Source organism: Triticum urartu, chromosome 1 (genome assembly GCF_003073215.2).
Source record: "Triticum urartu cultivar G1812 chromosome 1, Tu2.1, whole genome shotgun sequence".
In the NCBI taxonomy this organism is placed as follows: Eukaryota; Viridiplantae; Streptophyta; class Magnoliopsida; order Poales; family Poaceae; genus Triticum; species Triticum urartu.
The window spans coordinates 485848865-485920953 of NC_053022.1; the positions used below are offsets into that span (position 1 = coordinate 485848865).

A 72089-nucleotide genomic window follows, 5' to 3' on the forward strand; every position below is an offset into this window, starting at 1 on the left:
AGATTTATACTACATCTTCCATGTCCACAAAAATAAGAAAATGGGCTTTATTAGTCACAGCAAAATCTGGGCTTTATAAAAATACATTTTTCATATTTGTGCAATAAAAAGTCCTCAAGATATGCAGGTGTTTTTTTTTGCGGAAAGCTTTTGATAATTCATTTTCAATCATAGCAGTACAACAAATATCAAATAGAATAAAAATTTATGTCCATATCTGTAGACTACCTAGCAACGACAATAAGCACTGCAGCGGTTCGAAGGCGCGCTGCCGTCATCGCCCTCCCTCGCCAGAGCCAGGTAAAAGTTGTTGTAGTTGACAGTTGTAAAATCGTCGTGCTAAGGCCTCATAGAACCAGTGCACTAGAACAGCAACCACCACCGATAAAGAGAGTAGATCGGAAGTATCCCACCTCAAGACACACGAATATAGATGAACGAAGACCAGATCTGAGCAAATCCAGTAAAGATAACCATATCCCTGCGAGATCTAGCAGAGACATAACTCCACAAATCCTCTCACGATGTTGAACGAAGCACCAGGACAAGGGCTATGTGAGGAGAACTTTTTTTTCTATCTTCAGCCTTCAGGGAGCCGTTGCCGTCTTACGTTCTTGAGTAGGACACAAACCCTAACAAAACTCAATTTTTTTTTAAAAAATGGAGTCCTCTCGTTGGCAAGGGTCGAGATCCATCATGCCCCATGACCCTAAGGCCATAAGAGAGGAGGGCAAATCGGTGACACCGTCGATGGGAAGCAGAAACACTAGTGCCATGTTCCCTTGGGAGGAGAGGCGCGCGTTCTCTGTTACCACCCTAAGATATGCATGTGTTAAAAATGTGTAAACCCATTTTTTCTGAATTGTAAGTAATTAATATTTTTTATCATCAAAACTTTAATCCTCAAACAATGACCATATTGTTTACAATTCGAGGCAAAATAAAGTCAGGGGCATTAGAGTCCCAAGACTCGGATAAGCTAACTCTAATACAGTGTTTTGCTAGACTATCAGCAACAAGATTTGCTTCCCTACAACAATGAACATAATCAATGCTTGAAAACTCCAGCGCCAGGAGAGGAGCATCTTTAATGATCGGCGTGTCCAGACCCATATATCCCTTCGGATTCGAAATTGCATCCAAGACGTTCCTACTGTCTGACTTGATGACAACTTTAGTGTAGCTGATGTTAGCCGCTGGATTCGAAATGCATAACCAATGTTTCAGTATAAAATGACACGTCAACGTTGATTTTAACATGCCCTCCATTCGGTTTCTTCCACACATGCTCAGATTTTCGGATAAGCTGGTTCGGTGTACTGTGCAAAAAACACTCTGCATAATTATGTACATATATCTACTGTAATATCATTCATCATGATAAAAGGATACTTTCATGCGAAATTCGGAACTAATTCTAGTTAATAGCTGCATGTGTCAAAGTGCTAACAAACCAAATAATTCCATGCATGGCGGGGATTTGTAGCTTAACCACGGATGATATACCCCCAAAAAATCACGGATAGTATCAATTTAATAATACCATTGCAACTTTTTTATTTACTTCCGTGTTTTAATGATGCTACACATGGCATATTTTCTTTGTTTTTGATGAATCAAGAGCGAGAAGGTTAGCCCCGGCCGAACGGCGTTACCCATACATGTTGCCTATATAAGCAAAGCCTGCCGCGCTACCTCGCCGTGGTCGACGTGGTCGTGCTCAATGGCAATGGCAATGGCGCCTGTAGCACTTGCACTCTGCTTGTGTACCACCGTCCTCCTCTCCACTCCACCACCCGCCCAATCCTACACCGGCCACCCATCCTCCCCTCCCAGCCCGACCCCCGCAGCGGCAGAGCCCACGCCGTCCTCCGAGTACAAGACGTACATCATCCTGCTCAAGCCTCGAGCGGACGCCCATGTCATGGACGACGAAGCTCGCCAGGGCTGGTACCGGTCCTTCCTCCCCGATGACGTGACCGCCCACGGCGAGCCGCGGCTCGTCCACTCGTACAACACCATCTTCCACGGATTCGCCGCCTTGCTGACGGAGGAGGAGCTGGAGGCAGCGTCCAGGAAACCCGGCTTCGGGCGCTGGTTCCCGGACGAGATGATGTACCCCACGACGACCCGCACGCCGGAGTTCCTCGGCCTGAGCAAGGACGCCGGCTTGTGGCCGAAATCTAGCTACGGCAAAGGGATCATCATCGGGGTGATCGACTCCGGCATCGAGTCGAGCCATCCCTCGTTCGACGACGTCGGCATGTCGCCGCCGCCCGCCAGGTGGAAGGGCACGTGCAAAGGCATGGTCAGGCCCGTCCGGTGCAACAACAAGCTCATTGGCGTCAGGTCCTTCGTGGACTACAACCCTGCCGATGAGACCGGCCACGGCACGCACGTGGCGTCGATTGCGGCGGGCAACTTCGTCGCCAACGCCTCGTCGTCCCACGGCCAGGCTGCCGGGACGGCCGCCGGGATCGCCCCCGGCGCACACGTGGCCGTGTACAAGGCCTGCAGACCTAGTGGGTGCCTCCGTTCGAACGTAATTCGTGCCATTGACACGGCGGTGAGCGACGGGGTCGATGTGATCAACATCTCCCTCGGCCGTAAACCAGGACTACCGCTCCACAGAGACGTTGTGGCCATTGGCGCATTCCGCGCGGTGGCCAAGGGCGTAGTCTTGGTGACGTCTGCTGGCAACGACGGCCCCGACCCATCCACCGTCAAGAACGACGCGCCATGGGAGATCACGGTGGCCGCCGGTTCGGTGGACCGGAGGCTCGCCGCCGACCTTGTGCTGCAGCTGGGCGACGTGCTGGTGGAAGGAGAGGCGCTGGTGCAGGGCCCCAACTCGATCGCCTACCAACCCCTCCACTACCCCGGCGAGGGTAACCTGTGCAAGAAGGTGAGCGCTGACCGCACGAGGGGCCATATCGTGATCTGCGATGATGCCGGGGTTAACGTTGACGCCCAGGCCCGCATCATCAAAAATCTCTACGACAATGGCGCCGCTCACGTCCTGCTCATCGCTGAGGAGAAAGCCGGTTTCTCCTTGGGCTTCAGGGAGTACGGCTCCTCCGTGGTGCAGGAGCCCGCCGCTGTCGGCCGCAAGCTCAAGGACTACAGCCAGCACCTGGAGTCCGCGGCACAGGTGTTATTCAAGGGCACGCAGCTCGGGGTCGGCCCGTCGCCCACGGTCGCCTTCTTCTCCGGCCGAGGCCCGAGCCGCGGCAACCCACGCATCTTGAAGCCCGACATCCTGGCGCCTGGGCTCAACATCCTCGCCGCCGCCACGGCGAGCCCAGACCGGGGGCCTTTCAGATTCAAGTCCGGGACGTCGATGGCGGCGCCACACATCAGCGGCGTCGTCGCCCTTCTCAAGAGCGTGCACCCGGACTGGTCGCCGGCGGCCATCAGGTCAGCCATAATCACCACGGCCGATGACGTGGACAACGAGGGCAGCCGGATCATGAACGAGAAGCACGAGCCGGCGAGCGCCTTCGCTGTAGGCGCGGGTCACGTCAACGCCACGCGGGCGTCGACCCGGGGTTGGTCTATGACCTGGAGGTCAGAGACTACGCCGGGTACATTTGCCATCTTTTCGCCAAGCTCGACGACGATGACAAGGACTACGCCGTGCAAGACATCCTCCAGGACCTGAACTTGAATTGCAGGAACGTGCCCCGTTTGTCGGACGTCGACCTCAACTACCCGAGCATCGTGGTGCCGGCCAACACCACTGTGCGGCGGACGCTTATGAACGTGGGGCCGGCGGGGGAGTACACACCCAGGTTGCACACACGCAAGATCGTGGCCCATGACGTTGGCTTGGATTTCTCGCCCGAGTCACTGTCCTTCTCGCGGCCCGGGGAAAAGCTCACCTTCCAAGTAAGCCATCAGGGGCCGGAGCTTGCAGAAGGTTTCTTGATCTGGGAGTCGGATACGCACACGGTCCAAAGCCCACTCCTCGTCGTGCCTTCGTGAGCGGAAGTTAGACAGATCGAATATAAGAGATGTGCTACTCCACTGTACTACTACTACTACTACTACTACTACTACTACTACTACTACTACTACTACTATCACTACTACTTAGCTTTGCGTTGCTTACACGATCAGAATAAAAGAATCCATTAATTTTATTTAAGAGAAGGCATATTGGTGGCTGAAATTTTGAAAATTTAAACTTCTCAGTTTCATAAAGTTCTGAAAAATACACTTCTCGGTATGCAATGATGTAATGTATATGTGTGTAAAATTTGTGATAAAATACCTTCCAATTGCAAGCTGCACAAAAATATCAAAATTATGGACTTTGGGAGAATAAACATTTCAAGTGCTGCAAAGTCGTAATTTGTTTTTTCATGTCTAGCTCTCATTTTAATGTATGCACATTATATTTCTGGGCATATGTGTGCTTAAAAAAATGAAATGCAAAATTATGAATTTTTAAAAATTCAGCCTCTATTTAGCATTTCCGCTTGCATTGCCTATCTATGCAGCATGTCCGTACTGTCCTAATTAGGTGAGATTTCAGATGAGTCTAGGAGTATATGTTCGAACCATGCACGGTTTTTTTGCGATAAGAAATTTGTATTACTCAAGTAGTTATGTTACCATCTGCACGAGACAGCTGTTCTAATTCACGCAGTCCGGAGGGAGCCACACAACAGTTCGGCGCTCAATACGTCCAAACTTAGCCATGTAATCACTACAATTGTTCTGGATTTCAAAAAAAATAATTCTGGCTTCTGCTTATATGAGTATCTCTTTCAGCTTTGACATGTAAAATCTCACTGTTTAAGGAAGCTAAAGCTAATCATTTCCTTTCCTCGTTGCTTAACATTTTCACCAACTCAACACAGTCTGATTCAACAATCATCGGGCCGGGGTGCTGCTGCTACACCATTGTAGGGAAGATGCCATGCCTTTCATGCAGGTTGTTGCTTCTGCTTCAAGGGCCGATCGAGGAGTAAACGTGTATAAATCTTCCGGAGCTAAACAAGATTTCACCATCATGATTGTGAAGCAACATGCCAGCCCCAGCACTCCCAGAAGATGTATCAAAGGATCCGTCTATGTTTAGTTTTGCCCACCCTAGCTATGAGTAGAGCTACCCAGGGAAGATTTTCAACAGAGCAAGGCATAGGCCGATCTCGTCGCCTTGGCATAATAGGAAGATGCATTATAGTGCCTTTGCCTCTAACAATATCCATGTAGGATAGCTGCATAGGAACCTACTCCTTCCGTTCCTAAATATATGACTTTTGACAGTTCAATTTAAACTGTCAAAACGTCTTATATCAAGAAATGGATGGAGTACATGAGACTTTGACGGTTGATGGGATTTTATCATGGACCATCTCACAACAAATATGCCCCACCAGCATCTCAATATATACAACCATGAGCAACATGGCTCTTTCTCTTTCCGGAAGGCCATTTATAGCATGCAATAGCCATTCCACCCCGGTGTTCTGAATTTCAGGAATTTCTGCAATGGCCAGAACTCGGACATTGTGTTCCCTAAGATGATTGCCAGCGCAGGGAGTATTGTGTATCAGTTATGATTATCCTTAACTTCCCACTTGTCATTCAACTAACCCTTACCCATGGATGTGCAGTTTTCACTAATATCATCCTATACCACCTAACTTTCCGCTTGTCATTCGACTAACCTTTACCCATGGATGTGCAGTTTTCATCTTTAGCTTCCTTAATCAATGAGATTTTACATCTTAAAAAAGCTGAAAGAAATACTCATATAAGCAGAAGCAAGAACAATTGTAGTGATTACATGGCTAAGTTTAGACATATTGAGGGCCAAACAGTTGTTTGGCTCCACTCGGGACTGCGTGATTTAGAACAGTTTGAGTAATACAAATTCTTATCGCAAGAAAACCGTGCATGGTTCGAATATATACTGGAAATGGATTCACATTTCCTGATCTTTCCTTAAAAAAACATTTCCTGATCTTTGCAAACTCCTAGACCCATCAGAAATCTCACGTAGTTAAGGACAGTACGGACATGCTGCATAGATGGGCGATGTAAGCGAAAATGCTAAATGGAGGCCGAATTTTGGAAAAATTCATAATTCATGATTTTACATTTCATTTTTCTAAATACACATATGCCCAGAGATATAATGTACGTACGTAGAAGAAAAAATAAATCTATAACTTTTCAGCACTTGAACTGTTCATTCCCAAAGTCTACGATTTTGACATTTTTGTGCAGTTTGCAATTGGAAGGTATTTTATTACATAATTCTAGACACATATAGGAGTACATTACATCATTGTATACGTGCATATTTTTCAGAACCTTTTGAAACTGAGATGTATAAATTTTGAATTTTTCAAAATTTCAGCCACCAAAACACCTTCTCTAAAATAAGTAAATAACATATTCTTTTATTCCGATCGTGTAAGCAATGCAAAGCTAGTCTCTACTCCTAATGTCTCAGTTGGTAGGTCGCGTTTCGGGTTTTATTTTCGTCCCACCTCACCCGGTCTTTTTTGGTACTTCTTTGGTACTTCCTCCCACCTCCCTCTCAGCCGCGAAAAACCAAGGAAAACCCCGCGATCGAGTCCCGCACACGCCCAACCTCCCGTCTCACGCTAAGCCGCATAGAACCAAAAAAAAACCTCAAGCCGAGTCCCCCGCCCGCCCCCACGCACTCCAGGCCCTAACATCCCGTCGCACCAAGACAGACGAATCAAAAAAATCTACGAATAGTCCGCCGGTTATTTTTCGCTGGTTTTTATTTCGCTGGTTTTATTTCGTCTTCCTCCCACCTGTCTTTTCGCTTCACCACCCACATAAACCCATCGGATTAGTTACCATAAAAAAATCGCAATCAATCAAGTATTGATGATCAGATTAGTTACCATATAAAAAATAAATCGCAATCAATCAAGTATTGATGGGATATTTCCTTATATTGATGTGATTTTCCCTTTTTTATCATCAATCGTCTCTACTGCCTAAAAAATGCGTAGCTTTCCTTTTCGCTTCACCACCCACATAAACCCATTAGATTAGTTACCATATAAAAAATAAATCGCAATCAATTATTGATGATCGGATTAGTTACCGTATAAAAAATAAATCGCAATCAATCAAGTATTGATGGGATATTTTCTTATATTGATGTGATTTTCCCTTTCTTATCATCAATCATCTCTACTGACTAAAAAAATGTGTAGCTTTCCTTTTCGCTTCACCACCCACATAAACCCATCAGATTAGTTACCATATAAAAAATAAATCACAATCAATCAAGTATTGATGATCAGATTAATTACCATATAAAAAATAAATCGCAATCAATCAAGTATTGATGGGATATTTTCTTATATTGATGTGATTTTGCGTAGCTTTCCTTTTCCTGCCAACCGACCGCGTCCCGTCTCCCTACATCCGCCCTCGTTGCTCTGCCTCCCGCACGAAAAAAACTCTCTCGTTTGACCTCCCCAAACCCCGCATGATGGAAAAACCCAGCCGCCTGCTTCCCCTCCTCTCGACCGCTCCATACGTCCAGATCGCGACCCCATCCCCATCCTCCTCTCACGTCACGGCGGCCGATGGACTGCCGCCACCACCCTCCTACTCTCTCGCCGCCGCCGTCCTCCCGCTCGCTCGCCGCCGCCGTCGCCACCAATCCCGGCGAAGGCGCCATTGCTGCTATGTCGCCTCCTTTCCCCATCCAAGCCTGACCATGGCAACGGCGCCCTCTCATGTGTCCCGCGGTGAGGTTTGGGGAGGCGTGACCACAATCCAGTAGGGATCTCACCGCGGACCCGTCCGCTGGGATGGGTGTTGCCTCCGTTGCGAATGGGATCGAAGGGAGGGACTACTTCGTCGTCAAGGTCGGCGAGGCAGCGGCCGATTGGGAGCCCGGTTGTGAACATGGGAGTTCGTCCCCATGGAGGCGGCAGCCGTGGAGATTGGATGTGAAGCAACCCCACTTGCCGGTGGTGGAGGCTTGCCGTCCATGTGATCCTTTCTTCTCCCGGTATCCCCATTCCTTACCTCCCATTACAAAAGCGAGCATAAATGAGAGCAGGGGCTGATTTTCATCACTTCATTTCTCATATTTTTAGTTGCTTTTTTGAGATTATACAAGATGCTCCTGATCTGTTTTGTCAAATTACTTGGATCGTCTTATGGAATTGACAGCCATCGCATTTTTCACCTCATGTTATTTCTTAATCCTTGTCCCACTAGGCATCCACTACATGTTTGGTAATGACGTGATGTTGAGGCGGCTAGGAGAAGCTCAGCAGCCAGATCAAGGGCTATCGAGATGGATCTGGGAGCCAAGCAATAGTTCTTCTGTTAAATTTTGGTTATTATCTTTTCTATTGTTACGATTGTGGGATGGTTGATTTTGACTCGGTGTAACATTTGCATTTGTTTCCCCAGCTTGTTGGCGTAGATGCGTGGCACTGCGGCAACTAATCAAGAGCGAGGGCAGTGCACATCAGAGCTACGCTGAATGTAGCGAGCCAACCACGAATTGGGTATGTTCACACGAGGGATGGGAGAGGAGAGGAACATTAACATTTTTCATGATTTGGATGAAAATTTCAGTTCATAGTTTCTCCGTACGTGGCAATACAATAACGGTACTCATGGGCTTAGGATGAAAGTAGCGCCAGCAGAATCAGTAGGTTGGATGGGAAGGCGGTTGTTGCCCTTGTCCCTTGGTACTAGCCTACCGTGGTGGCCTCACTAACTTGCTCATTGCGAATACGAGTTCGTGGGGTCGCGAGTTGCTGCAGATTTGTTTTTATCACTTTTTACAATATTTATTGATGTATCCCTAACTCATCGAGTCATTTTTAGCTTTGATTTCCCATATACGCCAGCCTAAATATCCCATGGTCAGAATATTTGCATGGTTAGTGGACATTGTCCCTTTCTTTCTAATGTTTACTATTTTATATTGCCGATAGAAATAATTTTATCCGCTTGATTTAGGAAGTGCACGTAGGTAGGTCAACATATTTTGTAGCTCTTTCAGATGTAAAAGCATATGTTGCATAAGAAATTATTATCTTCCAAGCATACTCACATTTCACTAACAAATAGGGGGAGGTTCAGACTTCAGAGCAATGATAAAAAGGTTTATTCCTCACTCTTTTGTTGGAATTTTAGTTCCAAGTTAACATGATTTCTTATCCGCTTCATAAGTCATGCATCTGCTTAATTAGGTGATAAGTAGGGCTATTGTGGGGTTTGTTTAAACTCCAGCATAAGGAATTCTTATTTAAGAAAAAAGACTTTTGGCTTCTTTAATTACAAATTGATTGCAACATCGTGTTAGTATGTGATTTCTCACATCTGGTTGTAATATTTGTGAAGACGTGCATTGCACGTGCACTTGGAAGCGGGCCCGTGGCCCGCGCCGGACGACGCCGACGCTGACCCGGGCCACCTCCTCCACGTATTCTTGGAGCTGTGGCTGGCCGATTTACATGAAATTAATTCCCTCAGTTCTGGTGGCAAATATAATACACATAATCCATATTGTTATGCACTAGCGTGTGTGTGTAAAATAGATGGATTATGGTCCCGTACCTAATAAGATGGATATGTGTGTGTGTTAGAGAGAGGGAGAGGGGGAGAGAGAGTGAGGAAGAGGGAGGGAGTGTGTGTGTGTGAGGATTTGATGGTAAAAAAAGTCGCCAATGTCGTAATATTGAACTCTTTAAGTTAACGTGGCCCCGTTGCAACGCATGAGCGTTCTTCTAGTAATAGGAGTAGTACAGTGGAGTAGCACATCTCTTGTGTTCAGATATGTCTAACTTCCGCTCACGAACGCACGACGACGAGTGGGCTTTGGACCGTGTGCGTATTCGACTCCCAGATCAAGAATCCTTCTGCGACCTCGGACCCATGATGGCTTACTTGGAAGGTGAGCTTCTCCCCGGGCCGCGAGAAGGACAACGACTTGGGCGAGAAATCCACCCCCACGCCATGGGCCATGGACAACCTGCCCGTGTACTGCTCCGCCGGCCCCACATTCGTCAGCGTCCGCCGCACCTTCTTGTTCGCCGGCACCACGATGCTCGGGTAGTTGAGGTCGACATCCGACAGACGGGGCACGTTCCTGCAATTCAAGTTCAGGTCCTGGAGGATGTCTTGCACGGCGTAGTCGTCATCGTCGTCGTCGTCGAGCCTGGCCCTGGCAAAATGATGGCAAACGTACCCGGCGTAGTCTCTGACCTCCAAGTCATAGACTAGCCCCGGGTCGACGGCCCGCGTGGGGTTGACGTGCCCCGCGCCTACAGCAAATGCGCTCGCCGGCTCATGCTTCTCGTTCATGATCGGCTTGCCGTCGTTGTCCAACTCATCGGCCGTGGTCATTATGGCGGACCTGATGGCCATCGGCGACCAGTCCGGGTGCACGCCCTTGAGAAGGGCGACCACGCCGCTGATGTGCGGCACCGCCATCGACGTCCCGGACATGAATCTGAAAGGCCCCCGGTCTGGACTCTCTGTGGCAGCGGCGAGGATGTTGAGACCCGGCGCCAGGATGTCGGGCTTCACGATGCGCGGGTTGCCGCGGCTCGGGCCTCGGCTGGAGAAGTAGGCGACCGTGGGCGACTGGCGGATGCCGAGCTGCGTGCCCTTGAAGAACATCTGCGCCGCGGAATCCGGGTACTGGCTGTAGTCCTTGAGCTTGTGGCCGACGGCGGCGGGCTCCTGCACGACGGAGGAACCGTACTCCCTGAAGCCCAAGGTGAAACCGGCTTTCTCCTGACCGATCAGCACGACATGAGCCGCGCCATTGTTGTAGAGATTTTTGATGATGCGGGCCTGAACGTCAACCTTAACCCTGGCATCATCGCATATCACGATGTGGCCCCTCGTGCGCTCAACGCTCACCTTCCTGCACCCCTCGCCGGGGTAGTGGAGGGGTCGGTAAGCGGTCGAGTTGGGCGCCTGTACCAGTGCCTCTCCTTCGACCAGGTCGCCTGACTCCAGCAAAAGGCCGGCGGCGAGCTTCCGGTCCACCGACCCAGCGCCCACCGTGATCTCCCACGGCGTGTCGTTGTTGACAGTAGACGAGTCGGGGCCGTCGTTGCCAGCAGAAGTCACGAAGACGACGCCCTTGGCCACAGCGCGGAATGCGCCAATGGCCACAACATCCTTGTCGAGCGGTACTCCCGACTCACGGACGAGGGAGATGTTGATCACATCGACCCCGTCGCCCACCGCCGTGTCAATCGCGTGGACTACGTTCGAACGGAGGCACCCAGTGGGTCTGCAGGCCTTGTACATGGCCAAGTGTGCACCGGGAGCGATCCCGGCGGCCGTCCCGGCAGCCTGTCCGTGTGATGACGAGGCATTGGCGACGAAGTTGCCCGCCGCAATCGACGCCACGTGCGTGCCGTGGCCGGTCTCGTCGTCAGGGTTGAAGTCCACGAAGGACCTGACGCCGATGAGCTTGTTGTTGCACCGGACGGGCCTGACCATGCCCTTGCACGTGCCCTTCCACCTGGCGGGCGGCGGCGACATGCCGGCGTCGTCGAACGAGGGATGGCGCGACTCAATGCCGGAGTCGATCACCCCAATGATGATCCCTTTGCCGTAGCTAGATTTGGGCCACAAGCCGGCGTCCTTACTCAGGCCGAGGAACTCCGGCGTGCGGGTCGTCGTGGGGTACATCATCTCGTCCGGGAACCAGCGCCCGAAGCCGGGTTTCCTGGACGCGGCGTCCAGCTCCTCCTCCGTCAGCAAGGCGGCGAATCCATGGAAGATGGTCTTGTACGAGCTGACGAGCCGCGGCTCGCCGTGGGCGGTCACGTCGTCGGGGAGGAAGGACCGGTACCAGCCCTCTCGCGCTTCGTCGTCCATGACCTGGGCGTCCGCTCGAGGCTTGAGCAGGATGATGTACGTCTTGTACTTCGAGGACGACGTCGGCTCTGCCGCTGCGGGGCTCGGACCGGGAGCGGTGGATGGGTCGCCGGTGTACGAATGCGCGGGTGGTGGAGTGGAGAGGAGGACGGCGGTACACAAGCAGAGTGCAAGTGCTACGGGCGCCATTGCCATTGAAATTGAGCACCAGCTCGTCGACTACGCCGAGGATCGGAGCGAAGGTGGAGCCAAGAGGAGCGCGGCAGGCTGGCTTGTTTACGTAGATGTAGGATTATTGGGCTGGCTTATATAGGCAACATGTAGGGGTAATGTCGTCCGGCCGGCGGTAATAACCACGTCGCTCTTGATTCAAAAAACAAAGAAAATATGCCATATATAGCATCATTAAAACACGGAAGTAAATAAAAAAGTTGCAATGGTGTTATTGAATTGATACTATCCGTGATTTTTTGGGGGGTATATCATCCGTGGTTAAGCTACAAATCCCCGCCATGCAGCTATTAACTAGAAATTATTTCCGAATTTCACATGAAAAGTTTCATTTTATCATGACGAATGATATTACAGTAGATATATGTATGCCTTGTATATAATCATGTAGACTGTTTTTTATGCTGAAACATTGGTTATACACCGAACCAGCATATCCGAAAATCTGAGCATGTGTGAAAGAAATCAAATGCAGGATATGTTAAAATCAATATTGACGCGTCATTTTATGCTGAAACATTGGTTATGCATTTCGAATCCAGCGGCTAACATCATCTACACTAAAGTTGTCATCGAATCGGACAATAGGAGCACCTTGGGTGCAATTCCGAATCCGAAGGGATATTGGGTCGGGACAGCCGGTCATTACAAATGCTCCTCTCTTGGCGTTGGAGTTTTCAAGTGTTGATTATATTCATTGTTGTAGGGAAGCAAATCTTGTGATACAACCGGTTGTAAGTGTACCGATTACAATGACGACGCACAAGCTAATGGTCGGGATCAAGTTGTTGCTGCATCATTAGAAATTACAGTGGGCGATGTACATGTTTCAACCTGTCTACGGCAGAAATACGAAGACGTCGATGAGCTAGTCGCCGTTACGTCAGGCATGCAACATCGTGCAATGATCAGAACAAGTTGAGACAAACAACGATTGCATTGGTCAATCAGGAAAGTACACACGAGCAAACTAGAGGAGCAAGCCTGGAGCTGACCAGATGCATCATTGTCTTCATGCTAAAACAGACTAGTACTTGCACGTATAGTACAAAGGGAGTTTGTTTTTATCTTTTGGAGGAAAGAGACCAGCCAAGGATTGATAGATATGCATGCAGGTTACGTACGTTGGTCAGAGATAAAACAACAAATATATTTGTTGATTTCTTTGCACGATTCTCCAGAACAAGGGCTCGAATTATTTTCTTATTTCGTCCACGCAAGAAGAAGGGTGGTCTACCCTTTAACAAACCAATCATGAAGATACGTGACTGTTTAAACTTATGTGATATTGGATGGGGTCCACCAACAGAGGAGTTAGATGTCTACGCACAAGTTCAAAAGAGTCCAGGTCAATCTTTTGTAAGGATTATATTGCTAGAATATAAAGCATATAATCTTTTAGTATTATTTAAATATGGCGTCCGATCCAGGTTTCCTTTCTTTGTTTTCCGTGAGTTTTAGTCAGGGAGCTTGCTTTCCAAGTCAGGATAGATGTTCTGGCTGCTATATAAAGCCATAGTGTGTTGCTGTAAAAATCAAGTTATTTTTATATGAAATAGACACGATGTGTTTTTCAGGGTAGACACCCGTATCAAGTTTTGGAGGGATCTTTAAAAAACCTCTGTGTTGCGATTTCTTTTCGTGGAAATTGTTTTGAGCGTGAGTACCTTCGTTGAGATTGGTTTTCTCGTGCTGGGCCGCAAGGTTCAAACCCTCTACTTCGTGTACATCGCGTGCGCGGGCGAGAGGTTGCTACTACTAGTGGTGGAGTGTCGTGAAAGATCGGGCCGCAACAACATATCGAATCTCGCTATCGAGGTTCGGTTTATATCATCTTGTTGCTGATAGTCTAGCAAAACATTGTATTAGAGTTAGCTTATCTGAGTCTTGGGACTCTAATGCCCCTGACTTTATTTTGCCTCGAATTGTAAACGATATGGCTTGTTTGAGGAATAAAGTTTTGATGATAAAAAATAGTAATTACTTATACAATTCAGAAAAATTGGGTTTACACCTTTTTAACACATGCATATCTTAGGGTGGAAATAGAGAACACAGACCTCTCCTCCCAATGGAACATGGGCCTAGGCTTTCTGCCTCCCATCGATGGCATCGCTGATTTGCCCTTGTCTCTTATGGCCTTAGGGCCATGGAGGCGTGGTGGATCTCGACCCTTGTCGACGGGAGCACTCCATATTTAGATTATTATTTTTGGAATTCTGTTAGGGTTTGTGTATAACTCAAGAAGTCAAGACGGCAGCGGCTCCCTGAAGGCTGAATATGAAAAAAAAAAGTTCTCCTCACATAGCCCTTGTCTTGGTGCTTCGTTCAACGTCGTCAGAGGGTTTGTGGAGGTGTGTCTTCGCTAGATCTTGCAGGATTCGACCTATGATTATTTTTGCTGGATTTGCTCAGATCCCATCTTTGTTCGTCTATATTCGTGTGTCTTCAGGTGGGATACTTCCGATCTACTCCTCTTCATCGGTGATGGTTGTTGTTCTACTAGTGCACTGGTCTTACGAGACCTTAACACGACAACTTTTCAACTGTCAACTACAACAACTTTTACCTAGCTCTGGCGAGGAAGGGGCGATGATGGTAGCGCGCCTTTCGGACCGCTTCATTGGATATAGTCAGTCGTTGCTAGGTGGTTTACGGATATGGACATAAATTTTATTAGATTTGATATTTGTTGTACTGTTATGATTGAAAATGAATAGATCAAAAGCTTTTCGCAAAAAAAAAACCACCTGCATATCTAGAGGACAAATTTTTTTGTGCACAAATGTGTTCCTTAAATAGATAAGTTTGGACATTTTGCGACAAAATACCCAGGTATCTTGTGCAAACCTATCACGTAATAAAAGAACAGATAAACATATCTATCTATTATTTACTAAAAGTAAATGATGGGTTAACAACTAACAACTGACTGGTTAAACAGAAAAAGAAGGATCAGGCTCGAAATTTTCAGAAAAATAGAAATATCCAGCCTAATTTTTGTGTTCCCTAATAATCAACAAATTTCTGCTCTCAGATTTCCTTACCTCACTAATCCACAGGAGAAAATAAATCTATGTGTTTGGGCCTAATAAAGAAGACATAGGTTTGTTCCCCCAAAAAATCTATAGTTTCATTCCTAAATTGCTCACTCTATGTGTTTGGTTGGAAGCATGTTTTTGTATGGCTGCACGCCGCGGTCTGACGACTGGAATTTTATGCGGTTCATCTCCAACTTTAGAATCGATGGTTGATAAAATTTCCCTTATATGATGATCCTTGGTTTGTTTATATACAAGGTGACCCTTTGGTTTCTTGTTTCTTTTCACTTTCTTCATGTAGACTAGAGCTTCACATCTGAAACTTTAATTTTGGTTTTCATTTTTTAAGTTTGACCAATTATCTTCCTTAATTATGCATCTCTTGATCAATTTTAGGTTGGTGGAACTAAAAACAGAAATATGCATTTTCCGTTATACATTTAAATATAAAAATTTGTTAGTGATTTGCCATGAAAAATTCACTTTGATACCCATGGCAAGTTCACTTTAATGCCCACGGCAAATTCACTTTAATGCCCATGGCAAGTTTATTTTTTCTCGATGATGTCAAAAACTTGTTAGTGATTTGCCATGGCAAATTCACTAGATGTCCCACTGCAAATTCACTTTAATGCCCATGGCAAGTTTTTTGTTTTTTCAAGATGATGTCAAACTATTTTCAGTGATTTGCCATGGCAAATTCACTAGATGTCCCACGACAAATTCACTTTAATGCCCATGGCAAGTTTTTTGTTTTTTCAAGATGATGTCAAACTTTTTTTTCAATTTTTGCCATGGCAAATTAATTAGATGCCCCATGGCAAATTCACATTAATTCCCATGGCAAGTTTCTTCTTTCTCAATGATGTCAAAACATTGTTAGTGAATTTTCCGTGGCAAATTCACTAGATGTCCCACGGCAAATTCACTATGCCCATGGCAAGTTTTGTTTTTTCAAGATGATGTCAAAATTGCTGTATGCACCACGGCAATTTCATGTTATGGAACATGGCGATTTTTCTTGGGATAATGGCAAACTTTTTTCTTCTTATACCATGGCCAATTTTCACTTGATGGACCATGGTAAAAAAAAATTGGTTGTATTATGGGCTATGGCAAACTTTTTCTTTAATGGACCATGGCAATCTTCACCCAATTTTTCATAGACTACAAAATTGCCATGGCAATTACTACTCCTGTTTTGCCATGAGCTTATGACACTTTCTTTATATCTTCTTCTTACACCATGGTGAGCTTATTTCTTCGCAACAAGGCAAAAATACCTCTTTTCTCTGTGCGCCTGGCACTTTTTAGTTTTATGGATCAGACAAATGTAGTTCAGACAACATGGCATTTTTTCACTTTTTCTGAACCATATCAAATTTCATTTGTTTTTCATCCGTGGCAAAAAAATCCCACGACATATTTACCTTCATTTCCCGGCATGGCTAATCTTCCTGTATTGCAATGACATTTTTACTATAACATACACGACATTTTTATTTTTAAACGCTAATGGCAAATTTCTACTTTCTATTTTTTTCTGCCACGGCAAATTTACTTTTTCTAGACAATAGCAAATGTAGTTTTTTTTGCCATGGTAAAATATGAAAAAAATTATTTTTATAAAGCCCAGATTTTGTTGTGACTAATAAAGCCCAGTTTTTTTTATTTTTGTGGACAATGGCAAGTGTAGTATAAATCTGGGCTTTTCTTTTACTGGGCTTTATTTTTACAGGGAAAAGGCCTCTAGGGGCTGATGGGTAGAGCGTTTGGGCTATGGTGTTTCCCTACCGAACAACTTGTTCGGTGGGTTGATTGCTGGTACCGAACAACTTGTTCGGTGGGTTGATCGCTGGTACCACACGTGTGGGCGATGCTCTCCCCACCCGAATGTGTGGAGGATATCAAGGTCCAAATTTTAACCCAACCTTTCTTATCCTATTCATGACCACCGGTAAATATATCAACCCCAACTCCTAGATAAGTTTTTTCAAACTAAAAATTGGAATAGAAACCAACCAAACTAAATGTGGATGAAAACCTCATAAAAAATCTTGGAAATAATTTTTTAGGACAATTATTCAAATGTCTAGGCTCTAGGATAAGATAGTAGACACCCTTTTGTGTTGATGAATAATTCTCCGCTGATCTTACGAGCTATATGTAGTCGTGAACTATTGTACAGAGAAGGGTGGTATCGGAAGGAATCTCGTCGGCGATAAAGATGACATAGTGATTTTACCTAGGTTCAAGCCTCCGGATTGGTAACAGCCCCCGTCCCCAGCCGTAATCGAGAGCACTAGCGATATTCAGGGGAGAAATGCACGAGCAAGTTCACAGACAACAAGGTCGAGATCCATTCGTCACCCACTCCTCCACAACCGCCGCCACATTATCCTTCATCTCCATAATTACTCACCATTAGGCTAACCCTGGTGCACCAAGATTCCACCATAATTCACGAGATTGTAAGAATAGTTTTTAACTTCAGCTTAAAGACCATTGTACAATGTCTCTTATGTTCATGGCGATTGCGACACGTGAGTAGTGCCCTCGGGCTAAGGGCGGAGATAGTCTCGCAATCCACGTATGTGTTGGTGGGATCCAAGATGTGCATGGTTACTTCCCATATGAGCCTTTTCTTTCATTCTTCTCTAAATCCATTCTTCTCTAAGTCAATTTTGCCATGATGCGCCTTTCATTTTCTTCTTCTCTGAGTCGATTAGGTTCGCCACGTTGAATACGTGTTCCTCTCGACAAATGTGGGATAGCAAAACCTTGCTAGGTCGGTCGCTCAAGTAGGGGTCCCCTGGCCGACGCATATACGGAAAATACGGTAATACATGTCACCAGGATACAAACGTATGACTTTCTATCGACACTAGGCACCCTCATCATTTACCACCAAAAATTTCTAGGCCAGGAGAAAAAGGAGTTTGCTCACTGCTATTTTTTTTCTCGAATACGCACGAGTGTACATATCATTCATTAAAGAAGAAAGGGGAAAACACCCCAAGTCCACACATACAAGCCATATTTACATGCGGATTTTATCCGTCCTGCGTAGCCTAGAAAGTGAATTACTCCGTCATCGCCCACTCTATGATTTTTCGGTTGGGCAAGTATAAAAAGGAAAGAAAAAAAACACCAAGAGTTTTGACTTGCGGATCATCAGAATCTCTAGTTGAACATATTGGAAAATCAATTCACCAAACTGCGATTCTGTAGAAAACAAAATCGGAATGTTAAAGCAGGATTTTCATCCTAAAGCATGTACAGTCGACATGTACCATCTCTGCAGCTCGTCCTCAAGGCATTCTAACTGAAAAGGAAAAAAACTGGCATGCACACTCCAAGAACAGCCACAGTTCACAACATATTTAAACCACTCCAAAATACCAATTGAGGTACATGCCAATGCCCAGGGTGAAGCTTATCCCCAGACTCCAATCATCATTCCATAACAATGCCAGAGCACATTGGTTTAAGCTTACAAGCCCCGCCCATTCATTCAGTTCAAAGTAAGCATTCTCAAGTTAAAACAAGATTTCAAATTCCAGATCAGTCTAGGCATAATGATCCAGAATTCTACTAACTTCCAAAAGAAATTAATTCATTCGAAGTTAAGAGGGCACGTTGCGTCATGTTATCTTGACTTCTGTTACATGTCGAATTGACGAAGGGAACAACCATTGTACTGAATTCAACAGCGCACAAGTAAAGCCAAAATATGACAAACTTCTCGCCACAGTTTTTTGCCCAAACTGTGATTGAGGAAGTGCATCAGCAAATCCTAATATACCCAAACTTCTCAAGGAATTCCCCCCAAAATGAGATTTCAGTAAAGTACCACCATTAGTTTCCTAATCCTCCAAAATAACTCTGATCTGACAATTTGGAGTAACCTGCAAACCAAAATATAAACATGAGTCTCAGTCGAGTCTTTGTCATGATTCTGAAATTTTTTACATTCTAGAGACATCAAAATACTGGCATGGAGAGAACACCTGACATAAACAAAAGATTTTTGTTCCTTTAATTTCTTCTTGGGCTCAATATAAACACACGTAAACATAAACATGAGTCAGAAGTACACAACAGCACAAACAGATTCCAGTTAATACTGCTTTAGAGCAATTACAAAAAATGAGATGCTATCTGCAGACTGCAAGCTAGTTTGCCAGCTTTGTAGTTCTTAGGTTGTTTGTAGTTTATCTCTGCATCAAGACTTATTAACACAATTTTCACACTAGGTAGATCACCGACTGTTTCTCCTACAAAATCATCACCATCAATATAATAGCATCAACTTTGGATCCATTATTTCTAATGAATATTTCAGTTATTCAATCTAAAATACACGCATTCTACAATAGTTCTAACATGAATTCTGGTTTACATTGGATATGACCGATTTTTCGACGAAAATGGTATGCTCTACAACACATACCTGATAACCTATTTCAAATTAACATATATGCCAGTGAGAGGTCCGTTTTTTAGTTATGCAGAAACATCTAGCAACATAAAGAGAATTCATAGATTTATCATCATCAGCATGCAAATATGCAATCAAGTATATCTCAGATTTGATGAATACAAAGCGAAACATGTCAGAACTAAACACTTCAGGGCATTAACATTTTACAAAGAACAAAAGCATGATCCCTTGCAACTCGCAAGTATCGTTGGATTTCTGATAGGTGTGCACCTACACTTGTCCGAAATATTTAAGAACATCCGTCCTTTTCAAAGAGAATTGCATCAGCCCAAAAAATAAGCCCAACTTGACATACTTGGGGAACACTTCTGTTGAAGGACTACTAGATAGCATTGCAAATTTGGTCATAGGTCAATATACACTTATACAGTATGGTAATTTGGTAAGAAATAGCAAGCACCATGCTTCAGTTCAGTCATGATTTGTTGATAACATTTCAGGACATCGACTAGTGAAAGACATATTTATCATGGTGAAAAGGCAGCCATATTTTAGCCTTGTCCTAATTTTATGTCTGGGATAAGTCAGACCGGATAATGAAGTAGTTCAGACAAGGTAATACTACTCTGTGTAGCAGTCCAGCACTATAGACAGTACCGGCGATTATAAGAGTCAAGAAGAAGTAGAAGCCAAAACAGTCGCCGTGCTACCGGTTCATTGACTAGCTAGTCCCAACATATTCAAGCATCAAAATTTTGTTCATCTAAAAGTGCAGCATGATTGTAGGAAAGGAAGTGCCCTGTCCTGTAATTAGCCACAGTTTGTGCATACAATCCTGACAAGTTGGATCTAAGGATAACAATGGTGGAGTATAATTATTAAACATAGTGATTTCGAAACATTACCAAAACTTTGTTGCTTGTGCAAGTAACACATTTTATGGGCAGTGTAGGAGAAATGCAGAATCATGCGACAAGAAGGAACAAGATATGACAAGATATCAAACGAATCAAGAAGGGTACCCAAACAAGAAAGAGTTACTTAAGAGAGTGTACCGGAGATAGGTTAGCTGTCTACGCGAACCAGCATGTCTGCCAAAGTCTTCTTTTTGCAATCGGCCTTGTTGCTTGTTGAAATGGTTCCTTCAATTAATAGATACAAGAACTTAAATAAAAATGACACAGAGCAACAAGAGCAGTATATGTTTCATCGTTGCATCAGGACTTGAATTGGAACAACATTTAGTCATTCAACAGGACAATTGCATGTCTATATGCTGACATCAATTAGATCGGCAAAACCATTTTTTACATGATAGACAATCTCATGACCAATGCAATCAATAAAATACATCAGATTCTCTGGCGATGCCAAATTCCACCTCTGATATCCTAAAAAGGTTAAAAACACTGGTAACAATGGCCAATTTATAATTCAGAAAAGTATAAGTGTATGTGCAATTATTAAACCACAGTGTGTGAGATATCGTCAAATCCTTCAGAATCTTCAATACAAACGCAATTTGTGCAAATTAACAAACTAAATCCTGAGCAATCTAACAATTATAGGACAGTAAACTTTGGATTGGATGATTCGGTATCAAGTGTATGAAGCTTATATGTACCTGCAGAAGAGGGGATCTGGCTTGTGGCAAGCCATGTTGGGAGCGCGCACGGAACAAGAGAACTACCGCGGAGCAAATTTTCAAAGAAGATTTCTTGTGGAAGGGAACTCCTCCAGATCTCCTTTTTGTTAGCCAGGTCCATGGCAATGACAGTGCCACCATGCTGGAGGTACACAAGGTTGGCTTTGAATGGATCTATGGCAGCAATCTGAACATGGCAGCGGTCGCGCCGATCTGTAATTTGAGCTGAATGATCCAGCGCCCAGCTGTAGGTCTCGTCATCCAGCGAGAAGGAAAGGATCACGCTGGACCTGTCGTCTCTGTTGGACACTTGGACGTAGCGCAGCTTCCCGTCGCTGACCCCCATGTGCCGGTACCTGCTCAGCGTCGGAAGCAACGGGGAATCGGAAGCAGGCAGCACGCTGCAGCGCGGCAGCTCGGCGAAGCGGCGCTCCGGCCAGTCGCTGAAGGGGTCGACGGAGCAGGCGCCCCAGGCCACGTCCACCCACCACAGCCGGTCGCCGAACGCCAGCACCTCATGGTTGATCAGCATGCTCCGCGCAGTGTCCATCTCGGCCACCCCGACCAGCGGCCGCTCGTCCCACTCCCCTGTCTCGGACAGAAACCGGCGCACGACCCTGCGGCACTCCCCTCCCCCGCGACTGCTTTTGCTGAGCTGAGCGACGGCGTACCTATCAGGCGGGCCGTGGGAGCCTTGGGATTGTGTGAGCAGGCCGAAGGAGGTGCTCATCTTGGGGACATCCATGCCGGGGGCCGGGAGGCGGACCAGCTGGCCGCTGAGTGGGTTGCAGATGAAGAGCTTGGCGTCCGGTTCCACGCCGCCGCGGTCCGCGGCGAGTTCGTGTGGCCATATGGGGCGGGGGCGGGGGCGGGCGTCGACGAAGTCGAGGAGGAGGAGACCGTCGCGGCTGGCGCTGCGGACGATGCCCACGAGGGGACCCATGTCGCCGTGGGGGTCGACGAGGCGAGCGGGGACGGAGAGGCGGGAGACGCAGGGGGTGGTGTCGAGGTCGACGAGCGCGCGCGCGCCCCGCGACGGCGCCCCTGACGCGTCCAGCGCGGCCTGGCTGTTCACCATGGCCCAGGGAGGGCGCGGGGCCGCCGTGCAGAGGGCGCGGCGGAGGGGGGCCGCGCCGGTGATGGCGCCGGCGAGGCGTCGGAGCAGGAGGGGCATTTTGCTTCTGGAGGAGTCGGTGACGCTGTTTGTGCTTCTGCCCGTGAGCGAAGACGGTGGGGAAAGGAGGAAGGGGGTTTTGGTTGGTGCACATGGACTCGGTCCAGGCGGCTCTGACAGCTTTAGCCAAAAGGTCGAGTCCCATCCAGCCTTCTCCGGTTGAAGCACAGAAGACGACAGAGGGAAGATGTGTTTGAACTCCTGTTCCAGATTTTACTACTCCCTCTGTTCACTTTTACAAGAGCAACTTCAATGAGATGACCCATTTCGTCCGCCCGCGTCTTTTTGGGTTGGCGCGGACAAAAGTGACGCAACGCGCCGACCCAAACTCAAATCGTGTCCGCCCGGTGTCCGTGCCGACCCATTTCCGGCCCAAAATTACGCCTGAAATGCGTCGGCGCGGACGCGAAACGGACGCGCCGCGCGTCCCCACCTGGCGGCCACCCAACCGCCACCGGTCGTCTTATTTATGACGACCACCGATAGCAGGCCCACGCGTCAGCTAGTGCGCGCGTCCTTTTTTAACCACGCGTGTGGTGGGGTCGGCCTCATCCGCTTCTCCCGTCCACATCTGGCCCCTCACCACTTCCTTTGCTTCCTCGTCGGCGACCGCAAACCCTAGCGCGCGCCATGGGCCTCTTCGGCAAAAGCAATGGCAAGGGGAAGGGCACCCCCGGCGCCTCGTCATCCCGTGCTCCCCCTCCCCCTCCACCGCCGACGCATTTCCGCCCTGGACGCCGGCGCCTGCACATCCCGGTGCACCAAGCGCAGTGGCACTGGGAGTACAGGCAGCCCCTCCCCTACCCCGACCTGACGCTGCCGCACCATTGGCATTTGGATCCAAACCGGATCCCGGTGCCAGCGGTTCCGCGGACCCAGCGGGCGCACGACGACGAGGTGCGCCGGCGCCGCGCGCTGCTCACGCCGGAGCAGCGTCGGCTGCCCGAGTACGCCGCCGACTCTCCTAACTGGGAGGCTTGGTTCGCCCTCGAATACGAGGAGCAACGGCGCTCGGGTGTCCCGCCGTCGTTCCCACCGCCGCCCCGCAGGTAGAGCCCGAGGACATGGAGGCGAAGGCGGAGTACCAAGCCGCCCTCGAGGAGGCCCTGCAGCACGCGCTGGAGGCTAGCCGCATCGAGGAGGACGCGCACTGGGATGGGCTGGAGCAAGCCCTTGACCTGTCGGCGACGGGGAACTCCGTCCACACCCCGTTCTTCGTGCCGTCGCCGCCCGTATAGTCCAAGCCGGAGCCGGAGCCGTCGCGTAAGCGCTCCCCGCCTCCACCCACTTGGCCGGAGGAGGCCTACTTGTGGACGGGCCAGTACCGCGAGTGGGTGAGCGCGCCTCCCGTCCACTTCGCCGCGACGCTGGAGGAAGAGGCGACCCACCTCGAGCGATGGAAGGAGCACTGGCTCCGCCAGAAGCAGGCCGACGGCGAGGAGAAGATGCGCTACGAGGCCATGCTCCAACGCGACGCGGAGGCGCTCCGGCTCGACGAGGAGGAGGAGGAGCGCGCGCGGCTTGCCGCAATGCCGTCGCCACAACAGACGCCGGAGGAGGCTGCCCTGGCAGCGTACCAGGCGGCGTTCGGGTGGGCTGGCCCTGCTCCGGTCTTCATCGACCTCACCGACGATGGCGGCGTCGAGGGCAAGGCCGACGACGTCTAGGGCAGCGTGCGGGGCGGCAGCAGGCGGGCGCAGACTTTTTTTAATGTTTTATTTAATGCTTATTAGATCTAGGTGGACTTTGGCCGGCGTTTGACCGGCCACTTTTATGTTTAATTATGTTTATTTTGTGCAGCTTGTTTTTTTTCACGCCGGCACATTTGTGTCGGCCTCCCTATTGGGCGGTCAAGCCAATCCATTTTAAAATGCGGACGCCGACGTCTGCCTGGCCAACCCAAACGGACAAAAAGCGGACAAAGCGCGCGTCCGTTTGGGTCGCCCCGTTGGAGTTGCTCTAAGGTGTTGTAACATTTCAGACAGTGTATAAAATAGCTTAATTTTAGTTGTCTGAAACGACTTATAAAAATGAACGGAGGGTGTAGTAAAGTGTCCATATGATTTGAACTTCTGAAATAAATCAATAGATACTTAGGAACTTTAGAAACAACTTAATACTTCAAAAACAACTTTCAACTGCAAAAACGTCTTATATTTAGTTATGGAGGTTGTAGTTTATAACCACTTGGATTCTTAAGTTTCATCTTGATTTAGGTTGTACGACGTTGCAAGACTGTTAAAAGGCTTGGGCTCTTGTGATCAAAGCTGATGTTGTGGCTGCAATCCACGAACTGTTCTTGGACAATGGGCGAGGGTTTTGTCAGGCTTAATCAGGCACTAATCATGTTGATCTCGAAAAAGCCGAATGCATGCCTCATCGGAGATTTCCGTCCGATTAGGTTAGTGCATGATATCCACAAGATGTGCTCCAAACTTCTTGTTGTCAGGCTTACTGTGCGCATGGAAGAGCTAGTGCATATAATCCGGTCGGCTTTCATTAAGGGCGGGTATAACATATATCCATGAAAATTTTATGCTAGTTTGGCAGGTGGCACAAAAGTTACAGCATCACAAGGCCAAGGGTGTATTGCTGAAGCTGGATATCTCACGAGCGTTTGATTCGCTCTCTTGGTTCTTCTTGTTTGAAGTGATGCGTGCAAAAGGGTTCTCGGAGAGACGAAGATCTTCGATTGCCACCTTGCTCACAACGACGAGCATTGGGGTGCCTATGGTTTTGCAGGGAAAAAAGTTATGCACGCGCGCGGATTGCGTGAGGGAGTTCCATTGTCGCCGTTGTTATTCGTGATAGTGATGGACGTCCTCACTGCTTTGATCATTGGAGCACATGAGCTTGGGGTTATTAGTGCCCTGTCGAGTTGCTCCCCACTGCATCATGTATCCATCTATGCGAACAATGTGGACCTCTTCATCAGATTATCTGCTATGGATACATTGTTTGTCCAAGAATCCCTTAGAATTTTCGACACTGCCATGAGTCTTCAAGTCAATTTCGTGAAGTCGTCTACTATTACTATCTGTGAGGAGGTGGGGGTAAGGAGCTTGTGGTGTCGACCCTTCCATGGAGGATGGAAAGCTTCCCTGTGGCATGCTGGTACTTAGGCCTTCAATCATCAATCTGGCAACTAACTCACTCAAAGTAGCAGCCTATTGTGGATAGTGTTCTTAGCTTAATGCCAGGCTCGCAAAAATGCCTAATTACTTGAGTTGTCCGGTTGATCTTGGTTAACAATGTTATTATAGCTAGAACTAGCTAATCATCAGTGGTTGGTGGAAGACACCCCCAAATGGGCTTTCGGTCATGTTCATAAAGGTTGCATGGCCTTCTTCTGGGCAAGAACAAAGGACAACCATGTTGGGAAGTGTTTTGTGGCTTGGTAGCGGGTTTGCCAGCCAAAACGGCTAGGAGGGATCGGGTAATCGACCTCAAGGGCCATGGTCTTGCCTTGCTTCGTTGGGAATGGCTTAAGCGTACAACTGATTCCTGGCCTTGGCAAGACTTGTCTCCCTCCTCTGATCAACAGGTTCAGAGTGCTGTCAACAACCCTCGTACATTGACAAGGGGGCGTTAGGGACCGTATATTATTCTAGAGAGACAGATGGCTAAATGGTGCTAGTGGGTGTGGATATTGTGTCGATTGTTTTTTAAGAGGTGAGGACTTAGACAATCAATCGAAGATCGGTTAGGGACGATATGTTGAAACACCGTTGGGCCATTGATATTGTCAGAGTTCTCTCAACGGATGGCTTGGAGCAAGTGATTAGGCTTTGGGAAGTCATGCTTTCCATTCAGCTCATCCTAGATTGTCCAGATATTCTGCTTTGGAAGTGGCATGTGGGAGGATTCTATACCTTGGCTTCAACTTATCGATCACTCTTTAAAGGAGCCATGTGGGTCTTTGTGCAAACAAAATTTGGAAATGAATGGGCGTGTCTTGTGGTGTGTTGAACAAATGCATGAGCTCAAAATTGGAGGGCAGATGGCTCATGTGCCTCCTCTGATGAACCACATCTGTTGCGTTCTGTCGTAGGCCCATATGCCAGGCCTCTGTCTTCAGGCGCTCCACCTCATCATGAATTTGGGCTTGCAGCTCCACCATGCGAGTGTTCTCAGCGTTGATATCCTCCCGAGCCTTAGCCATTTGCTCATGAAGTTTACTTATCTCCACATTGCATTCCATGTGGTTTTTCGCAGTCACCGGTGTCTCCAGGAGCGTTGCCAATGAGGCGACCAACTCTGTGAGAACTTGAGCCAGCGGTTTTACCGGGCTACTCTCATTCGAAGCCAGTGCTGAAGAGCTGGTTCCCATCACGGCACCTGTTGTCCTAGAGTTAAGAGTCGGCGTAGTGCCTGCCATGTAGACGGTGGTTCGATGGAGCAGCTCGTGGTCGATTGGAGCCGGCTCATCACCGGAGTAGCCCCAAGCCTACCATGATACAGCGGGAGGATTGACTCAGTGTCCCCGACCGATAACTCACCGTCGGAGTAGATGAGGGTGTCCCCACCAGACACAGAGTTGTCTGCGAGATCGACTCCCTGGGTGAAGCCAACGAAGACATGATTCCGACCGACTTGAGCCCCGGCGGGTTGCCTGCACTAAGCCGACTCATCGATTTTGGTGTAGATGTCCGACTCGGGTCTTGATTCGTCGATTTTGCCGATGAAAACATGGACCTTGTCGAAGGGGACCCGGTAACCGTAGTTGATTGAGTCGGTCTTAGGGCCCCAGTCTAAATCGTCGATGTAGAGCTTGTCGCGGCGACTCTTGGTCATGCGGACGATCACATATCCCTCGATCCCTGGGAGAGCTCCCTCCGAGATCTCAACACCACTGAGCGATAACCCCACGGTGGGCACCAATTGTTGTGGTTTTGTCACGGCAGATGTCCTCGAAAAAGGACTTAGTCCTGATGCCATCACATCTAGGTAGTAGCTTGCCGGGGTTGATCGGAATCGAGATACACGGGTTTACCCAGGTTCGGCCCTCACGACAGAGGTAATAGCCTACTTCCTACTTGATTGATTATTGCTTGGATCTCGAAAACAAGGGTGCGACTTAGCTAATCTAGTACTCGAGACCTTGTAACTTAACTTCTCTATCTCAGGGGCTCCCCTTTATATGTAGGCCGAGGCCCTGAGTTTACAACAGAGTCCGGGTCATACTACAACCCATGTCTTAGTCTATTTCCTATTCACCTTGTCCTTCAAGTAAGGGAAAATTTCTTACAACTTCCTTGTTGGGCTGACTCACCAAATACTGACCCACGAGTCGGCCTCTTCTTTCAGTCGCCCCCTGGGCTTTGAATTACGGCCCACATTGCTAGCCTAATGACGAGCCTCCATGGGATGCCAGGTCATTCCTAGTCGGGTCATACCATGGGGTATAAGACCAACAATACCCGATATCTTTCATCTCAACATCGCCAATAACAACATTAGTGGTCTTGCCGTTCTCATTTTGATGCATGTCCTAGTAATCATTGTAGGATGAAGCCCAATAATTTTCACTGTCACGTACATGGCATTTTCCTTTCTTCTTATAAACTTCCTTCTTCTTCTTGAAGTTGGCAGATTGTTGGGCTTTGTTCTTGCCTTCAAATTTTCCTTTTCCCGCATAGTTGTTTTTGTTCTTGGGTTTGTAGGTTTGGAAATTTCTCTTCCGTACCAAACTGGCACTAGAATTCCCCTCATGGAAACGAGCACATATGTCTTTTGCCTTCGCCTTCTCTTCCACATCGAGAGTGCCAATTAGATTAACAACAATAAACTCTTGCATCTTATGCTTCAGAGAGGTAGCAAAATTCCTCCATGAAGGGGGAAGCTTGGCAATGATGCATCCGGCAATGAATTTGTCCAGTAACACACAACTGAGATGCTCAAGTTCTTTAATGAGCGATTGAATCTCATGAGCCTGCTCAACAACGGAGCGGTCATCAGTCATCTTGTAGTCATGATACTGTTCCATGATACACAACTCACTTCCTGCATCAGCGACCCCAAACTTGGCCTCGACCGCATCCCACATATCCTTACCGATCGTGATGGTTATGAATGGATCGACAATCTTGTCACCAATAACACTCAGAACAACACCTCTAAAGAGGATGTCTGTAGCCTGGAAAGCTTGCTCCTGCTCAGCAGTTAGCTCTTCCTCTAGCTTGCCCTTAGATGCATGAAAACAGTTCATGGTGGTAAGACAAAGAACTGCCCTCGCACGCCACCTCTTATAACTCACACCCTCAAACACAGAAGGCTTAAGAGTGGTAGCAAATGTAATTGGAGAAAAATGCCTACACACATTAGGTTTTTGGATTATTGAAAAATTAGGCATTTTTTCATTAAGTTTAATCCAGAAAAACAATAGGTAAAAAATGATCAACATGATAGAGAGAATAATTGATACATGCAACTGATTATTTAACTAGTCATCCAATTGATATCATAAGCAACAAGCAACATATCCAGGCCGATCATGGGTAGCAGTAAACCAAATGCTAGCCCTAACATAGAGACTAAGATGACATACGGGACAACAACAGAATATGTAGAGACGCCATTCGTCATGTCGTCGACGTCGAGGAAGAAGTCGTCGTTGGGGAACTCGTCGTCGAGGATGTCGTCGTTCGCAGCCACGATGAACAAAAATCCAGCAGTCGTGCGATGGTACTCCCCAAAAACCTAGTTGCCCCTCTCCCGTAATGGATCACAAGAGGCAGGGTTTCAGATGCCTGTTGTCTCACATGAGACAAAGAGTTGTTTTTTCCCCTGTAGAGGAGCGACCTTTTATATAGATGAGAAGAGCTGAAGCCGACCTCTCATTAGAAGAAGAGAAACTGGCACAATAAAACCATTAAGGATTTTGGATGCACAAGTAGTGATCATACATAGTGCAAATGAAGCTAGCAAAAGATTGAGAAGCATCCAACCAAGAAACGAAAAATCTCATAAGCGAGCATTAAGAATAACTAACACCGAATAATGACCCACAAGTAGGATATAATTTCATTGCATAATTGTTGACTTTCATGCTTGCATAGGGAATCACAAACCTTAACACCAATATTCTTACTAAAGCATAATTACTCATCCACATGACTCACATATTATATCATCATATCGCAAAACTATTACGAGGAATCAAGTATATTTTGTCCAATGATCTTCATGAAAGTTTTTTTTATTATATCCCTCTTCAATATCTATCACTTTGGGACTAATTTCATATGTTGCTTTTGATAGCTCAAACAAATCTAAGTGAATAAAATTTTTCTTCTCTCAAAATAATTTAAGTGAAACATGTGATAATTTCTTAAAATTTTACTAACTCTCAAATAAATCAAAGTGAAGCATGAGAGCATTTCTTCAAAAATACTAAAGCATATCGTGCTCAAAAAGATATAAGTGAAGCACTAGAGCAATTCCATAGCTCAAAAAGATTTAAGTGAAGCATAGAGAGCAATTCTAACAAGTCATAGCATAATTTTGGCTCTCTCAAATAGGTGTGTCCAGCAAGGATAGATGACTAAAAATAAAAAGCAAAACAAGCAAAGACACATATCATACAAGACGCTCCAAGCAAAACTCATGATATGTGACAAATAAAAATATAGCTCCAAGTAAAATACCGATGGTTGTTAGAAGAAAGAGGGGATGCCACTCGGGCATCCCCAGGCTTAGTTGCTTGCTTCTCTTTTAGATAATGGCTTGGGATGCCATGGGTCATCCCCAAGCTTAGGCTCTTCTTACTCCTTATTCCTTCATCCATCGTGATCACACCCAAAACTTGAAAACTTCAATCGCACAAAACTCAACAAAACCTTCGTGAGATCCATTAGTATAACAAAGCAAATCACTACTAAAAGTACTGTTGAAAACCCATTCATATTTTATTTTTGCATTATATCTACTGTATTCCAACTTTTCTATAGCTTATACCCTCCAATACAAACCACAGATTCATCAAAATAAGCACAAAACGCAAAGAAAAACAGAATGTCAAAAACAAAACAGTCTATAGAAATCTGAAAACTTCGAATACTTATGCAACTCAAAAATACTTAAAAATTAGGACAATGTGGGAAATATGGATACCAATCTAGTGTACAAAAATCAGGATTTTATCACGATCCTGTTAGAAATGAAAATTATTTTTCTAGACACAAAAGTTTCTGTTTTTCAACAAGATCAAATCAACTATCACCCAACATGATCCCAAAGGCTTTGCTTGGCACAAACACTAATTAAAACAAAAAACACAATCATAACAGTGGCATAATTGTGCAAACACTCAAGAACAGAAGGAATAAGACAAAAGTAAATTTTATTCATTGGGTTGCCTCCCAACAAGCGCTATCGTTTTATGCCCCAAGCTAGGCATAATGCAAATATCTAAGTATTGTCATCTTTAGTTTCATTTTCTTTAGAGGTGTTCTTGTCGGGATATTTTGCAAAGACAACATAGAACACCTTATCCATAGAGACTTTAGCACTATCAAGTTGCTTATCATCATATCCCCTTTGATTTCTGGCAACAATCCAATAGTGTTGATTAACATCATTGAAAACTTGTTGGATTATATCTAAAATAGGGACTTCCTTTTTAAGATTCTCATCAAAGATTTGATTAACCCCAAGCAAATGGCTTAGCACATAATCACTATTATAAAGAATCTCATGTATCACTGGTTTTTCATGATTCATACGATAGAAATCAAAATTTTCTCTAGCTTCCAATATTATGTAATCAAATTCATTCATGAGAACAAGGGTGGCTAACTTTTTGGCTTTGGGATGCTTTATAACGGGTAGCTCAAAAACAATCTTTGCAAGGTAGGATTGGTACGGAAAAATTTATTTTCAAGTTTCAGAACTAGTGCTGAAATAGCTTCCGCTTAAGATTTAGTTCTTTTAAGTATAGGAACATCGTCAAGACTTAGATTTCCAACACAATTGAAAAATTCTTGGATACGTTCTTTTCCTATAACATTCCCTTGTCCCAAAATAAAGGTTTTAGCATCCAGATTGCCAGATCGTCCAATTTTAGGAGTTAGGCCATCATCTATTTCTGCCATACCAAAGTCACTCTTGGTGACAAATCCTAGAAAACAAAACTCCAACGAGAACTGCGGAAGACAAAGAGGGCGAATAAAACGATAATTTTTTGTGAAGTGGGGGAGATGAAAATGAGGGGTAAATGGCAAATAATGTAAATTACAAGGAGTTGAGATTTGTGATTAGGAACCTGGTAGATGTTGATGATGACTCCCCAACAACGGCGCCAGAAATTCCTTTTGATGCGGCTTGAACTACGTCGGTTATTCCCCAAAGAGGAAGGGATGATGCAACACAAATATGGTGGGTATTTTCCTTAGTGATGAGACCAAGGTTATCGAACCAGTAGGAGAACCACGCAACACTACGTGAACGGCTCCTGCACACAAAGAATAAATACTTGCAACCCGACATAAAAGAGGGGTTGTCAGTCCCTCACGGGTAAAACATAGGTAAACATTGTAGTAGATTGGATAAATAGATCTCACATGAACGCAAGATAAAATAAATAAATAAAAATTGCATTAAGATATTTTTGGGTTTTTGGTTTAATAGATCTGAAAATAAAAGCAAATAAAAATAGATCTCGAAGGCAAATATAATAAAGAAGAGACCCGGGGGCCATAGATTTCACTAGTGGCTTCTCTCGAGAAAAATAGCATACGGTGGGTAAATGAATTACCGTTGGGAAATTGATAGAACTTCAAATAATCATGATGATATCCAGGAAATGATCATTTTATAGGCATCACGTCCAAGATTAGTAGACCGACTCCTGCCTGCATCTACTACTATTACTCCACACATCGACCGCTATCCAGCATGCATCTTGTGTATTAAGTTCATGGAGAAATGGAGTAATGCAATAAGAACGATGGCATGATGTAGACACGATCTATTCATGTAGGAATAGACCCCATCTTGTTATCCTTAATGGAAACGATACATACGTGTCGTTTCCCCTTCTGTCACTGGGATCGAGCACCGTAAGATCGAACCTATCAGAAAGCACCTCTTCCCATGGCAAGAAAAATCGATCTAGTCGGCCTAACTAAACCAAAGGTTCGAAGAAGAAATACAAGGCTATAAGTAATCATGCATATAAGAGATCAAAAGACTCATATAACTTTCATGGATAAAAACATAGATCTGATCATAAACTCAAAGTTCATCGGATCCCATCAAACTCACCGCAAAAAGAGTTACATCAAATAGATCTCCAAGAGACCATTGTATTGAGAATCAAAAGAGAGAGAGAGAGAGAGGAAGCCATCTAGCTACTAACTACAGACCCGTAGGTCTATAATGAACTACTCACGCATCATCGGAGAGGCACCAATGAGGATGATGAACCCTTCCGTGACAGCGTCTAGATTGGATCTGTGGTTTTTGGAACTTGCGGCGGTTGGAATTGATTTTCATCGACTCCCTTAGGGTTTCTGGAATATTGGGGTATTTATAGAGCAAAGAGGCAGTGTGAGAGGCCATCGAGGTGGGCACAATCCACCAAGGCGAGCCTGGGCCCCCAGGCACGCCCAGGTGGGTTGTTCCCCCTCGGGGCACCTCTCTGGTACTTCTTTGGCCCATCCCGTGTCCTAGAAAAATTCTCCAAAAAGTTTCGTTGCGTTTGGACTCCGTTTGGTATTGATTTTCTACGAAGTAAAAAACAAGCAAAAAAACAATTGCCACTGGGCACTATGTCAATAGGTTAGTCCCAAAAAATGATATAAAGTTGCTATAAAATGGTTGTAAAACATCCAAGAATGATAATATAACAGCATGGACCAATCAAAAATTATAGATACGTTGGCGGTGTATCAGCATTCCCAAGCTTAATTCCTGCTCATCCTCGAGTAGGTAGATGATAAAAACAGAATTTTTTATGTGGACTGCTGCCTATCATGTTCATCAGATATTCTTTTCTTTGTAGCATGGCCATTTGTACTTTTATGTGATTCAAAGCAATAGTATAGTTTTGACATGAAGATTTCAATACTCAGGCATATCAACAAGCAACCATGTCTTTCAAAATATCGACACTAAAGCAAGTTATCCCAAGCCCATTATGCTCAATCATTGATCCATTCATGAAACACACTCGCATATTAGCTACAGCCAATGCTCAAGTACGATCATAGTGCCCCTTAGTTGGTGCTTCATAAGAGAAGATGGAGACTCGAATAAAAATAAAATTGCATAAAGTAAAAGAAAGGCCTTTCACAGAGGGAAGTAGGGATTTGTAGAGGTGCCAGAGCTCAAAGCGAAAAAGATAGAGATAAAAACATTTTCGGTGGCATGCTTTTCCTGTCAACAAAAACGATTGAGTAGTTCCCAATACTTTCCATGCTAGATATATCATAGGCGGTTCCCAAACAGAAAATAAAATTTATTCCTTTTTCCAACATACTCTCACATTCCACGGCTAACCGAATCCACGGGTGTCGTCCATACCAACACTTTCCAAGGAATTTATTATTTCACAACATAAAGTAAATTCATTTTTCATTTTGGGACTGGGAATCCTTAATACCTTTGCCGTACTCTCATGCAGTGAAAGTGAATAACACTCATCTTGGGAATAACACATCTAGCATGGAAACATATTAGCCACCACCTACCATTTCATGAGGTACGAGCACACAAAAGAGAAATTTATTTTGAAAATTAGAGATGACACATACAAATTTGCTTAGAGCGGCAAAAGAATACCGCATATAGGTAGGCATAGTGGACTCATGTGGCAAAATTGGGTTTAAGGATTTTGTATGCACAAGTAGTGATCATACATAGTGCAAATGAAGCTAGCAAAAGATTGAGAAGCATCCAACCAAGAAACGAAAAATCTCATAAGCGAGCATTAAGCATAACTAACATCGAATAATGCACCACAAGTAGGATATAATTTCATTGCATAATTGTTAACTTCCGTGCTTGCATAGGGAATCACAAACCTTAACGCCAATATTCTTACTAAGGCATAATTACTAATCAACATGACTCACATATTATATCATCATATCACAAAACTATTACGAGGAATCAAGTATATTTTGTCCAATGATCTTCATGAAAGTTTTTATTATATCCCTCTTGACTATCTATCACTTTGGGACTAATTTCATATGTTGCTTTTGATAGCTCAAACAAATCTAAGTGAAGAACATGAGCAGAAAAATTTTCTTCTCAAAAAATAATTTAAGTGAAGCATGAGAGAATTTCTTAAAATTTTACTAACTCTCTAATAAATCAAAGTAAAGCATGAGAGAATTTCTTCAAAAATACCAAAGCACACCGTGCTAAAAAATATATAAGTGAAGCACTAGAGCAATTCCATAGCTCAAAAAGATTTAAGTGAAGCATAGAGAGCAATTCTAACAAGTCATAGCATAATTTTGGCTCTCTCAAATAGGTGTGTCCAGCAAGGATAGATGACTAAAAATAAAAAGCAAAACAAGCAAAGACTCATATCATACAAGACGCTCCAAGCAAAACTCATCATATGTGACAAATAAAAATATATCTCCAAGTAAAATACCGATGGTTGTTAGAAGAAAGAGGGGATGCCACTCGGGCATCCCCAAGCTTAGTTGCTTGCTTCTCTTTTAGATAATGGCTTGGGATGCCATGGGTCATCCCCAAGCTTAGGCTCTTCTTACTCCTTATTCCTTCATCCATCGTGACCACACCCAAAACTTGAAAACTTCAATTACACGAAACTCAACAAAACCTTCGTGAGATCCGTTAGTATAACAAAGCAAATCACTACTATAAGTACTGTTGCAAACCCATTCATATTTTATTTTTGCATTATATCTACTCTATTCCAACTTTTCTATAGCTTATACCCTCCAATACAAAACACAGATTCATCGAAATAAGCACACAACGGAAAGAAAAATAGAATGTGTCAAAAAGAGAACAGTCTATAGAAATCTGAAAACTTCGCATACTTATGCAACTCAAAAAATACTTAAAAATTAGGACAATGTGGGAAATATGGATACCAATCTAGTGTAGAAAAATCAGGATTTTATCATGATCCTGTTAGAAATGAAAATTATTTTTCTGGACGCAAAAGTTTCTGTTTTTCAATAAGATCAAATCAACTATCACCCAACATGATCCCAAAGGCTTTGCTTGGCAAAAACACTAATTAAAACAAAAAACACAATCATAACAGTGGCATAGTTGTGCAAACACTCAAGAACAGAAGGAAAAAGACAAAAATAAATTTTATTCATTGGGTTGCCTCCCAACAAGCGCTATCGTTTTATGCCCCAAGCTAGGCATAATGCAAATATCTAAGTATTGTCATCTTTAGTTTCATTTTCTTTAGAGGTGTTCTTGTCGGGATATTTTGCAAAGACAACATAGAACACCTTATCCATAGAGACTTTAGCACTATCAAGTTGCTTATCATCATATCCCCTTTGATTTCTGGCAACAATCCAATAGTGTTGATTAACATCATTGAAAACTTGTTGGATTATATCTAAAATAGGGACTTCCTTTTTAAGATTCTCATCAAAGATTTGATTATCACCAAGCAAATGGCTTAGCACATAATCACTATTATAAAGAATCTCATGTATCACTGGTTTTTCACGATTCATACGATAGAAATCAAAATTTTCTCTAGCTTCCAATATTATGTAATCAAATTCATTCATGAGAACGAGGGTGGCTAACTTTTTGGCTTTGAGATGCTTTATAACAGGTAGCTCAAAAACAATCTTTGCAAGGTAGGATTGGTACGGAAAAATTTATTTTCAAGTTTCAGAACTAGTGCTGAAATAGCTTCCGCATAAGATTTAGTTCTTTTAAGTATAGGAACATCGTCAAGACTTAAATTTCCAACACAATTGAAAAATTCTTGGATACGTTCTTTTCCTATAACATTCCCTTGTCCCAAAATAAAGGTTTTAGCATCCAAATTGCCAGATCGTCCAATTTTAGGAGTTAGGCCATCATCTGTTTCTGCCATACCAAAGTCACTCTTGGTGACATATCCTAGAAAACAAAACTCCAATGAGAACCGCGAAAGAAAAAGAGGGCTAATAAAACGATAATTTTTTGTGAAGTAGGGGAGATGAAAACGAGGGGTAAATGGCAAATGATGTAAATTACAAGGAGTTGAGATTTGTGATTAGGAACCTGGCAGGCGTTGATGATGACTCCCCAACAACGGTGCCAAAAATTCCTTTTGATGCGGCTTGAACTACGTCGGTTATTCCCCAAAGAGGAAGGGATGATGCGGCACAAATATGGTAGATATTTCCCTAATACATATATGTCATCACCATAATCATCATAGATAGCAACTTTGTTGTCACAATCAATTGAAACCTCTTCCAAAATAGTGGATTCATCACTAAATAAAGTCATGACCTCTCCAAATCCACTTTCATCCATATAATCATCATAAATAGGAGGCATGCTATCATTATAACAAATTTGCACATAAAATCTTGAGGGACTAAAAATATCATCTTCATCAAACATAGCATCCCCAAGCTTATGGCTTTGCATATCACTAGCATCATGGATATTCAAACAATTCATACTAACAACATTGCAATCATGCTCATCATTCAAATATTTTGTGCCAAACATTTATTGACTTCTTCTTCTAACAATTGAGCACAATTTTCCGAACCATCATTTTCAAGAAAGATATTATAAAGATGATCAATAATATGATGCAACCTCAATTCCATTTTTTGTAGTTTTCTTTTTATAAACCAAACTAGTGATAAAACAAGAAACTAAAAGATTTGATTGCAAGATCTAAAGATATACCTTCATGCACTCACCTCCCCGGCAACGACGCCAGAAAAGAGCTTGATGTCTACTACGCAACTTTATTCTTGTAGACACGTGTTGAGCCTCCAAGCGCAGAGTTTTGTAGGACAGTAGCAATTTTCCCTCAAGTGGATGACCTAAGGTTTATCAATCCGTGAGAGGTGTAGGATGAAAATGGTCTCTCTCAAACGACCCTGCAACCAAATACAAGAAATCTCTTGTGTCCCCAACACACCCAATACAATGGCAAATTATATAGGTGCACTAGTTCGGCAAAGAGATGGTGATACAAGTGTAATATTGATGGTAGAAATATTTTTTTGTAATCTGAATAAATAAAAACAACAAGGTAGCAAATTGTAAATGGTCACAAAAATGGTATTGCAATGCTTAAAATGAGGCCTAGGGTCCGTACTTTCGCTAGCGCAATCTCTCAACAGTGCTAACATAGTTGGATCATATAATTATCCCTCAAAGTGCAACAAAGGATCACTCCCGAGTTCCTATTAGTGGAGAACAAAAGATATAAACTGTTTGTAGGGTACGAGACCACCTCAAAGCTATTCTTTCCGCTCGATCTATTCAATATTTGTACTAAAATAACGCAAAGCTATTTTTTCCGTTTGACCTATCCTAGAGTTCGTACTAGAATAACACCAAAGCATATTCATATTCATAATACTCAATCCACACAAAGAACTACAAAGAGACCCCAAAGTTTCTACCAGAGAAAAGATAATAAAAATGTGCATCAACCCCGATGCATAGATTACCCCAATATCACCGCGGGAATCCGCAAGTTGAGTGCCATAACGTATATCAAGTGAATCAATATGATACCCCATTGTCACCTCAAGTATTCATACCGCAAGACATACATCATGTTTTCTCAAATCTGAACATTCAATCCGACATGACAAAACTTCAAATGGTAAAGACTCAATTCATCACAACAAGAGTATAGAGGGGAGAAACATCATATGATGCATCTACATTAACAAAGCCCGTGATATAGATCACGAGAGAGAGAGAGAGATTAAACACATAAATACTGGTAAAAACCCTCAGGCCTGAGGGTGGACTACTCCCTCCTCATCGTGGTGGCCGCCGGGATGATGAAGATGGCCACCGGGGATGATCCCCCTCTAGAAGGGTGCCGGAACGGGTCTGAATTGGTTTTCGGTGGCTACGGAGCCCTGCGGTGGTGGATCATCTGATCTAGTTAACCTCGAGGGTTTCTGGAATTTTTGGGAATTTATAGGGTAAAAGGGGGTGCGAGAGGCCATCGAGGTGGGCACAACCCACCTGGGCACGCCTGGGCCCCCAGGCGCGCCCTGGTGGGTTGTGCCCCCCTCGGGGCACCCCTAGGTGCTTCTCTGGCCCATCCTGGGTGTCTTGGTCCATAAAAAATCTCCAAAAAGTTTCGCGGTATTTGGACCCCGTTTATTGATTTCCTGCGATGTACGAAACAAGCAAAAAATAGCAACTAGCACTGGGCACTGGGTCAATATGTTAGTCCCAAAAAATGATACAAAGTTGCTATAAAATGATTGTAAAACATCCAAGAATGATAATAAAATAGCATGAATACTTCATAAATTATAGATACGTTGGAGACGTATCAGCATCCCCAAGCTTAATTCCTACTCGTCCTCGAGTAGGTAAATGATAAAAGAAATAATTTATGAAGTGTGAATGCTAGCAAAGTGCATAAGTTTGATCAATGATAATTTCAATCACTTTTCCTAGCATCATAACAACAATTCTTTCTTATGAAACTTCTCATGTTAAAGTAGCAACCAATTCACATGTTAAGGTTGAAACAATCAACTCTCTTGAAACTCAACAACCTATGTTCTCAGTCACCAAGCAATTGTAATTCAACTTATTCAACATAGTTTAAGTAAGAGCTCCACATACTCAACCATCATATAGTCTTCTATGATTGCTAACACTCACTGCATACACATGAGCAAAACATTTCAACCAGACACATAGAAAGATAGGGGCTTATAATTTCGCCTCCCAACGTATTCACCTCAAGGGTCATGTTAACAATAATAACTCATGCTGCCCTTATCCAACTGGATATATGTGCCTAGATCTTTCCTCACCACATGATGCTTGCCAAAAGAGAAAAATAAAAAGGAATAGAGAGAAGAACTTTGACTTTTTGCATAAAAGTAAATACATAAAAGTAAAACATAGGCCCTTTGTAGAGGGAAGCAGAGGTTGCCATGCACTTATTTGTTTGTATGCTCAACCCTTTAGTGCAAAAGAATGTCACGTTGTATTGCCCCTTGTGATGGCAACCTTTATTATGTAGTGTGTCGCTTTTATTCTTCACCATCACAAGTTCGTACAATGCTCAATTTTCTCTTACACTAAATGATCTCACACTTCTAGAAGCAATTTTTATTGCCTTATTGCACCGATGACAACTTACTTGAAGGATCTTGCTCAATCCTTAGGTAGGTATGGTGGACTCTTGAAGATAAGATTTGGGTTTAAGGGTTTTTGGATGCACAAGTAGTATCTCTACTTTGTGCGGAATTTTTGGCTAGCAAAGATGGGGGGCAAGCACCACATGTTGAAGGATCTATGACAATATAACTTCTACGTCAATATGAACAAACGTAAACCATTACGTTGTCTTCCTTGTCCAACGTCAACAATTTTGGCATATAATATTTTGATGGGGGCTCACAATCACAAAAGATTTCCAAGATAGTGTATTTGCATGTGAAAGTTCTCTTCCTTATACTAATTATTCACGAATTACTTGTATGACCAATATTGTGATTGTCAAGCCTCAAAAGATTTCACTTTCTAAACCCAATGTGAAGCTACCACTAGGCATGATATGATTTCAACTTCATGACATTCAATTTATTCAACAATTTACTCATAGGATATAAGTGAAGTTCAAGAGTAAATGCCAAGCTACTCCAATAAGATATAAATGAAGATCATGAGCATAATATTTTTTATCTCAAATTAATTTAAGTGAAGCAAGAGAGAATTTCTTCAAAGATACTAAAGCACACCATGCTCAAATAGATATAAGTGAAGCACTAGAGCAATCCCATAGAAAAGAGCTTCATTGACGGGATGTGAATGCCGCTTACCTAGCCTCCTTGGAAACTATTTGAGGAATCTATTTTATTTAAAAACTTCAAGATATAATAATTTATTAAAACAGCAAGGAAAACAAACAAAATGACATTCTAACAATAGCACAACTCATGTGAAGAAGCAAAAACTTAGGCTCAACCAATACTAACCGACAATTGTTGAAGAGGAAAGGTGGGATGCCTATCGGGGCATCCCCAAGCTTAGATGCTTGAGACTTCTTGAAATATTATCTTGGGGTGCCTTGGGCATACCCAAGCTTGAGCTTTTGTGTCTCCTTAATTCTTCTCATATCACGGTTTTCCTAAATCTCAAAAGCTTCATCCACACAAAACTCAACAAGAACTCGTGAGATAAGTTAGTATAAACCAATGCAAAAACCTTATCACTCTCTACTGTAGCAAATCACTAAAATTATTACTCAACATTCCACACTAAATTCCTCTACATATTTAATACTCCTATCCTCAAATAGAATCATTAAACAAGCAAACATATGCAAAGAATGCAAACATAACAACAATCTGCCAAAATTGTACAGTCTGTAAAGAATGCAAGAGTATCAATATTTCCCTAACTCCAAAAGTTGTGAAAATTTTCCACACTGTATAAAATTTATCGGAGCTCATTTTTCAAAAAGTTTTAACATTTTATCACATTCTGACTTTTCTAGGGAATTTTTGCAACAGCAGTAAACTTTCTGTTTTCAAACAGCAACATGTATACTTGCAAAATAAGCATGGCAAAGGCTATCATTGACACTTTTATTGAAATAAAATATGAAAAAAATTATTCTAAATAACAGTAAGAAAATCCTAACAAAATAAAATGATGCTCCAAGCAAAACATATATCATGTGACGAATGAAAACATAGCTCCAAGTGAGGTTACCATAATGTTGGAGACGAAAGAGGGGATGCCTCCTAACAAAATAAAATGATGCTCCAAGCAAAACATATATCATGTGACGAATGAAAACATAGCTCCAAGTGAGGTTACCATAATGTTGGAGACGAAAGAGGGGATGCCTTCTTCAGCCGGACTCCAGGACTATGAAGATACAAGATTGAAGACTTCGTCCCGTGTCCGGATGGGACTTTCCTTGGCGTGGAAGGCAAGCTTGGCGATGCGGATATTCAAGATCTCCTACCATTGTAACCGACTTTGTGTAACCCTAACCCTCTCCGGTGTCTATATAAACCGGAGGGTTTTAGTCCGTAGGACAACTTCATCATACAACAATCATACCATAGGCTAGCTTCTAGGGTTTAGCCTCCTTGATCTCGTGGTAGATCTACTCTTGTACTACCCATATCATCAATATTAATCGAGCAGGACGTAGGGTTTTACCTCCATCAAGAGGGCCCGAACCTAGGTAAAACATCGTGTCCCTTGCCTCCTGTTACCATCCGGCCTAGACGCACAGTTCGGGACCCTCTACCCGAGATCCGCCGGTTTTGACATCGACATTGGTGCTTTCATTGAGAGTTCCTCTGTGTCGTCGCTTTTAGGCCCGATGGCTCCTTCAATCATCAACAACGATGCAGTCCAGGGTGAGACTTTTCTCCCCGGATAGATCTTCGTCTTCGGCAGCTTCGCACTGCGGGCCAATTCGCTTGGCCACCTTGAGCAGATCGAAAGCTACGCCCCTGGCCATCAGGTCAGGTTTGGAAGCCTAAACTACATGGCTGACATCCACGGGGACTTGATCTTTGACGGATTCGAGCCACAGCCAAGCGCGCCGCACTGTCTCGATGGGCATGATATAGCTCTGCCGCCGAACAGCGCCTTGGAGGCCGCACACGCATCGGTTCTGACCATTGATTCGGAGCCTACTGCGCCGATCGAGGATCAGCGGTTGGACGCTGCCTCAGGGGCTGAGATCTCAGAGGCGATTGAGCCGAACTCCAGCCCCGCACTCCGCATGGCCCGTGACTCCGAGGAGCCGGATTCCTTTCCGAACTCCGAGCCCCCGCGCCCCTGCCGATCGAATCCGATTGGGCGCCGATAATGGAGTTCACCGCCGGAGACATCTTTCAGCACTCGCCCTTCGGCGACATCCTGAATTCGCTAAAGTCTCTCTCTTTATCAGGAGAGCCATGGCCGGACTACGGTCAGCAAGGATTGGATTCGGATGATGAAGAAATTCAAAACCCACCCACCACCCACTTCGTAGCCACTATCGACGACTTAACCGACATGCTCGACTTCGACTCCGAAGACATCGACGGTATGGACGACTATGCAGGAGACAACCAAGAACCAACGCCTATAGGGCATCGGACAGCCACCTCATCTCATGATGTGTACATGGTGGATACCCCTAAAGGAAGCAACAACGAGGAAAACGGGGATGGAAAGAGGGATCAATCTCTCAAAAAACAATCAAAGCGTCGGTGTAAACGCCGACCCAAGCCCCGCCTCGATAAAGACCCAGCCATAGAGCAGGATGAGCCGGTAAACGACGAGCATGCCTTAGAGCAACCGTCCCAACAGGAAAACCCGGATAGAGAAACCAAACATCCCTCCCCCGGCGAAAATGGCATTCCGGACAACCCTACGCCGGACAAGCCCACAAAGCAGAAGAACCTCCACAAATGGCTCGTTGCACCCGTGCGCAGCCTGAAAAAGCAGAAGCGGAAGCTAAAAACTGCGGAAGATGCACTCAGGATCAGATGGAGTAAAGTAATCAATACCGCAGACAAATACGGCGACAGTCGCTGCACTAAAAGCTATCTGAAGAGAAAGCTACTGCCTGAATTCAACGAGGAGGCTTTAGAGCCCTCGCATTCCAAAAGTGAGAAAGCCACACGGTCGGATAGATGACTCCATGGCCAGCATAAAGCGGCAAGCAGCGCCGCACTTAAGCCGACATGCGACCCACTTACGGATTCGCATCATGGCCCAGCCAGGTTCATTTACGGGCCAAGAAAGCAATCTCTCGTAAGCAATGCAATAAAGCCATTATCAGAATCCGGCACACCCAAATACAGGGGTGCCGCACACCCCCTATGTTTCACTGATGAGGTCCTGGATTATGAATTTCCAGCAGGATTCAAACCCGTAAACATAGAGGCATATGATGGAACAACAGACCCTGGAGTCTGGATCGAGGATTATATCCTCCACATACATATGGCTAGAGGAGATAACCTCCACGCCATAAAATACTTACCCCTCAAGCTTAAAGGGCCAGCCCGGCATTGGCTCAAAAGCCTTCCGGAAAACACAATCAGAAGTTGGGAAGAGCTCGAGGACGCTTTCCGAGCAAATTTTCAAGGGACCTATGTCCGCCCTCCGGTTGCAGACGATCTTAGTCACATAACTCAACAGCCCGGAGAGTCAGCTTGGCAATTCTGGAATAGATTTCTTACTAAAAAGAATCAGATAGTCGACTGTCCGGACGATGAAGCCTTAGCGGCTTTCAGGCATAATGTCCGAGACGAATGGCTCGCCAGACACCTCGGCCAAGAAAAGCCAAGAACAATGGCCGCACTAACAAGCCTCATGACCCGCTTTTGCGCAGGAGAGGACAACTGGTTGGCAAGATGCAGCACCAGTGACCCAAGTACATCCGAAACTAGGGATGGAAATGGAAAACCGCGACGTAATAAGGACCGTCGCCGGACTAAGGAAAAAAGTCCAAAGAGCACGGAAGTCAATGCCGGATTCAAAAGCTCACGACAGAATCAGAAAAAGCCGCCCCTCCAAGATAACAAGGACGACCTATCCAACCTAAACAAAATCTTGGATAGGATATGTCAAATACACAGCACTCCCGGAAAGCCTGCTAACCATACCCATAGAGATTGTTGGGTTTTCAAATAATCCGGCAGACTCAACGCTGAACACAAGGGGCTCGACACACCAAGCGAAGACAAGGACGAACCCCAAAAGCAGAGTACCAGGAAACAAAAGAATTTCCCACAAGAAGTAAAAATAGTAAACTTACTCCACATAACAAAACGTGCGGCGCCCATAAAGGTACGCGCCCCACGGCCTATTCCAAAGGAATCCTACCACTGGTTGTCAAAACCAATCATCTTCGATCATCTGGATTATTCTAGAAGTATCAGGAACCCAGGCTGGACTGCCCTGGTACTCGATCCAATAATTGGCGGACTCCAGTTTTCAAATGTCCTTATGGACGGTGGCAGCGGACTCAACCTGATATATCAGGACTCAATCCGCCACATGGGGATCGACCCAAAAAGAATTCGCCACAGCAAAACCTCCTTTCAAGGAGTAACGCCAGGTCCGGACACCCATTGCATGGGTTTTCTCCGGCTCGAGGTTATTTTCGGCTCTGCCGATAACTTCCGTCGCGAAAAGCTGACTTTCCACATCGTCCCATTCTCAAGTCGCTATCAAGCACTACTGGGACGTGAAGCTTTCGCCCGCTTTAACGCAATACCGCATTATGCATCTCTTACGCTTAAGATGCCCGGTCCATGCGGCATCATCTCCTTAAAGGGGAAGCAGTGAGAACACCTCCCCCAAGCGGAGGATTGTGCGGCCGCTTTAACAGCCCCACAATACAATGGCTTCACCAGCCAGAACATCGGAACAGGTCATTAAGACCACGGACACGGATAGACGAGTCCGGCACAAAAGTATCGTTGATAAAGGCTTAGTGGCCATATACCCCTGCACTAGGGGCTTCACACGTATAAAATAAGAGACAATAAAGCTCAATTTTCCATATTTTACTTTACACTTTGTTTATTTCATATAGCTTTTGTTCGGCATGCCCCTTTTTCAACTTAGTTGCTCTCTTTTTACAGATGAACGTCGTGCTGCGCCCGTCCAGGATACGACACAATGGAGACACAGGCGCAGATGTGCAGTAGGGACCCGTTCCAAGGATTCTTTTCATATTAAGACCCTGCGTAAACCTTTTTTACCATCTCTTGTTGATACACATCCCCTGGTTCTATGACCAAGGAGGAGGCTGGCGTCTTGGCATGTGGCCACGTCAGAATTCTTGCGCGTACCTGGACACTAGGGGCTTATACCTCAGAGCGTTACCTCGCCCGCTCTCATAAAGATCGAATACCTTAGGCAGTGTTCGGCGTCGCGAGTTTGGCCTTATATGCATCAGCTCCGAGTCATGATTTTGGTCAAATATTGGGTTGCCCGGCTCCTGTGTTCGGCCGCCTTACGTTCCGCTCTATCGGCTAAGGCGGCACCAGGAGAACTACTGCGATTGTGCCCTGGTTCGGCCAGGCGAGCACCTTAGTAGAGAAAGCCGAAAACCGACTGTCATGATATGGTGTGAGACTGGTCAACCACTCGATGACTCTACGGAATCTTTAGGATTCCTCCGCATTAACGAAGGGCCGTTTCCTGGCCAGGCACATACGCGCCCCGAATTCGGGCGAGCGCAGTCGCCACCAGGGGCTACCTATATAGTCCCATTGTCAAGCTCCTATGGCTAATTGAAAGTGCTAAAGCATTATAGTCCGGTTGCCTAGCTCGCTGCGCTATCACCTCCTTTGTAGGACCAAGACGTTGGATTAAGTGTGAAAATGCGCCTTCTACGAGCACCCCCGCACTATGTGCGTGGGGGCTGAAGCCAACGACTGCAATCTTTCAGATTTTGTATATATATCTTAAAACGGCCGCACAGGAGGTGTTCCAAATACTTGAAGGCACAAGTATAAAAGGCTACTACAATTCATCAAAATATTGCTTTATAATTACATATGCTATCAGAACATAGCATCCTTCGAGCACTGCGCCTCTATTACACGAGCGCCTTCAAGGACTTCCTGAAAATAGTGCTCGGAGAGTATTCGGCTTTTGTCCGAATCTCGAGATGCAACAACGGTGGTCTCCATCTCTGCCCAGTATGTCTTGACACGGGCAAGAGCCATCTGAGCACCCTCTATGCATGCTGACCTCTTCATCGCATTGATACGTGGCACCGCGTCAAGGAATTGTTGCACCAAGCTGAAATAACTTTTCGGCTCCGATCTCCTTGGCCACAGATGACCCATGACGTACTTCATGGCGAGTCCAGACAATCTATTCAGTTCGGCCCATTGAGCCAGACGATCGTCCACTGCCAGTGGATGCTCTGGATTCTGGAACTGTGACCAGAAAAGCCTTTCCACTTCGCGATCTTCTTGATCTCGAAAGTATTCAGTCGCATCAGCAGCACTCGCTGCCAAATCCAGATAGGTGTCCTCCGCACTCCACATCCGGTCCAACGGAGAAAACTTCGGATCGCAAAACTTCCTCTGCAGCATAAAGGGCTTTCCAGCCGCAATCTTTCCGGCCTGACGCAGCTCCTCCTTCGCAGCTCTCATCGCAGAGCGAGCATCCTTGGCGTCAGCAACGACCTTCTCTAAGTCCGTCTGTCTCGCCCGGTCTTCTTTCTCAAGAAACTTGCAACGTCAACAGCACTTTTTAACTTCACGGCCATCTCGGCCATCTCCTTCTTGCTGCGGCAGTGAGCAGCCTGTTCGGCTCTCAGCTCTTCAAGGGCCTTCTCGGCAGCCGCATCACTTTTCCTGGCTTGTTCCTTAGCTCGGGCAAGTTCCACCCGAAGACTCTCCATGGTGGCCGCACCATCTGCGTCAAGCACACACATTGTAAGATACTGGCATAAAGCTCCTCTTACCAGATGCCGCCCGAGGAATTGCATACCTTGAGCCTCATCAAGCTGCTCGTTGACGAGCGTGATGTCGGCATCTGCCACGTCAAGTTGCCGCTTTAGTTCGGCAAAATCATCAGTTCGGCTCGATTCCGGACACTTCGCCACCTATATACAGAGGCGACATTTTAGACCTGGGATTATGATCCTCTGCGTGCCGTCAATTTTGACAACGCATAGAGTCTCAGGGGCTACTATCTACACAGGGCGCATCTTGTTTATGCGCAACTGACAAAGAAGTACATTATCAAACGTACCTCAAAACCCATCAGCAAACTTCTGACGGCCTCATGCAATCCGCTTTCCGCGGATGAAATCCTTCCAATCACCGTACCCATCAATGCACGGTACTCCTCTGAGATAGAAGCTCGCCCCAACAGAATCATCAGCTCCTCCGACCGCGCATCGGACAGTGCCGGACTCGTCCTATGACCTCAATCGAAGGCCGGACGTGGAGAACCTTGGGGGGACATATGGCTACCTTCCACCCCTGCCGGATTTGGAGAAACCCTCCACGACGACACCTCAGGGTCGCCCGCCTCGCCAGGCGGTACGACAGGGGGAGGCGTTCCACTCTCCATCATCTCCGGAAGAAGATCCCTCGAAGATGAGCTCTGCTGAGAAGGGCTGAGGTCCGAGCTACAAAGTAAAATTTCGGTTAATCTTCTCAGATAAAAAGCAAGGATTTCTCTCATCCCTCTAAAGGAAAATCTTTCTCTACTTACGGCTCGCTGGAGGGCTGATCCCTTTGAGGGCGTAGTTCGGCCGAGGATCTCCCCGGCGTCGGACCCTCTGACGAGGACTTTTCCCCCCGCTTTGAGGCCATGGTCTTCGGGTCGTCAGAGGCGGCCCTCTTCTTCCCCTTAGGAGAGGAATTGTCGGTTCCTCCCTTCGGAGCAGCCTCCTTCGAGGAGGCCATAGTTTCCTTGTCCTCCCCCTCACTTCCCTCCAAAAGGCACGATCTTCAACATCCTAACTGGCACGGGATCCGGCCTGGTCTCAGGAAGGGGAGTCGGACACCTGATCAGCTTTGCCTTCGCTATCCACTCATGTTTAAAAGGACAGCTCTTTTAGGGGCGAATTTATGACAATTTTACGGATAGCGAGTCCGGGCACAAGGTTACTTACTTGGGTATCCGGGCAATTGCAGCTTAAACCTGCGTCCTCAGTCAAATCCGGACACATTGCTTGTGATCCGAAGAACATTTTATACATCTCCACGGGCGTTGCGCCCATAAAATGCTGGAGAGCTCGTGGTCCCTCCGGATTAAACTCCCACAAACGAAGGGAGCGACATTTGCCGGGCAGTGTTCGGCGAATCAGCATGACCTGCGTCACCTTGACCAGGTTGAGGTCTCTTTCTAAGAGATCCCTAATGCGGCCCTGCAACAAGGGCACATCTTTGGATAACCCCCAATTTAATCCTTTGTTGACCCATGATGCTAGACGTGGTGGGGGACCCGAGCGAAAGGCAGGAGGCGCCACCCACTTGGTGCTCCTGGGAGCGGTGATATAGAACCACTCTCGTTGCCACAAGCTGAGCTCCTCTTGAAAAGAGCCCTTGGGCCATGGAGCATCGGCATTCTTACTTATGACAGCACCTCCGCACTCTGCGTGCCGTCCCTCGATCATCTTCGGCTCCACTCCAAAAGTCTTGAGCCATAATCCGAAGTGAGGAGTAACATAGAGGAACGCTTCGCACACAATGATGAATGAGGAAATGTGGAGGATGGACTCCGGAGCTAAGTCATGAAATTCCTGCCCATAATAGAGCATCAGCCCCCTCACAAAGGGATCCATCGGGAAGCCTAACCCCCGAAGGAAGTGAGACATGAACACTACGCTCTCACCGGGCTGGGGACTGGGAATAGCCTGCCTTTGAGCAAGCAACCTATGCGAAATTTCGGCGGTCAAGAACTTAGCCTCTCTCAACTTTAGCATGTCCTCCTCTGTGACGGAGGAGGGCATCCATCGGCCTTGAAGGTCGGAACCGGACATTGTCGAAGGTCCAAAGCGCCTGGAATCTGGAGCCTAGGGTGTTGGAACTCGAGGCGACGGGAGAACTTGTTTTGAGATTGGAGAAAAGGAGTAAGGCCCTGGTCTCTTTATAAGAGGTTGAATACCAGGGGCCCTCCCCGTAACCGTTTGGGACTCGCCTTTAATCGAGAAGACATGCTAACGGGCACGATTGGGTTACCCACGTCCGTATTGATGAGAATCCCGTAAATAAAGGGGACACGATCTCTGCTTTGACAAGACGTGCCAAGGAAACCGCCTCGCAAAACACACTGAGGTGTAAAGGTGTAAACGATTCGAATAAAGGCTTGGCCGTAGTGTGATGTCACGCTGCGGAATACGTCAGCAGATGAGATTTGTGTTAATATTATTTTCTCTGTGGCAATACGTGGAAACTTATTTTGCAGAGCCGGACACTACTCTTGGTGTTTACAAACTTTTATGAAGAATTTGGAGGAGGAACCCGCCTTGCAATGCCGAAGACAATCTACGTGCCGGACTCGTCATTTAAGCCTGGTTCAGGGGCTACTGAGGGAGTCCTGGATTAGGGGGTGTTCGGGTAGCCGGACTATACCTTCAGCCGGACTCCAGGACTATGAAGATACAAGATTGAAGACTTCGTCCCGTGTCCGGATGGGACTTTCCTTGGCGTGGAAGGCAAGCTTGGCGATGCAGATATTCAAGATCTCCTACCATTGTAACTGACTTTGTGTAACCCTAACCCTCTCCGGTGTCTATATAAACCGGAGGGTTTTAATCCGTAGGACAACTTCATCATACAGCAATCATACCATAGGCTAGCTTCTAGGGTTTAGCCACCTTGATCTCGTGGTAGATCTACTCTTGTACTACCCATATCATCAATATTAATCGAGCAGGACGTAGGGTTTTACCTCCATCAAGAGGGCCCGAACCTGGGTAAAACATCGTGTTCCTTGCCTCCTGTTACCATCCGGCCTAGACGCACAGTTCGGGACCCCCTACCCGAGATCCGCCGGTTTTGACACCGACAGGCACCCCCAAGCTTAGGGTCTTGTCACTCCTTATTCTCCTCATATTGACATCTCACCCAAAACTTGAAAACTTCAATCACACAAAACTTAACGAACTTTGTGAGACAAGTTAGTATGATAAAGAGCAAGCCGTTTCACTTTTGGTACTGTCAAAGACAAGATTCATGATTGTTCTCACACAGTGCCTACTGTAGAATATAATTTCCACAATTTATATTGAGCAATATAAGCCATGGAAATTAGAAAACAAGCAAACTATGCATTGAAAACAGAATCTGTCAAAAACAGAACAGTCTGTAGTAATCTGTACTCCAACCATATTTCTGCTACTCCAAAAATTCTGAAAAATTTAGGAAAACCTAGGTAATTTGTATATTAATCTTAGTCAAAAAGAATCAGAATTTTATCATGCTTCTGTTAAAAAATTAGAATTGTTTTCCTGAGCGCAAAAGTTTCTGTTTTTCAGCAAGATCAAATCAACTATCACCGTAATCCATCCCAAAGGTCTTACTTGGCACTTTATTGAAACAAAAGCAATAAAACATGATTAATAAAATAGCCTAATCATGTTAACATACAAAAACAGTGGGTAAAAGTGTTGGGTTGTTTCCCAACAAGCGCTTTTCTTTAATACCTTTTAGCTAGGCATGATGGTTTCAATGATGCTCGCATAAAAGATAAGAATTGAAACATAAAGAGGGCATCATGAATCACATGGCAAGCACATTTAAGTCTAACCCACTTCCTATGCTTAGGTATTTTGTGAGCAAACAATTTATGGGAGCAAGAATCAACTAGCATAGGAAGGCAAAACAAGTGCAACTTCAAAACTTTCAACATAAAGAGAGGGAACTTGATATTATTGAGATGTGTAGAAGCATAAGCAGGGGCGGAGCTATGGGGGGGCGAGCGGGGGCCACGCCCCCCAACGGCCGCGTCGTACCTAAAGCACCGTGATCTATGCCAAGTTAATTAGGCTAGGTCAAACAACTTTAGCGATAATTAGCCCCCCCGTAACAGTGCGCTCAAGTATTAAAGCCCGAGAGCTTTCCTAGTTGAAGCCCATATGTACTTGTTGGTCAACCCACGCTAGGGAGCTTTCCTAGTTGAAGCCCATACGTGCTTGTTGCTTAGCCCACGCTAGGGAAAACAAACACCCAGGGTAGTTCTAGAATCTGACGAGGCCACGATTGAGGGGATTCCCTATCGTTCGTTTCGGCGCCGACGAAGCAGGCACACGCGCTTGCTCCGCCTGGAAGTTTGACGATGGCATCTGTACAACTGATCCACAATAGTGCCGATGGTACAATAATCCTGTGGTGAGTCTCCTTTAATTCCTTTGTTGATTTATACTTTGGAATTCAATTGATGAACTGGTCCGCATCTGGCTCCAATAGACCATAAACTTTTTTGCTTTAGATGAAATTAATTAGGGGTAATTTCTCAAAAAATAATTAGGGGTAGCAATTTCTTGTTTTATTCTCAAATAATAGGTACTGTAAGTTAGGTTTGCGCTGATTTTATCATCTGAGTTTTAAATTTCACCCTGAGGACAACATAGCAGGACTCTCGTTGGATCTAAGGTATATCATTGGCTCATGTCTAGGCTATTGCAAGTTACTATTATTATTAGGTATGCACAAACTGTTAGATGCTAGTTTGTATTTTTGGGACCATTAGAACTCTACGAGTTTGTATGCATGATGACTTCAATATCAAATTAGCTGGTACACAAAGTACCGATCAAATATTCTAGCATGAGTAAAATTTAAAACAAGCTAGAATCGCCATATAGGGTTATCGACTTTGTTCTGTGTTTTGGGTGTAAGAGCCACATTCAAACTAACAAACAAAAAGACAATTTTCTAATTGAAAAATAGATATTATCTTGTGTTCCTCTATGTATGGTCATTGTTAAAAAAATATGTTCGGTGTCTTCTTCGCCCCCCCTATCGTCAAATCTTGGCTTCGCCCCTGAGCATAAGTTCCCCCCTCATAGTAATTTTCAGTAGCATCATGAATGAACCTAAGAATATAACTATCACATAAAGCATTCTTTCCATGATCTACAAGCATAGAAAATTTATTACTCTCCATATAAGCAAAATTATTCTCATGAATAGTGGTGGGAGCAAACTCAACAAAATAACTATCATGGGATTGAAAATAAGAATCACGATGACAAGTTTCATGCTTATAATTATTCTCTAATACATATATGTCATCACCATAATCATCATAGATAGCAAATTTGTTGTCACAATCAATTGAAACCTCTTCCAAAATAGTGAATTCATCACTAAATAAAGTCATGACCTCTCCAAATCAACTTTCATCAATATAATCATCATAATAGGAGGCATGCTATCATTATAAAAAATTTGCACATCAAATCTTGTGGGACTAAAAATATCATCTTCATCAAACATAGCATCCCCAATCTTATGGCTTTGCATATCACTAGCATCATGGATATTCAAAAAAATTCATACTAACAACATTGAAATCATGCTCATCATTCAAATATTTTGTGCCAAACATTTTATTGACTTCTTCTTCTAACAATTAAGCACAATTATCCGAACCATCATTTTAAAGAAAGATATTATAAAGATGATCAATAATATGATGCAAACACTACAAAAAATGACACATCCGTGACATTTTGTGCTGAACGAATTTTTTTCTATCATACATATGACACTTCTATGACGATAATTGTGACAAAACCCGGTATCATCATAGATGTGGTGGGCTCCTACTTCTATGACAAAAAAATCATGACATAAAATGGGCTTTTCGTCCTGGGCGGGCCGGAGATGCAGCTGCATGACATTCTTTGGGCCGTCCATGACGGAAAAAACCATGGTAGAAGCGAGGGCGAGGAAAATTTCGGGGAGTTCCCGGTTACGGTGGGAGGTCGGGGGCCGAGCGATGCGCGTTTCTCTCGTACACATACACGCGTGTGTGTGAGGCGTTGGCTCTAACTGAACCCGAGCGAGGAGTTGGGCTCTAACTGAACCCGAGCGATTGCACTGCAGGCTACGCGTTACTGAACCCGAGCGATCGATCGATGGCTGTTAACTGAACCCGATCGAGCGATTCCTTCGCTACTGCTGCTAACTGAAGCCGATCGATGCTGCCTCTGGTTGAACAGTGAGCGTTGCGGGGGGGGGGGGGGGAGGAACAGTTCCTGGTGGGGGTGGATGAACAGGACCCCGTGGTGTTGCCTCTGGATGAACAGGACCCCGATCGATCGAGCCGGTTGGGGCTGGATGAATAGGACCCCGTGGAGGGCTGGATGAACAGAACAACCCCGTGGAGGGCCGGATGAACAGTAGACGGTGGAGGGCAGGATGAACAGTAGCCCGTGGAGGGGTGGTTGAACAGGAGCCCGTGGAGAGGGCTGGTTGAACAGTAGCCGGTGGAGTAGCGCGCGGTGGAGGCTGGATGAATAGGAGCCCGTGGATGAACAGTCGCAGGTGGAGGCTGGAGGAGGTCGACAGTGGATGAACAGTAGCTCATGGAGGCTGGAGGGGGTCGACGTTGGAGATGAACAGTATCTCGCGGAGTCCCGTTTTGCGGTACGCCACACCCCTCCCAATGAACATGACCCTCGTTTCGACCGTAGCGCTCCAACACAAGTCTGTTTCGTCCGTTTTGCGGTACGCCACACCCCTCCCGATGAACAGGACCCCCGTTTCGACTGTAGGAGGTCCATTTCCTCCATTTTGCGGTAAGCTAGACCCCTCCCGATCAACAGGACCCCGTTCTGAACGTAGGAGGTCTGTTTCCTCCGTTGTGCGGTACGCCAGGCCTCGTTTCCATCACCTGTTCCGTCCAAGCCCTCCCGATGAACACGACCACGCATTCCGTTCCGACCCAGCCGGTTGGCTCCCACGCGTTCCGTTGCCTCCCCATGAACACGACGCATTCCGTTGCCTCCCCATGAACACGACGCTTTCCGTTGCCTCCCCACGAACACGACGACAACACTGTTTCTCCGTTCCGACCCAGCCATGTCAACGAGCCCTCGCCGTATGTATGCGTGAGTAGGCGTTCGAGACCCCGCCCGTATGTACACATACGTGGCCGTATTTTCTTTCTTGCACCCTGGCCGCCTCTACTACGACACGTGCGCGCCTCTACATCCACCAGTATATATGTACGTACACGTTCGCGACCAGAATGACAATGCTACGTATGCTTCGACCAGGTGGGTCCCGACTGTCAGGCACTTCCTTGCGTGCGAAGTTGTAGCTGGTGGGTCCCAGCAGTCAGGGGGGCGAAATACGGTGGCCCGTCCGGTGGGTCCCCGCTGTCAGGTGGAGGAATAATTATTTTGCACGTAATAAGGAGGCACTTCCTTGCCGCGGCCGTGGACCCAGCTGTCAGCCTCTCCACGTACAGTCCACGTCCGATGGAAGTCGTTCCTTGACCACGTTGACCACGCCGCGCCGAGAGCACCAGGGCGGTGGATGATGACGAGGCCTAGGAAGGGGATGACGCGGAGCCAGGGAAGACGCGGCAGTGGATGCCCACGCGTAGAGGAGTACGAGGGCATTGGTTCGCTGCGGTGTGAGGCTGCCGTCGCCGCAGAGTAACAGGGGGTGTGGGTGAGTAGAGGGATGGCCTGGCCAGCGGTGGGAGTAGTAGGGTGCGGTGAGGCCTCCGCCGCATCACAGCCGGCCACGGGAGGCAAGAGCACGAGGCACGACCGACGCTGGTTTGGGCGGCTGGAGCAAGAAGACCAGAGGTTGAAGAAGCACTACGACCGTTGGATGGACATCGTACGGTCACTGGAGCTAGAATCATGCATATTGACTAAGTTGACAAAGCCCTCCGTCCCCGTCAACTTAGTAGGCCCACAAGTCAGCCTGCCACTATACTGGGTCCCAGCTAACAGGGGGAGTATTCATTTTTTTGTGCGTAATAAGGAGGCACTTCCTTGCGTGCGAAGATATAGCTGGTGGGTCCGAGCTGTCAGCGGCGGTAACGTTTTTTTCGCGAAATAAAGAGGCCCTTTCGGTGGGTCCCTGATGTGAGGTGGAGGAATCATTATTTTGCGTGTAATAAGGAGGCATTTCCTTGCGTGCGGCCGTGGACCCAGCTGTCGGCCTCTCCATGTACAGTCCACTTCAGATGCATGTCGGTCGTTGACCACGTTGACCAGGTCGCGCCGAGAGCACCAGGGCGGTGGATGAGGTGAGGCCTAGGAAGGGAACGACACAGAGGCAGGGAAGACTCGGCAGTTGTTTCCCACGTGGAGGGGAGTACGACTGTATGAGGGTTTACTGGTTCGTCTGCCGTCGCCGGAGAATAACAGCAGGTGTGGGTGAGTAGAGGGATAGCTAGGCCAGCGATGGGAGTACGGTGGGGCGGTGAGGCCTGCGCGGCAGCATAGCCGGCCGCGGGGAGGAGGGAGCAGGCAGTCCTGCCAGCGCTTGTTTGAGCGGCTGGAGCAGGAAGAGCAGAGATTGAAGAAGCATGACGGCCATTGGATGGACATCCAACAGTCACTGCTTGTGCGTCAACCTTTTTTTAGGAAAGCCTCAAATCTGTGGAAAACAGCATACAACCCATCTGCCATTATTTCTAATAATTTTCAGCCCATTTGCTAATTCTTAAGGTTTTTTTGGAGCCCATATTCTCTTTGTTAGCATTACAACCCAAATTGTGGCCACGGTTAAAAAATTATACGAAATTTTGCATATTTCGGTGCGGTCCGAACTGTTTTTAATCCCGAAATTTCGACTCACATTCAAACTAATTTTAAAAATAAATGTATATCAATATAAAATCCAACAAATTCTCCACGCATAAAAATTAATGTAATTTAAAATCTTGAAATGAAAAAAAAGATATTTGAAACTAATTGCCGGTTTGATGTGTTTTAAAAATGTACAGCCCATTTCTCATTACTGATGGGCCATTTTCTCGGCTAGCCGAATGAAAGCTCTCCTCGTCTTGAAAGATTTGCAGCCCAACAGGCCTGACAAAGCGGCTTACTTGGCAAATCACAAAAAAACTGGCTGTGGCCGTGGACCCAGCTGTCAGCCTCTCCACGTACAGTACTCTTCCGATGGAAGTCGTTCCTTGAACATGTTGATGACGCGCGCGGAGAGCACCACGGCGGTGGACGATGGCGAGGCCTAGGAAGGGGACGACGCGGAGCCGAGGAAGACGCGGCAGTGGAAGCTTGCGCGGAGAGGAGTACGAGGGTTCACTGGTTCGGCTGCGGTGTGAGGCTGCCGTCGCCGCAGGGCCTGGCCAGTGGTGGGAATAGTAGGGGGCGGTGAGGCCTCCGCGGCAGCACAGCCGGCCACGGGAGGCAGGAGCATGCGGCACGACCGGCGCTGCTTTGGGCGGCTGGAGCAAGAAGACCAGAGGTTGAAGAAGCACTACGGGCGTTGGATGGACATCGTATGGTCACTGGAGCTAGAATCGTTCATATTGACTAAGTTGACCAAGCCCTCCGTCCCCGTCAACTTTGTTGGCCCACAAGTCATCCTCCCACTATGGTGGGTCCCAGCTAGCAGGGGGTATTCATTTTTTTGTGCGTAATAAGGAGGCACTTCCTTGTGTGCGAAGATATAGCTGGTGGGTCCGACATGTCAGCGGGGGGAACATTTTTTCGCGAAATACAGAGGCCCTTACGGTGGGTCCCAGCTGTCAGGTGGAGGAATCATTATTTTGCGCGTACAGTCCACGGCCGATGGATGTCGTTCATTGACCAAGTTGACCAGGCCGCGCTGAGAGCACCATGGTGGTGGACGACGGCAAGGCCTAGGAAGGGAACGACACGGAGCCGGGGAAGACTCGACAATGGTTGCCCTCGCGGTGGGGAGTACGAGGGTTTACTGGTCCGGCTGCCGTCGCGGAAAATAACAGGAGGTGTGGGTGAGTAGAGGAATGGCCTGGCCAGCAATGAAGTAGGGTGGGGCGGTGCGGCCTGTGCGGCAGCACAGCCGGCCACGGGAGGCGGGAGCAGGCAGTCCCACCGGAGCTGGTTTGGGCGGCTGGAGCAAGAAGATCAGATATTGAAGAAGTAGCACGACCGTTGGATTAACATCCAACGGTCACTACTGCTAGAATCGTTTGTGGACTAAGTTGACAAAGCCAAAGTACACGTCAACCTAGTAGACCCACAAATCAGCCTCCAAATCTGTCCCAAACAGCATACAGCCCGAAATTTCTAGCCAGATTCAAATTAATTTTAAATCTAAATATACCTTAATTTAAATTCAATGAAATTTTACCCGCACAAAAATAATGAAATTTAAAATATCAAAATCCGAAAGAAAACAATATTTTGGAACTAATTGTCTGTTTGCTGTATTTTTTCATTTTATAGCCCATTTATTATTTCTTATAGCCCATTTCTTATTACTTATAGGACATTTTCTAGGCAAAATGCATCCCTCCTCCTCTTGAAAGATTTCCGGCCCAGCAGGGCGTAGAAAAGCAAGTAGGCCTACATTGGTTATTCTGCAAAAAAAACAAAATAGCTGGCTAGCAATTTTCAGAAAGGAAAAAAACAAACTGGGCTGGTCATGTGCTAAACATATGAAATACAAGCCTGGGCTAGACGGGCCACGGGTCCCGCACAACCCAGTTGATACCCTTCTCCGTCCCGAAATAACAAAATTACTGCGCGCACTGCTGGGTCCCTACTGTCATCCTCACCATGTATAGTCATCTCCTTATTCCTCTCGGTTGTTGACCATGTTGACAACACTGGAGGGCGGCGCCGCGGCGAGGGAACCAAGGCGGAGGACGATGGTGAGGCCTCGGACGGGAACGAACAGGAGCCGGGGCAGATCACAGCCAGCCGTGGGAGGCGGGAGCAGGCGGTCCCGCCGGCGCTGGTTTGGCTTTGGCGGCTCGAGGAAGAAGAGACTGAAGAAACACGACAGACATTGAATGTCAATCCAACGGTCAAGGTTGGCACAATCGTTTTGTTGACTAAGCGGACACCAAGTAGCATACTTTTTATATATAGGAAGAAAACTGCGAGGCAAATGCGTTCTTCTGCCATCCTCCTCACAGGGAACGTTCGCCACATAAGTGACTAGCACCCTTGGTTTTCAACCAAGAGGTCTTGGGTTCGAGTCCCAGGAACTCTCAATTTTGTCTTCCTTCCTTCCTCGCAAAAAAGGGAAAGAAAATCAAAGACTTGGGAAGGCGTACAGAACAAGCTAGTGTACCAGTAATGAGACGTTGCCGAGTTTTAGAAAAAATAAAGACGTGCTCCTATAGCTGGTTCGAATCCAAACCTAGACTATGACTATATATGGTGCTATGCTACTCTGCAAGTAATGAAATTGACATATCCAACGTTCGCTTCTCCTCTTCTCTACTTACTCTTCCTAGCATCAGAAGCTCTGGCCGCAGCAACCATGTCCGCTGGCTACTCATCCACCTGCTCTTCAGCAGGCAACAACCAGATATGCGCCAAGTCGCAACCCGTACCATTGCCTGTGGGTCTCATCACACCCTCACCAGCACGCGCACTGTAGCCGATTGCTCATCGCAACCCGCTGCCGTTGGTGTGGTGCCACTTCTGCAAATCACGCAAAGTCATCCGTCGCGTCTCAACCACAATCCGCAACCCTGGCCGAGTCTTCTACAAATGCCCGAATCATGGGGTAATAATATGTTTAAGTGTTGTTCTGCTGCTTTCAGTTACTGATTTTTTAATAGTTTGGTTGATGATCTACCAATTTGATTCGTGCAGAAAAGGGAAGATTCGCGTGATTTGTATTTCTAGGAAGTTGCCGGTGTGGGGGAATGCAACTACGCTGATTATTTGGTTAGCTGAGGAATCCCAATACCAGCAGGTTGGGGTGTTGGACAAGTAACTGAAGGAACGATAGAAGAGGAAGATGCAGAGCAGAAGCTTAAAGATGCAGTTCCTCTGATCATGGACAAGCAACAGCTGCTGAACGGCCTTGACATCAATGAGGAGATGAAAGAGCTTGTGAAGATAATGGGAAAAATCGATGTGCTCTATAGGATGATTGTCTCTTTATTTGCAGTGTATGTAGCACTCGTGATGTATTCAGTGGCTACGACATGAGCACTTTGCTGAAACTAGTAATGAATGAAACCTGTGTAGCAGGCTGGGCGTAGTGTTGTGAACATCTAATGATTTCTATTAACGGAAATCAGGGGGTATCCCCTTTTGCTCATATAAATAAATAAATAGCAGAGGCCCTATCGGGCCAGCTTTGTTCTCATTCGAAGACGTTGAGCAAATTGCAGTCCAATAGCAAACTATGTCATCAAATTCAAGTTTCACAGCCAAATATGATTACAACTAAACAACAATGTCATCATGTTTTAGTTGTCAGACAATCACCAAACACAAATCAGCATACATAACAAGTGATGTTCTCACAGCAAAATACTAAACAACATGTTCATCAGGTTTCAGTTGTCATAGCAAACACAATTTCACATAGTATATAAAAAACGTCTTCTGACAGGCAAATACGACAAAAGCAATGTAATCATCATCTGCAGCAGCAGCGTCAACATCTTCACCATGTGTATCAGTCTAAATCGTAATTCTCCACGGTGTCATCTTCTTCTTCGTCCTCAACATCCTCGAACGTTGGCTTCTTCTTGATCAACTCTTGTATGTCCACAGCACGACAGGCAATCTTTTCGCTGGCGCCATTGACGTGATGGTTCTCAAAGATATTAGGAACATCTGTGTTATCTTGTACATCAGGAGCAGTGTAAGCATCATCTTGTTGTGCAACTTCATTAAATGAATTCCTCTGCTCAAACCTTTGCAATACTCTCCAGTCATCGCTACGTGCAAATGTGTCTTCCAAGAAAAATATCTATGTTGCTTGATTTGCCAAAATAAAAGGCTCGTTGGTCTGGTACGCCGCCTTGACATTGATGGATTTGAAATAATCATCAACTCTGGGTTTTGCGATGCTGGACAACAGGTTATACCAACGACAGCACAACAGAACCACACACCGATGATCCTCGAAACTGGAGATATACTGCAACTGAATAATGTCTGTTATGTTAGCATACATTTCAGTTGTCTCTTTGTCATACGTATCCATGCTCATGATGGCACTGTTTTGTGTCTTCCTGCCTTCATCTCGTGCAAGGGTGTTGTAGCGCACATCTCCAACAACGCAAGATTCATAATGTCTTACCCGAGTATCAGGACCCATTGCTAGTGAGTAAAGGGCATCATCAACTGCCTGCCCATCCTCCCGCATCTTCTTAACCTATGGTTAGAAAATAGACAAGTTGATCATCCTATGTACTCAATATATTAAAAAAACTGACAGTGCACTTCAAAAGCTTACATGGTTCTTGTCCAAATCTTTAGGTTTGTCCTCTTGTCGACTCTTCCCTGTAACTCGAACAGAATAATTGGAAACATTGAGCCCGGGATTGTCTTCACCCACCTCTTTGCTAAGCTGATCAGCTGTTTCAATGTATTTTGAGCAGAATGTCAACGCTTCTGTAGCAATGTAGGCCTCTGCAATGGAACCCTTGGGTCTAGCTCTATTCCTAACATAGCCCTTGAAAGTGCCTAGCCGCCTTTCAATAGGGTACATCCAGCCATACTGTACTGGACCTCTAAGTAGTGCCTCACTAGGTAGATGAACAGCCAAATGCACCATCACATCAAAGAAGGATGGAGGATATATTTTCTCAAGGTCGCATAGGATAGTTGGTATCTTGTCTCTAAGACGCTCCAAAGCATCTATCCTGATATTCCTACTACAGAGTTCCCTGAAGAATTGTCCCAACTCTGCAACTGCTCTGTATAAGTCAGGGCGGCCCAATCCTCTAAGGATAACAGGTAAAACCCTTTGAAGTAGGACATGACAGTCATGAGTTTTCAACCCTTGTACCTTGTTTCCATCTGCACTGACTCTCCTTTCAGGGTTGGAAGCAAATCCATGTGGGAATCTCACACGTGACAGGACCTCGCAGAATTCTTTTCTTTTTACCTTGTCCAAGACGTACGCAGCTGGTGCCATATCCCATGGTTTACCTTCATCTTGCACCTGCAAATCCTTTCTGATACCCAGGTGTGTCAAATCAATCCTAGATTTTAAGGTATCTTTCGTCTTGCCTTCAATATTAAGAAGTGTGCCGATAATGCTGTCACATATATTTTTCTCGATGTGCATCACATCAAGATTCTGCCTCAGATCCAAATATTTCCAATACTCCAAGTCCCACAAAGTGGACCTGCGGGTAAACAATAATCTCTCTTCTACCCTGCCACGCTTCCTTTTCCCGCTACTATTACCAGGATGGTTTCCTGGTGTAATATGCCTGACCTTCTCTAATTCCACTTGCAACTCATCGGCGGTGAGCCTCTTTGGTGCATCACGGTTTTCATGCTTTGCATTGAACACATGTCTTCGGTATTTTCTAGGATGCGGCTTGTCCTTGGCAAGCAAACAACGGTGTCCAATGTAACAGATCTTGCTAAGTATTGCGTATGACGGCGGATTCCTGTCACAGCGAACACATGCATTGTAACCATGTGTCGTTCGCCCTGACATAGTGCCCAAAGCCGGATAATCATGGATGCACCAAATTATAATAGCACGCAGAAAGAAAGCAGATGGTGGGCTGCTATATAGGTCTCGAGTAAGAACACCCTTCCATAGCCGTTGAAGTTCCTCCACAAGAGGCTCCATGAATAAATCAAAATCCTTTTCAGGACTTTTTGGACCTGGGATGAGCAAGGCCATCATGTAGTTTGATTATTTGATGCAGACATTTGGAGGCATGTTGTAAGGGATAACAAGCACTGGCCACATGCTATATGTGGCGCTCTGGTGGCCAAATGGGTTAAATCCATCTGAAGCTAAGCCAAGTCTAATGTTTCTCGGGTCAGCAGCAAACTCTTTGTGTTTATCATTGAAGCTTTTCCACTCACTACCATGAGATGAATGGCTCATTACATTCTGATCTCTGTACTCCTGGTTCCTAGAATGCCACAGTACATCCTCTCTTGTTTCAGCATCATGAAACAACCTCTGCAATCTTGGTGTAATTGGAAAATGTCTCAGAACATTATGAGGAATCCTCTTCACAGCATCGCCATCTTTCCATCTTGATGATTTGCATTTCGGGCATTCACTTAAGTTGGCATAAACCTTCCGGAATAGAACACAATTATTCTTACAAACATGGATCATATCATATCCAATTCCAACTGCACGAAGGAAATTCTTCATTTTACTGTAGGTGTGTGGCAGCTCAGACGCATCTACGAAAGATTCGCGGAAAGCAGCCAACATCGCATTGAATGATTTGTTGGTCATCTGCTCAGATGTCTTCACCTGAAGAAAGGTGACCATAGCTGAGAATACTGACAGCTTATTTCCTGGGGTGATAACAACATTGCATTGTTCCAACATGCGGGCCCACCGTTTTTCTTCTGCAGGTGAAAGTTCACGGAATGCACGAGCATTTCGTAGCATTGTTTCAATGTTGGTCAAACTCACTGGCTCCGCCACCACCACCTCCTCCTCCTCTTCCACCTGAGCATCAGGCAGATCAAGATGGTGATCTGCTGCTTCCACGTAGTCAATAACATTGACGTTCACAGCTTCACCATGATGAACCCACCTAGTATATGTGACCGACATCCCATACAAGTGTAGATGATTTTGCACAGTTGACTGGGGTCTTGTAACTGAATTCATACAACTGCTACACGGGCAGAGCACATCTGATTTCAGACCACCGTACTCAGCTCTGATAAAGTTCATGAAGTTTTCAACCCCCTCGACATATGCAGCGGAGAATCTTCGAGCAGAAGTTATCCAAGTTCTGTCCATCTGTTAGAAATACAAATTAGTTCTTCTACTAGATATTACAGGAAAAACATATATGCTTTTTTATGAAGTCCAGAAAAAAAATACCTAGGTCGATGTCTAAAGCTATGGCAAGATATTTGGACGAGCAGATCTAAGTAACGAAATATGTGTAAAGCTAATTCAGCAAACAGATTTGATTGCCAAATTATGGTAGGCTGTTTCAGCAGTCAATGAGGCCGGGCACACAACCATCAAACTATTGAAGGCCATCGCAGCAACAAAGATCGAGTATAAAATGGTGTAGAGCTGTTTCACCTAACAGATTGGCTACTAGACCATGGCAGTCTATGTCACAATAATATATGGCAGGATATTTTAGCAACTAATCAGCCTTGGCATGCCATCTCAGCTAAGCAGATTGAGTGCAGAACAGGGCAAGGAAGCTTCTTAAGCAGAGCATATTGACAGTAAACTACTTCGGCAAACAGTGAGATTAATAGCGTCTATCAGCTAACATTCAGCGCTACACCGACATGAACGGGGCCTCAGTCTAGAATGAGCGTATAGTGAGAGAAGCTGACCGCCGTGCGTCTCCACACGAACGTCGCCAGCGATTGCGGCGCTGACCGCCGTGCGCCTCCACAAGAACGTAGCCAGAGGTGGCGGCGTGGCTAGAGGACGGCAGTCTACGAGAGCGTACTGTGGGAGCGAGAGGATCGCCGAACCGCGGCGCCGACGTATCAGCGCGGCAGGGAGGGCGGCTTTGGTGGAGCCAATGGAGTGGAGGGGGACAGGGGGAGGGGGGTTTGGGGAATATTATTGGCTAGTTGGCCAAAGGGCGGTTGAATGGATTTGGGGGGAATTTGGGGGGGGGGGAGGATTTTCGTGCGGTGGGCGGGGGGAATTTGGCGCATGGTCGGTTTCTCCAAATGCAGTCCCACGTGTCAGTGAAGAGGCAAGCCGAAGCGTGTTCCGTTTGCGTGAGCCGTGTGCAGGACCGAACGTGTGTGGGGTGCAATGCGACCGCGACAGGAGTGCTGTGAGTGTACCGCCTTTTTTCCTTTTAAACTAGGTGCTTCGCCCCCTCAAAAAAAATGTTGCTTCGCGCGATCCATTGATACTACTACTAGTAATCCGGTAATCCCGACTAAAATGGCGCGGCCGGGTCTTTTCCCGCGCGATATGCTGGGAGGTTGGCTTAGTTGGGTTTTTTAGGACGAGTAATGCTACACCTACGTAATACCAGTTACGTAATTAACGTAATGTGAACCGTGTGAGCTGTTGATTGTAGATTGGGGGGAGGGAGGGGCCCACCACCATGAAAATCAGGGGAGGAGAGAGAGAGGCAATTTACGTTAACCCTTTTGTAGGTTCCCGTAGATGTAGAAAGATGTGAAATGCGTGAATGTGTAGTGGACGTACTATTGGAGTGCCTAAGATAATTTGTGTATGTATAGACCCTATGTGTTTATTTTACTTCGCATGTTAGATTTGTCTCGGTTCAATAAAAAGCAGAGTTGGTGATGATGGTGTGCCTGTCATCCTGCAATATAGGCCGTCCGATCTATATCTAACGGATAGGAAGGAAACTATGACAATTTACCCGCACTCCTCTCCACATTTGCAGATAAGGCTTTCCCTCGTTCATCCTTTTCTCCCACAAGATCTTGATCTTCCGTGCAACGCACGGGCATCTTGCTAGTACTCCTACAATATGTATATTATTATGAAAGTTCATATACACCGGCCGAGATTAATGCAAACACGACAGATTTTCATTACATTTCAAACTTCTATAGGACAAAAAAAATAAAAGAAACCCGACCCTAAACCTATTCTACGGCGGCGACCGACGTCCTCCATCTGCGATCTCTATGTACGGGGGCGGGGTTCAAGACCCGTGAAGTGAAGGTGCGGTCTCCGATGAGGAAGAGTAGAACACGGGATACGGACCGGCCAGTTGGCACACCATGCCCTGCCGCCTCCCATGCCCTACTCATCCTCGGAGGAGTTCCCAACCTCGGCGGTGCCGGACGTTGGACGGCGGCAAGTAGGACGCGTGGCTGACGGTGCTCCCGTCGTCGGCCGCCAGCGTGGCCACCGCTTGTGCGGTCGCGTCCGCGTCCGGCTATGCCGCTATTGCGTCACGAGAGGCGACTTGAGCGAGGGCGGCGACCTCGAGCTTCATCCCCGAAGACAAGCTCTCCTGCAGAGCGTTCGCACTTGCGGTCATGGCGGATGTGGTGCCAGGTAGGAGGACGATGCGCTATGGTGTGGAGGTTAGCTGGGCGTTGCCGCTTTAAGTAGCGCATTCCGGTGAGGCCAAGCGTCTGGGTGCGTCATTAAGTCACCGGAGTTGGTTCCTCGGGCACCGAGCCTCTTAACGATGACATACGAACGGACGACATGAATGCGGGCAGCGGGCGCCGGCTGGGAACGCACCGCGCGACGGCGCGAGGGACGAGGGTTTTGGTGTGCCAGGGTAGTCAGCTGCGGTCGTGGCAACGTTGGAGATGCCCTTTGCTCACATGTGATCCCCGCATGTCACTGAAAAAGCAAGACGACCCGGCATGGTCTCAGGTCCAGAGGATGCAGTTGGCCACGCTACACCACTCCGCGGACGCGTCGCGACGCCCCGTGCATCCTCGACGAGCCGGGTGTTGGGGTGTGTTTGGATTGTGGCCAAAGTGCACCTTACCAAAATTTTGGTCATGACCCAAAGATTGGTCTTTGTTTGGATGGTTGCCATTTTCTGGCATGCCAACGAACTCTAGCCAACTCTAGTTCATTTTTCTTGCCAATGTCGGCCAAGTCATGGGCAACCAATACCTCAACCAAAATTTTGGTCATGACCCAAAGATTGGTCTTTGTTTGGATGGTTGCCATTTCTTTGGCATGCCAATGAACTCTAGCCAACTCTAGTCCATTTTTCTTGCCAATGTCGGCCAAATCATGGGCAACCAATACCTCAACCAAAATTTTGGCTACCCAATGCTTTGATGGGGCAACCTTGGGCACAAAACAAACATACCGTTGGTCATGCCACATCACTAATGCCACCCTCGACACACTGAAACCGACCGTGTCTAGCGACGATATGAGCGTGTCGCTCACCGCGGTCGCCGTGTCCACATGCGGTGCTGGAGCTGCGCCCCATTGTTGGCCCCAACGACCCACATGAACGGTTGTCGGTGGCGAGGAGGTCATGGGCCAGCTCCTCCATTGGACTAGTCTGCGCTATGTCGTCCCGACGGGTGTGCCCCACATGTCGGTTTCCCTGTTTTCCCGGCCATATTCGAGCGGCAGTGCTCCGCGTTGCGCATTAGGCCTTTCACTATGTAGGCCAAGTGAGACAAATTATTGTTTATTTGAGCCGTTCAAGTATAATCATGTGGCGTTTGCTTATTTCTCATTCCTCTCCAACCCTCTTCTCCATCGATCATGTCGCCCTCCAGTCGAGTCCATGCTCCTGCATGCCTCATTTGAACATTCTGCCGAGTATCCTTCGCATGTACCCACCCTAGTCCTCTTTCAATAGATCTCCGGACCCCGAGATGAAATCGAGAGGGAACGAGTGGGGGCACGTGATACCTAAGGCGGATTCAGAATTTTGAACCAGTGATCATAGCATCCGCAAATCATATATAATGGGTATTCAATGTTTGTTTCGTTTTTGAACGTACAATATACTCCCTCCTATCCTTTCGAGTTTACATTAAGTTTTATGTGTAGTCAAAGTATCTCTACTTTGATCAAAAAGGTATCAACATTCAACAACGCCCAATCAATATTGTTAGATTCGTACGTACTCCTAGATTTGTACTCGAGATGGTTTCCAATTTGACTATTGACAAGATTAATAGTACATGAGATGTATAATGTGAAAATTATATCATTGGAAACTCCTTTCACATACGAATTTGACCGTATGCTTTGTGTAAGTTGCATGCCATATATTATTACTCTAACATTTGGTCAAAGTTAGCCTCGAAAAATGCATTAGACCCTGTATGCTTTGTGTAAGTTGCATGTCATATATTATTACTCTAACATTTGTGTAAGTTGCATGTCATATATTATTACTCTAACATTTGGTCAAAGTAGTATAGTGGAAGTGGATCCTCTGACGTAGGTATCCCTGCCTTACCCTCCCTTTCGGTCACTTACTGGCGGACCCCATGCTTGCTAGGCCCCGCATGTCAGTTACTCAATGGGTTCGACCACATCAGGGGATCCTCATCCGTAGTATACTCCCTCTGTTTTTATTTACTCCGCATAAAACGGAGGGAGTGGTGGTAATAAATGACGCGGGCGGGGGAGGGGGAGGGACGTTGGTTTGCTCTCAACTGCGGTCCCACAAGCGAGCGAAAACACAAGACAAAGCGCGTTCCATTTGGTGAGCGATGTGGAGGGTCCAGCGTGCCGGGCTGCAACGCGAACACGACAAGAGTGATGTACACTCAAAACCGATTGACCGGTCGTCACCGGAACCACTATTCACACCAAAACCTTCGCTGCTCGGCCTACGCCAGCCACTGCCCTAAAACCACACCAAATCTCCAGCCCATTCCCCCACATTTCAATCCCCTAGCCCGCATCAAGCTTCCCCTAGTTCGCCGGAAAGCCATGGTGCGCCGCAAGATCACTTACTACAAGATGCTGACGCTGGAGCGCCGCGCATAAATCGCGGTAGCGGTGGGCGCCACAGACCTCCAGTCCCAAGCTCGCTTTGCGGCGGGCCAATCCCCAAGTTCTCTGGAGCCAAGCTACGAGGAGGAGGAAGCCGATCCAATGTTCATGGCGGAGGTCGCGGCGTAGAAGGCCCCCGATGGGTATGAGACGATGGACGTCGACTTCGTGCCGGCGTCCGAGTCCCTCACGGTGCAGGCGGACTAGCGGTTCAACATGGCAATACTAAGGGAGGACCGGGAGGCAGAGGCTCAACTTGACGCGGAGCGCGCGCATGCCGCTGCCATCGAGGCTCTCCTGCAGGCGTAACCAGATGTCGTGGATGTGAACCGGGCGGCGGAGGCTCAACTTGAGGCGGAGCGCGCGGATGCCGCCGCCATCGAGGCCCTCCTGCAGGCGGAACTAGACGTCCTGGACTTGAACCGGGCGGCAGAGGCTCGACTCAACGCAGAGCGCGCGGATGCCGCTCTCATCGACGCCCTCCTGCAGTCGGAATCGGGCTTCCTGGACTTGAACCAGGCGGTGGAGGCTCGACTCGACGCGGAGCGCGCGGATGCCGCTGCCATCGAGGCCCTCCTGCAGGCGGAACCGGACGTCCTCGACTTGAACCGGGCTGTGCTCTCGTCCGTGCAGAGCGCCTGCACGCTCCGCTTGAACGAGTACCTGGAGGCCAAGGACAACCACGGTGCGGAGACACACGTCGGCAGCGATGGCTGGTTCGCGCCGGCAGCCAAAGACGACGAGGCCGTCTCTTTCCACGAGCAGTGATAGTTTTTCTTTATGTTGTTGTTTTTATGGATCTTTTGCTGTGTAAAAACATATATTTGTTATGCAAGTCGCCTAACTTGGGTCAGTCTACCATTTCAGACGGTTGGATGAATATCCTACGTCTCCTAACCCTTGTTTCATTCTTCCTCGCCGTACGGATACTCCCCAACATGCGGTTGGATAAACACACTCTATGAACGAAAATTATGTGTCAGCTATAGGATGGCTGAGTTTGGTTTGTTCACATGCGACAGCACGTGTCAGTAAGGGTGCGTTCCCTTGGTTGGGTTTCCGGCGTGCAGGAGCGACCGTGTGAGGGTGCGGTGCGACCACGACGTGCAGGAGCGACCGTGTGAGGGTGCGGTGCGACCGCGAAAGCCGTGCGCAAGTGTACCTCCTTCTCATTTTGAAAACTTTAGGCAAGCTTGGCAAAAATGTGTGGCAAAGTTTGGCAATGCAAGGCCTAGGCCCAAACAGGATAAGTACATACGTACTAGGAGTACTAGTGTTAAAAAAGAAAGGCGGGGTTTTCCTTCACGGGATTTAATCGATACAAATCCTCGTTTCATGTGTCAATTAATGCGTATTTTTTTCTCCAAAGACCAAATAGCTAACTATCTCACTCCTCATCGCTTGATTAATGCAGCGCCATGCAAACCAACCTTCTCACTTCCGCATGCATGCAGGGGATATTAATGTCCTTGGTTGCTAACCCCATCAATTTTGCCTCGACTATTGTTAGTGGCCCTTTGCAAATTGTAATTTTGATATACTGGCCTTGTGTACAAAAAATGGAGGTAGTAACTATATTTGACTTCCTTCCCCATTGCGGTGACGTCGACGATATCTTTTTTTTGTGGTTTGGCGAAGTGCGTTCGACGGAGAACACCATTGAGGGAGACCACGGTAAGTCGTTTGCAAGTGCCACCTGCAAGCCGAGACAACCGCCTTATTTGCATCCAGGAAGTCCTTTACTAGTACTACTAGGAGTACTAGTGCGGTGAGATGGTTTCTTGAAGAAGACGATGGAGAAGCGGAGTCAGCGAAGAGTGAAATGATGGTTGCTTCGTCCGTGCTTTTGTGATTTGATGCCTCACTGCTTTGGGATTTGTGATAGAAGGGACAGGGGAGTAGACTCTGTGCTCTATACTGTACTACATGCGTCCAAGCATGGGAGAAAGAGGAGAGACGTTGCATTTTTCTATTCCTTCAATCAATCAATCAGGGAGCTTCGGTTCCATCTTTTTGGCTTTGGCAACACCGTTCACAATGGTTCCCACGATGCCAAAAGCTATTTTCACATTTGGCTACACATTGTGGATGCCCTTAATCGTACCACTTAGTTTTGCTCCTATGTGCTATCTATATAAATCTCAATTATATTGATCTAAAAAATTATAGAATCAAGATTAGTAAAAAGGAGGTGATTTTGCCGCGCGGATGGCGGGGGAGGTTTCTTATTTGAGCAATGCTACATCCACGTAATGGTTTACGTAAAGTTACGAACTGATGTGATGTGGGACTATTTGATTGGATTAAAGGAGAGGATTAGGCCCATCCCACCTGAAAATCAGGGGGGCATATATAGATTAGATGGAAAGTATACATAGCAACTACATAGCCCTTTATAAGTCTAGGATTAGGCTTCTTATTTTCGAAGGACGTTGTCCTGGCGGTTTGCTAACATGCGGTGCCACGTGTCAGTGCTTTACCAAGCCGATCCGCGTCCCACATGAGGCAGAACAACGGCAGAAGCAACACGTGGTTAAGTTGAAGAAGATGAGGGAGAAGTGGATTCAGCAACGAGTGAAATGATGGTTGCTTCGTCCCTCCAACTTAACAGCGGGAAAGGTGCAGCTTTGTGATTTGACGCCTCATTACTCATTACTACACCAGTGCCATGAATGGGGTGCTTCACCCCGGCTGCTCTGCACTGTATTCCGGTATGGCACGTGGACCCGGTAGCTTGATGTCCCACATGTCGGCGAAAGGGACTAGAAGATTTATGAAAGCGAGCGCTCCACTCTTACGACGGAGGAGTAGACGACACGACAACCCAGTGAACTGTCACTTGTACTGTATAGTACTATAGTTTTGCTGTTTCGCACGATCCATCGATACAAACCCGATTAAACAGGAAAGGACGGGATTTTCCCCGCGCGGTAGATGATACTGGCCATACATTTCAAAGGCAATTTTAATGTATGCAAACTGAATAATTATAAGTAACAATATGATATCTAGTAAAACTAAAAACACATATGATTTATTGTGTTAGAGTGTAGTAGTAGTGCTGTATTGCATAGTTGTTAGGTGTAACATGTGAGAACGTGTAGAGATGTAGTTTTGGAGGGCCTACAGAGAGAAAAGCATAATACGGTCATCGAACTTCAGAATAAGCTGATTACGGTCACTATATATGTTTTGCGGTGATTATACGGTCACTTGCTCACAGTTCAGCATCGGATTGCACTCTGTTGACCGGCCAAATAGTCTGCGTGGCGCCATGTTGACTAGTTAAATTGACCACGTTCCTTATGGGTCCCACCTGTTAGTTCGCATAGGCAAAAGGTCAGATAAACACAAATTTACGCAGGCGCGACAAGGCTCCAACCCGTGCGCGGGAATCACCTGGTTGTGTATGTGTCTGTCAGGGCCTGATGTGTGCGCATGCACGTGTAGGTTGAGCACTTGAGCGTGAGAGTGTGTGTTGGTCGTGTGGTGTACTGGTGTGTGCATGCATGCGTGCGTGTGTGCATGTGAGTGTTGCGTGCGTGCGTGGCTGCGTGTGTACGTGTGAGTGTTGCATGCGTGCGTGGGTGCATGTGTTTGTGTGAGTGTTGCGTGGATGCAGTTCGTGTGCATGTGTGCGTGTGTGTATAATCACCACACCAGCTCCTATGTGTTAAAACAGACGGCTCAGCATACCAATACAAGGCCACCTTGTCCGCTGTGCCCGCGGTCATGACTTCGAACCACCGCCCAAATATTTTTTTTGTCGTTTGTTTTCATTCTTACTAGCAAGATGCCCGTGCGTTGCACGTAACATCAAGATGCATTTGTATGACTTGTTTATCTTGTGAGAGAAAATGATGAACGAGGGAAGGCCTTATTTGCAAATGTGGAGAGGTGTGTGGGTACCTTTTTGCAAAATTGCCATAGTTTCTTTCCTATCCGTCAAATATAAATCGGACGGCCTATATTGCAGGATGGCACACACACCATCATCACCAACTCTGTTTTTTATAAGAGTGTATTTTATGATTTTATAAGAGTGTAGATGTAGAGTAGATACAAGTCGACAGGTGGGCACGATGGTAGTGAGATAATGTGATGCAACACTAGAGGTGCCACGTGGAGCGTTTAACTGGTCAACTAGTCATGTCATGAGCAAATATAGAGTTGTACGGTGAGCCCGTGACTGTATAATAACCACTAAACGTAAATGGTGACCGTAATGAGTGGATTCTGAAGTCCAATGAACGTATCGTGCTTTCGCTTCAAATACAATGATCGTCATTGCATATATCGCGAGAGAAAGATGAAACATGCGTGAATTTTCTGGGGGCTTACTTTTAGAGGACCTGGAGATAGTTTTGTGTGCATACGTGAAAGGGGCGTACAGGGGGGTATGCGATTGAGAGAGAGATGCTCTTCGTTTCTCTTTATTATGACTAACTTTGTATATAGTATAAAAATATACAAATTC

At 46.2% G+C, this 72089-nt stretch overlaps 2 protein-coding genes and 1 pseudogene across 2 annotated transcripts; 1 reads left to right on the forward strand and 2 right to left on the reverse strand.

The window, feature by feature from the left end:
- Positions 1-2110: 2110 nt before the first annotated feature.
- On the forward strand, positions 2111-3984 carry LOC125536099 (annotated as a pseudogene).
- A 5772-nt stretch (positions 3985-9756) lies between these two features.
- LOC125536104 (subtilisin-like protease) lies at positions 9757-11685 on the reverse strand. The gene is made up of 2 exons (XM_048699243.1): positions 11479-11685; positions 9757-11124 (listed from the first exon to the last, which is right to left on the reverse strand). The coding sequence occupies exons 1-2, from the start codon at positions 11683-11685 to the stop codon at positions 9823-9825; spliced, it is 1509 nt and encodes a 502-aa protein (XP_048555200.1). The 3' UTR covers positions 9757-9822.
- A 7077-nt stretch (positions 11686-18762) lies between these two features.
- On the reverse strand, positions 18763-22483 carry LOC125536114. Its single transcript, XM_048699255.1, has 3 exons — positions 21212-22483; positions 20643-20729; positions 18763-19051 (listed from the first exon to the last, which is right to left on the reverse strand). Exons 1-2 carry the CDS (start codon positions 22404-22406, stop codon positions 20653-20655), a joined length of 1272 nt encoding a protein of 423 aa, XP_048555212.1. The 5' UTR covers positions 22407-22483; the 3' UTR covers positions 18763-19051; positions 20643-20652.
- Between the last annotated feature and the right edge of the window lie 49606 nt (positions 22484-72089).

What these genes read in the sequence shown, in the direction of transcription:
- LOC125536104 (XM_048699243.1), bottom strand. Translation starts at nt 11,685, where the DNA reads ATGATGTACCCCACGACGACCCGCACGCCGGAGTTCCTCGGCCTGAGT. An exon ending in GCAAGGGCATGGTCAGGCCC is followed by an intron (nt 11,125 to 11,478) that starts GTCCGGTGCAAC and finishes GCTGTGGCCAAG; the next exon opens with GGCGTCGTCTTCGTGACTTC.
- LOC125536114 (XM_048699255.1), bottom strand. Translation starts at nt 22,406, where the DNA reads ATGCCCCTCCTGCTCCGACGCCTCGCCGGCGCCATCACCGGCGCGGCC. An exon ending in CCAGATCCCCTCTTCTGCAG is followed by an intron (nt 20,730 to 21,211) that starts GTACATATAAGC and finishes TATTAATTGAAG; the next exon opens with GAACCATTTCAACAAGCAAC.